Raw genomic sequence first — 71808 nt, 5'->3', positions numbered from 1 at the left:
GGTATAAGGAAAAAGCAATTGACTAAGAAGACAAAGGCATAGCATGTTATCAAAGCCAAGGTTTGTGTATCTGTGTGTGTGCACCTGAAATAATTTGCTCCCCATAGAGTAATAACTTTTATTTATGAAGTCAATAACTTGAAATAAATAATGATATAGCAGATCACTTACCCTATACTGTCCTAGCTCAGTTTCAGATGTGATGATGTAATTCTATGATTATTAACATAAACACTGGCCCAGAAGGAACCCTGAGTCTTCTCAGCTGGTAAAATGTGAGACTTGCACAGACTTCAGGCTACACATTCACATGTAGCCAACATGTCTCTGCACAGGGCCCTGCAGATATCCACTGCTGCGCACGAACCAGAACTGCCTGCCTTTGTGGACCTCAACTCGAATGAAAATTAGTTTCACTCAAAGGCAATAATAAATTCTACCTTGTCCAATCAGATGATGCCTGGCAACTGAGGAACGAAGGACATTGGAACTGTGAACCACAGAGAAGTTGCATTCTGAGACTCGGAGTGGACTACACGGTTCCCATTTCCCTTTTTGGGAAACACAGTTTTTTGGCAAGCACCTCCACTCAGGCCCAGGGCACTAGGCACAGTGGTAACACCATTCACCCCATAGGCAAAGCTGATTCAGAAAGCACACGGCCATCAATCAGCAAGTGGCCTTGCTGGGTTTCCTGTGTCACGGGTTTTCCTGCCTAGAATAGCTCCTTCCCCAGGCTCCCATTTACAGTAAATGTAATTACCTCTTAATGGCATCCATCTCCCTCTCGCTCTCTCCACCGCTCCTATTTTTAACCAGCACTACAGGAATATTTGTCCTCTCATTCACTGATGAGTTTTTGAGGTCACGGTTTGGCTTTTAAGATGACAGTGCCCTTAATCTTGTTGTGGATTCTTAACATGAAATAACAGCCTGTAATTAACACAATGGGGCGCAGGCGGGCTGGCAATCTTATTCTGCTAACATCCTTGGCTCAGCACTTGAGTCCAGGAAACGGGGCTCAGCAGCTGGGCTCAGCTCAGAACGGGGAGCTCTCTGGTGCTTAGACAAGCCCTTAGTCAGGCTGCCCAGCTGCAACTGAAAGTCCACCTGGGCTATTCTCTCCTCAGGACAAGCCTGAGGGTTGCAGATCTGCCACATGTATGGTGACATGACGCTGATGGGACCTCTGAGTTCTCCAACATCCCAAGTGCCATGGAGAAGTGGGTGCCCCTACCCCTTGGAGCTTGACTATATTGAAAGTTTAAGCTCTAGCATGTCACCGAGGCCACACTGTTAGCATTCTGTCTAAGCTCCACCCAACAGTTACCTGGCAACAGCCAGGTAGGCCTCACCCACTATAAAAAGGGCTGCTTCCTGCCTCCTCCCTCTCTTGCCTCTTGCTTAGTCTTGCTTCCTTCTTGACCTCTTGGGCTCTTCCCTTCTCCCTTCCCTTTCCCCTCTCTTCAAGTGCTCATGGCCATGGCCCACCTCTTCTCCCCCTCTCCCTCCCCCTCCCCCCTCCTCTCCTCTTCCTCTCTTCCTCTCCTCCTTCTCCCCTCCCCCTCCTTTCTCCGCCTCTACTACCCTCTTAACTCCTCCCCCAAGCCCTGAATAAGCTCTATTCTATACTATACTGTCGTGTTACTAGTCCCTAAGGGGGAAGGGATGGATGCCTTGGCATGGGCCCACCGAGGCACCCCTCCCCCCATACCTCACCACACCCCCATATAACATATCTTAGACCTCTTTACCTTTTTATAAACACATCACACACAACTTCCACTAGGGACCTTCCCTCTTATATCCCACAAAATGCAAAGCTATCCAATAGTCCCCATGCATCCAGCTTCTAACCACTTTAGCCTGGCTCAAGCTTTAGAAGGATGGACGAGTCAGGTCTGGCCCCTTCAGTCCCTACCAGCCTCTTCCCCCACTAAGGCTCATACAAGTGTAGACAAGCCATGGAATCTGTTGATCCGATAGCAGCAGTGCTGTTTATAAAGCCAGGTTCATGGGGGCTTGTTGGGCAACGGTAGTAGCCAGGCTTGACTTATAAATTTACTAGTCCCTTCCTGAACAGGAGACCCCTTTCAAGGCAGGATATACATTAGTTTGTAGTTTAATCCTAACACTTCTTTTTCTTACAGCCCTGCGAAGTCCACACAAAGAAGTTCAGATTGTACAGTAGAGCAAACCAAAGCTCAACTGAAGCCACCCACCGAGTGGAAGCACGTGACCGTGACCGAGCCAAGCAGTAGAGAGCTTTAAACTGAGGGCAAAGAGCTATAGAGTGCAGGTCTGAAACCTCACCACTCACTTGCTGCTGATCAGATCTTTCAACCCAAAGCTATTCATGGCCTGAGGGGATGTCTTGTGCATCCTTCCTGGGCTGTGATCTGAGGCTCTGGGGAAATCCACCTATTTTGCATCCCTTAACCGAAATCTCCCTCCTGCCTGCCTACGGTCTTAGGGAGAGGCCAGCTTCATTAGGCACGTTTCAGACCAGCCTCTGGAAGCCTCATGATCCTGACCTGATTTCTTGCAGGCCCCGGGCAAGCAGGCACTAATTTGCATCACACAGTCAGTGATGCAGCCTTCAGCTGTGAACCCCCTTGGCAGTCCTTTTATTTGGGTACACATTTGAGTTCTCCCGTCCCCATGCCCCATATTCTTGTGTGCTTACTCAGCAGGCCTGCTGTCTCCAAAAGAGAACAGGCAAGAGAGTAGCCATCAAGGACCCTCATTGGAGGCCAAGGAGCTCTTAGGAGCAGACTTTTCTGTGCTCCCTTAGCCATTTGCACACCCACTGGCACAATCCTATGAATAAAGAATAAACCTGGTACCCTTTCGTACAGTCCCATTTTTTCCTAACTCTTTTCTGCTGCCTCAAGTTTTTTCTAGATTAGGCCTAACCCTGACAGGGAGCCATGAGATCAAGTTAAAAGTCTCCACTGGTATGAACCAGAAATTAAGGAAACCTCCACCTGGCTGGTCCTTTCCAAATGAGCAAAAGTCTGGATAGGAATGGCCTTTGTTCAAACCTCCTGTCCTGTCTGCACTCGGTCTTTCATGCTTCCTTCTCTCTCTCTCTCTCTCTCTCTCTCTCTCTCTCTCTCTCTCTCTCTCTCTCTCTCTCATGTTCCTGTGAGTCTAGAGTCAGGTTAGCAGCAGGTCAAGTCCTGAGGGAACTGCATCTTTTTAGAATAAGCTACTGTCTTCGTCAGGGTTTCTATTGCTGCGATCAAACACCATGACCAAAAAGCAAGTTGGGGAGAAAAGGTTTATTCAAAGGTAGTCAGGACAAGAACTCAAACAGGGCAGGAATTGGGGGGCAGAAGCTGATGCAGTAGTCATGGAGGGTGCTGCTTACTGGCTTACTCCGCATGCCTTGCTCTGCCTGCTTTCTTATAGAGTCCAGGACCACCAGCCTAAGGATGGCACCACCCAGAAACGGCTGGGCCCTTCCCCATCAATCACTAAGAAAATGCCCTATAACCAGATCTTATAAAGACATATTCTCACTTGAGGTTCCCTCCTTTCAGATAACTCTAACTTGTGTCAAGTTGACATAAATCTACCCACTATCCCTCACAGTTATAGAGCTTCCATGTCATTGATGGATGTGGACTCAAAACTTATTTCAAAGGGATTTTCTCCCAACTCATTAAAACATCCACATATATCCACTGATGCTAGAAGCTCATGCTTCCAGGACTTGTCACCGACAGGAAGAGAGGCAGAACGGAGGCAGCAGGATTCACTTGGGGAGAGATGGAAGAAGCAGAACAAGAAGTCCCAAGGGACAACCCTCCCCATTATAAAATGTCACTTCTGCTTCATGTCCTGTCCATTTTCCTCTCTCAAGCTCGTTCTAAAGCAAGGGGAAATGGAGTAGGTACCTTGGACTGCATGTGTGTGCCTCTACTGAGGATTCATATCTTAAAATTCCCCAGAGATAAATGGAAGGCCCAGATGCCCCAGTAGGACTCTAACACCCCAGTCCTGCGATGCCACCCTGATATTTAGAGGGCAAGTCATACTGACAAAGTGCCTGAGGGAACCCAAGACCGTGACACCACAGTGGCCTTCATAAAATCTCAGTGAGGGAAACCAGTAAGAGAGCAATTCTACCTCTTGGCGATCTGTCCTGGAAGTGATAGAGTCTCACGTGACAACATAATGGCTTCGTGCTTTTTGTGGAAAGGCCTCTTCCAGATCAGACCACAGAATGGAAAAATAAAAGACCGAGAGAGATGAGTGTTTCTTAACATACTAAGAACAAAAAGAAGAACATGGGAACAAATACATTATACAAGAAATACTGTGTAAGGGTAGCCACATAAAGCAAAGGGGAAATGGTGTGACATTTCCCAAGTGAGACTCAAGCTTTATTGGTGGACTTACGAGTTTCCAGGTCATATGAGGCCCCACTGAGAATCACAGGGTGTAGACCAAGAAGCTAATCCCACATGCAAAGCTTTCCTGCACTAAAGCCTCAAAATAAAATACAATAAAACAGGCTGCCGCTGCCGGTTATAACAGGAAGACCATAGACACCATGCGGCCTGCATATCTTTCACTTAATTTCCACAGCATGGGCATGGAATGGGTCCTCTGCACAGATATGGAAACTGAGGCCCAGGAAGGTCATGCTACCTCCACTGGTACTACAAGAGACCCACAAGCTTTGTTGATGTGACAGACAGCAGAGAGAGAGGAAGGGATCATTATGTCAGGAAGGTGGGTGCCTTTAGAGTTCCCCCAGGTCCCTGCCTGACATGTTCAACAGTATCCTCCCTGGACCCAGAGGTAATCAATTCTCAGGGAAGAATCTGAGCCAACCAGCTGAGCGTCAGACTCACTCATAAACCAGAAAGGCAAACCACTGCTTCAGAAGGTCCTAAGTCCCCAGCAGGTCGGCTCGTGGCCCACTAGGTTTGGCTCATGTGCAATTAAGCTAAAAGAAATACTGGCCAGTTTCTTGGGCTGGGACAAAGTTCATTGAAAAGGATTGTCCTAGTGTGCGCAGAGCCCTGAGTGTTGTCCTAGTGTGCACAGGGCCCTAAATTCACTATCCTGCACTGGGCAAAGTAAGTGTTAGCAACGGTTCCTTTTATTAAGTAGTTATAAGAGTCAAACAACTTAATAAGATTTTATGTTCAAGCATTTTTAGCTATTTAATAGATATAAAATACCTAATATTTAACAAATATATTATTCATATATATGAAAATTGAAAGAAAAGAGTGTACTTGTTCTGTTCCTTTTTTTGTTGTTTTGCTTTTGTTTTTTTTTGTTTTTTTTGGTTTTTCAAGACAGGGTTTCTGTATAGGCTTGGCTGTCCTGGAACTCACTTTGTAGACCAGGCTGGCCTCGACCTCAGAAATCCGCCTGCCTCTGCCTCCTGAGTGCTGGGATTAAAGGCGTGCACCACCACACCCGACTTGTTCTGTTCCTTATTGATAGCATAGAATTGCCTGGATGCTGTACAGTGCCTCCAACTGAGAGGTGGGTACAGCTGCCATCTCACTTCCTGCCCCACACAGCTCACAGCTGTACCTGCCATCAACACAGAAACTATAGCGCTCACCTTAACAAGAGTAAGAGATAGTTTATCCTGGAGCCACTTTGAGTGATCACAGCCTGGGAACACAGATTAGGCTACCCCTAATTCCATGTTCCAGTACGGGGGTCAGTTTCATGAAGTTTTACAGATTGTACAGGATATAGAATGTCATAAACCAAGGCAAATTTAAAACACATTGGTGAGTACACCAGAAGGGCAGGTACGGTGGGTGAGATGGGCACCCTTTTCTACAGGCCTAAGGTGCTGATGACTTCCAGCTTTGGAGTTGGTGGAAACTGTAGTCTACTAAGGTAATAGATTGCAAGAGTTTGTATCTATTAGTCAGGATGTTAGTTTCAACACTGAGGTGTGGGCAAGGACTGGCTCTAAATAAGGGGGCTAAAGCTAGCCCAAAATAACCGAATTAGCCTGTGGACCTATAACATTCCAACCTCTCCACATCACTGTGATTTCAATCAGCCAGTTGGGAATTCTGGTCTATGGTGCTTATCACAGAAAATGCCAAGGAGCTTGCTTTGGAAAGATGTGAGGTCATGCAAAGTAGCACAGGTCTGTTGAAACTGTGGCGCCCAGAGCTGGACTGAAAACATGGAACATTGTAGCATTTCCTTTGAAACCTAGAGTGTCTCTTGCTGCAGCAAAGCCACTGCAGCTGAAGGGGGCCTGGGTTTGGGAGTTAGTCCATAAAGATTCCCAAGAGGACTGAAACATCGAATCAGAAACAGAAAACCTGGGCTGAAACTAAAGGGATGGGGGATGGGGGTGGGCGGTGGGGGGAAGGGGGTGGGGGTAGTTGATGGGCCTGCTGACCCTGAGGAGGTACTCTCAATAGCACATGCGCAGTGAGTAGAATTACTCATCCTGTAGACGCCTCAAATTCCCCCAGGAACACAAAGTTGTGCTGAGAGGACACACTCATTTCTGTTAGTCAACTTTTCCCTCCACACGTATATTTGGATAATAGATACTGTGTAATTACTTTTTGCCTCGGGTTACAATGTAGTATTTGTTGCATGGCTCAAGTCAGTCTGCTTTAGCTATCAAGAGATCTGTTTGCTGTTTTCTCCCGCTCTTTGATGCACCATCCCCTTGCTGTGGTGACGGATCTTTACAGCTGCAAGATCCCCTCTCAGAAAGGTTCTTGTCAAAAGTTTCGCTCTTCCCCTCAGAGATTGCACTCCCTTTAACAAGTGCTCAGGGGACTCTAACCACCAACAGTCTTCCTAGAAAGGTGGCATTCTCAGCAAGTTAAAGCTTAATGAGCAAAGAGATATGGAGAGTTGAAATTTAAAAGCTAGAGTGGTAAAGTTAAATAAAACAACCCGATACCTCTTTGTCTCCCTGGGCTCAGTCTATGCGATTGCATTCATACAAAGCACACTGGCTTCTCATTTTTAAGGCAGGGGCCATCTGTAAGGTTTCCTTGGGCAGTAGCAATTGTGATTAAGTTGTCAGCGTGCGCCACCTTCTGGTAGGATCTAGAAAACACCAGCATCCTAACTGGCAAGGGAGGCATCAAAGCCACTCAAAGGACATTTTAAAATACTGGACCCTTGTGGTAGGATGGAGCATCCTTTGAGTATATGTCCAGGAGTGATATAGCTGGGTCTTGAGGAAGATCGAGTCCCAGTTTTCTGAGGAACTGCCATATTGATTTCCACAGTGGCTGTACAACTTTGTGCTCCCACAGCAAGGATACTTGCTCAACTAATGTTCATAACAGTTTTCTTTGTAACAGCCCCAAACTGTGAACAACCTAGATGTCCCTCAAGCAAAGAATGGATAAAGAAAATGTGTCACACCTACACAGTGGAGTATTACTCAGCTGTTAAAAACAATGACATCATGAGATTTGCAGGCAAATGGATGGAACTAGAAAAGATCATCCTGAGGAAGGTAACCCAGACCTAGTAAGACAAACATGGTATGTCCTCACAAGGGGACGTTGGCTGCAAAGTAAAGGACACCCATGCTACAATCCACAGACCCAGAGAGGGCTAAGTAACAAGGAGGGCCCAAGCAGGGATCCATGGATCTCTCTGGGAAGAGGAAATAGATTTGACAAGTGTAGTGGGGGCAGGTGGGGATCGGAACTGGAAGGATCAGGTGGGGGTGGTGTGGGAGGGACAGAGGGAGAGAGTACTGGGAGAGATGACTGGAATTGGGAGGCATTTGGGGGTTAACATAGAAGCCTAGTGCAGTGAAGACTTCCTGGACCCTAGTAACGGAGGATATGAAGCCTAAACCCACCATCTTCTATAACCAGGCAAAGCTTCCAGCAGTGGGACTGGCTCATCAACCCAGCCACAAAACCCTTCAACCTACAATCTGTCCCGCCTGCAGGATGTACTGGGGTAAAGGTGGCACAGAACTTGTCGGAGTGATCAGTCACTGACTGGTCCAACTTGAGGCTCACACTACGAGAGGGAGCCCACCCCTGACAATGCCTAGATAGCTAGGAACCAGAGGCTGGACAGCCCAGATACCCAGGCTAGAACCAAACATGGCCAGGAACATCAGTGAAATTATTCCTAATGATAGTATGGTATACTTGTAGACTGGAGCCAGCATTAACTGTTAACAAAGAGGCTTCATCCAGCAACTGATGGAAACAGATGCAGAGACCCAAAGTCAAACATTAAGGTGGAGTTTGGGGAATACTGTCAAAGAAGGGGGGGAAGTGTTGTAGGAGCCTGAGGGGTCTAAGGACACCACAAAAACCCCCTCAGAGTCAACTTACCCCTCATAGGGGTTCACCAAGACTGAGCCACCAAGCAGGGGGCTTGTGTGTGTCTGAGCTAGGTCCTCAGTGTATGTGAAGGTTCAGTAGCTTGGTGTTCTTGTGGGAGTCCTAACAGACTCTTTTGTCTGCAGTTGGGACCCTTTTCGCCCTGCTGGGTTGTCTCAGCCAGCCTTGATGTGAAGGCTGTAGCTTAATATGAAGGTTGTAACTCATTATGTTTGGTTGATATTCCTGAAGGAAAATGGAGGAATGGATCTGGGGAAGAGGGGAGGTGGGGGTTGGGACAGGGAGGTTGGAGGAAGAGGAAACTCTGGTCAGGATATAATTTCTAAGAATGAAAACAATATCACACCCAATTCCTTTCACCTACTTTCCTTTGAATATATGCATGGGAAAGATAAAAATCAAGAACCCATACCTAAGCAATGTCTTCCTAATGAGCAGAGCAGAACCAGGAGCCAGGAGCAGGCAAGCCCAGAACCATGTTGCACCTGCAGCATCTGTGGTCTTCTTCCAGGCATAGATGCCTGCTCTGCTCTTGAGCACACACAGCCAAGAAATGCAGTTAATGCCCCCAGAGAGCGGCCCTCACCTACAGGAGCCAGGAATGGAAACCCAAAGCCCAGGCCCCCATCTGTGGGTGGACACTGGGGTGTGTAAGCCCAGGCCCCCATCTGTGGGTGGACACTGGGGTGTGTAAGCCCAGGCCCCCATCTGTGGGTGGACACTGGGGTGTGTAAGCCCAGGCCTCCATCTGTTGGTGGACACTGGGGTGTGTAAGCCCAGGCCTCCATCTGTGGGGGGACACTGGGGGTGTGTGTGTACTATCCAGCCACTGTACCTCTCTTTTTCCCACCCCATCTTGTCTTCCTTTCTCAGCTTTCTCTTCTGCAGCCTGGAGACACCCGACAAACGACAAACGCTGCACCCAAATGCTGGTTCCGGCCCTGCCTTTGGGCAGATCCAGACTAAGACGTAGGGGAACCCTTGAGTTACAAGTTCTCACAGATGCAGGTCAGTCAAGAGCTGAGCACTGTTTTGCTACCTAAGTTACCTTCCATTTGTGATGTGGTTCACGAGCCACATATTAAAAATAAACCTTCAGTGCAATTTTTTTTTTTTAATTAGGAAGCTAACCGAGTGCTTTGTATAGAATACCCAGTTTCTTAACTTCTATCTACAGTTTCAAAAGTTCCATTCAGCTACTGTGCTGGGTTTGTTGTGGTTATGTCTTGATTGTAGGTTTTTGGAAGAAAGACTAGAGGTAAGGTGACCTTTCCATCACATCATGAAACAGGGCACACACACTGTCAACCTGGCTTGTCATTGATTTTGACCTCTACACCCCGTCCATCCCCCTCCCCTCTCTCTCTCTCTCACACACACACACACACACACACACACACACACACACACACACACACACACTGCATCTTGGAAGCCATCCTTTAAGAATGGAGTGGCTTGGGGGTTAGGAACGGGCATCAGGCTACTTGGGATTCTTGAGGGAACCACAGTCTTCCTCCTCACTTCCTCACAGCTCGGGGCGTGACCTCAGATTCACCGTGTTGCTCGCTCCAGCAGAGCCATTGGGAGACCCACCCGCCACTGCAGCTGGGATGCTCTTTCTCTACTGTCTAGCGCTTTGGTACTTTCTGAAAGGACAATGTCTCCTAGCCCCGTCTGCATCCCTTGCTGTGCAGTTAGATGAACTCCATGTTTAAGCAGCAAGGTTCTGGGCTATGGCAGTGCCTCAGTGTCGAGAGGGCTCTGCTCTTACAGAGGACGTGGGTTTGGTCCTCAGCATCTACAAGTCAGTTCACAGTTACCTGTAACTGGTTTGAGGAGCCAATGGCCCCTGCACCCATGTGACTTGCATACACTCACCCAGGCAAACAAACATATGTAAGTATATAGGTTAAGTGCCAAGCCTTACCACCTTTGTCCCAGTAAATGCAGTGAGGCAGCAGAGGGTATTGTGAATACCACAGGGAGCACCTTTCGAATTCACTAAACTATAGGCATGGGCAGCTCAGGCTCTGATCCTAATCCCAATTGATGAAGATGCTGCTGGTCCTCTAGAGCAAGTGCAGACAGAGGCGGGGCACTGTGAGAAGGCGGGGCTCACTGGTCAAGGCTACAGGTATCAGAGCTGTTGCTGTGTTCCCATCTCGCCATCTCTGTATCACCAACAAGGTCCTGGTCTGGCATGGAGATAGTGTCCACGCTTATATCAACGTGGTTCAGTGACTGTTAAGAATTACATCCTACACAGGCTCCTCAGAAGAACTGCGCCTGCAGCTCCCAACACTGCACTCTGCCTGCATCCGGGTCCTGCCCCTCTCCTTTAGTATAAAAATTCACGCTAAGTCTGTGGTTCTCAACCTTCCTAACGCTGTGACCCTTTAGTACTGCTCCTCCTCCTGTGGTGACCCCCAACCATATAAATTTTCCTTGTTGCTACTTCATAACTGTAATTTGGCTATCTACTATGTGGCCCCCACAGGGGTCACAACCCACAGGTTGAGAACCACTGCTCTACGGCAAACACAGCGTCAGTCTCTGCAGCTGTGAGCCACTGCAGAGATTCTAAGGCAGCAGCACTCCTATACACCATGTAGGGTCATCACAAGCAACAAAACCTCAAGACTGTTCCAACCTTGCTGTTAAAACTTCACAAGCGCCTCTGAAGGAAACCACTCCAAAGGCCGATGTTCTAGCAGGGTCTTGGCCCTCACGTAACAGAAAACAAGGCATTTTCACACACTGTCGGTTTTGGGAGTACAGAAAAATAAATCTTACAATAAAATCTGAGTAAACCCTGTATTCTTAGACTCTTATCTCTAAGATTCCAATCAGCTATACAGGGTATAGCATTCAACAAAAATATTATAGATATTTTTCGGCTTTCATTGTCACTTTACAGGATATCCTGAAATATTTTTACAAATCGACTGGGATAGAGCTTATATATGTATCTGCTTAAACCTTATTCCCCCAAACCAACTCTAACAGGACCTTACAGCCAAGAAGAGCTGCTTGGTTTGGAGACAGGGTCTTGGTAACGCAGCCCTGGCTAGCTGGTAACTATGCAAACCAGACTGGCCTTGATCTCACATGACCTGCCTGCCCCTGTCTCCCAGTGCTGAGATTAAAGGCATGTGCCACTACAAAGAATAGCTGGTGTCTTAACAGCCATAGAGAACATTAGTTTACCTGGAAGACTGGGCTGAAAGCAAACAGACATGGCAGTGAGCTGAAATCTGTCAGCTAATTTGATAAATCAGTATCTGTCTCAAAATTATCAGCCATTTCTTTTAGCTGATACTCCTTTTGCTAGCTTTACAAAAGGAAAACGAACGATCTAACTAGAAAGCTGAGTTCTCATTTTTTGCACTGTTATTTTTTATAGAGATTTTAACTTAAATTTATTCGCATTATATTTTTTAAGTCCACATTCCTTTCTATAGAGTTACATGTCAAAAAATACTGAACAGTTTCATGGTTTCCTGAAATACACATAGGAAAACATAGATATGTGACATAACAAGCTTGCTTAAATTTCTCTTAAAGAAACATGATTAATTAAAGAGTTCCAACAAATTTCTTAAAAAAGTTCAGCAATGATTATATCCGAAATGTATAAAATTTAAATAATTATAAAAAGGTTAAAAACCAAAATGATACATTTTGCTTTTCCCTCCTTATAAAAAACCCAGACAATGCGTCATATCAAGAAGGTTCAAAGGTTCCATCACTGCCATCTTAGTCGTCCTCAGAATCACTGTCCCTCCTCATGGGGACAGGGCCCCGGACTGAGGACAGCAGCAGGTCCTGGATGGGCTTCTTGGGGTTCTCCTCCAGGGCTGTCTTGATCGCTCCTGACTCAGACAGTTTCCACTCCAACTCTGGAGACAGAGAAAAAGCAAATCAGCTAAGGCGCCAGCACCCCTCAGAGGGTCCCCCCTGAAGCTCACTGCTCCAGGTGACTGCGCAGGGATGAAGCAAAACCGCGATGCGACTCGTGTCCCGGAAGCTGACATCCCTGTGAGGGGAGTTCCCGGCCCACCTCTCACAATACCCTCAGGCCCTCCAGAGCCCTCACCGTCTATGGTCAGGTTCATGCCACCGAACACCAGAGGACCAATGAACTGTGCCTTGATATCCCCTTCCCGGTAGACGAACACCGTGGGGAGATTCCTGTCGGGGTAGTTGGGTATGCAGGTCGTTGAAATGGCTTTGATAAATTTCACATCGGGAAACTTCCTGGCGAGTCCACTCAAGTGATGGTTTATCAAGGAACAGAGGGGAATCCTGGAACACGGGAAGAGAAAAGAGTGGCTGTGAGGTGAGCAGACGGGCAGAGCCCCATCAGTGGTCCTTCTACTAACACTTGGCAGAATTCTTTTTTAAGTCAAAGAAATCTAAGTCCTTGTTCTATGCTTTTAGCAGATAGATATTACTCACAAACATTATTTTAAAAGTCTTAAGATGAAAAGTGAGCATTAAGGTTTGGGCTAATCAGCTACAAAAACACAGAACACAAGTGCAGATAAAAACACGACATAAACCGAAGCCTTTTGTGTAGGTTAAGCCTCACAGACCGAGAACAAATTCAAAGCAGCATTTACAGACCGCGTGGAGATCAGCGTCAGCTCACCCTTGTTTGTACAGGTGTAAGATCACCCACAGGCCCTCGCCGGCTTTCGTAACTTCTTGAACATAGTCCTTTCCTGAGATCTCTAAAACTTCTCCAAATTTGTTCTTCAGCTGAGTTGCTTTCCACTCAGCCAACCTCTGTTGCCTGCACGATAGGAAGAAAGCGTTTAAATACAGAAGCACGCTTGTCTGCATGGGCCAGCACCGGCATCTTCCAGAACAAAATCCCTGAAGATCCGGCTTACTGATTTGCCTCATGGCAAAGGTGTAAGAGCAGTTGGCTGAAATCTTTACTATCACTGTTAAATTGAAGTCCTTCCCCGATGTTAGCCCAGCGGCACCCAAGCCAGCACACAGCCCGGGCTGTTGGCAGTCGGCACTGACCGGTACATCTCGATAGCTCGTTCATCCTCCTCACTGAACTCATCCTCGTTCTCCTCCAGCTCTTCCAGAGTCATGTCCTCGTATGTTTTCACTGGATTCAGTTTCATTGACCACAGCATAAAAAAGGAGAGATGAACAAGCACATTTAGCGTCTTCCCTACATATGTGCACCAACTCCCAAAGGACCCTGCCCTCCACGCTACTGTTTAAAAGGACGGACCGGCCATCGTCCTCACTGACACATCACCCTGTAAGGATATAAATGACAAGTTTCCCAGGCCCACGAAACGAGTCACATTTGCCTGAGCTGCCTGCTCTGGTCTTCAGGGACACAATCTCGGGCTGGGTGTCTGAGCACGTCTTGTGACACTACATTATATTGGTAAACTGCCCTGTGCCATCTGAGCTTGCAGAGAGGCTGGCTCTACAAGTGGGGTCATTTCTCACCGTATTTCAGACCTAAGCATGTTTCTCTTTCACTGTCCTTCACGGCCCCTTGCAGGGATCAGGCTGGTGACCCTAAGTCCATGTCCGTGAGAACAGCCAGGTGAGCTGTTCATTCCTCACGGGTGTTACTACTGTTTATCCAGTGGTTCTCAGCCGTCCTAAAGCTGTGACCCTTTAATGTTGTTCTTCATGTGGTGACCTCCAACACTAAGATTATTCTGTTGCTACTGTCATAAATTTTTGCTACTGTATGTAATTTTGCTACTGTCATGAATCATGACGTAAATATCTGATATTCGATCTCGTGCTGAGAACCGATGATGTATCCTATGAACCAAAGTCCTGCAGCAGAAAAGAGAACCCAGGTCAGCCATGCAAAGAAAGCTCAACTGGGAACCCCAGCTGACTGCCTCAGCTTCTTCAGCCGGTTTCCGACAGATGCTGTGAGTGCCTGATTTGATGATGTCATCTCTATCTCTGACATTTGTCTCTTTACTTGAAAGCCTTATCTGAGCAGCCACTCTGACCCACCCGGGAAGCTCTCTTCTTCAGCTGATTTCTGCTGGATGCTCTGAGCACACAGTTTGTTAAGGGTTTGCTACTTGCATATATCTGCTATTGGTTTGCTGTATACTTAATACTCACTCAAAACCAGAAACATGGCTATCATGGGCCATTCTCGGACCACACACCATCGCAGGTGGGGAAAGACAGCAGGCCCTCCATAAGCAAGCATCTCCTTCCTACAGGTGACCATCACCTCATTCCTAGTCTGTTTTTCCTTTCTAAGATTTAGTTATTGCCAGGAGTGGTGCCCACACCTTTAATCCCATTGCTGCAGAGGCAGGCACAGCTGGAATTCTAAATTTGAGGCTAGCCAGATGGTCTCCATAGTGAGTTCTAGGCTTCCCAATGCTATACAGTGACATCCAGTCTCCAAACAAACAAGAAGTTTTATTTGTATTCATATATGTCTTGCCTACGTGCATATACATATGTGTACCACATGCACACCTGAAGTCCTCAGAAGCCAAGAGAGGGTGCTGGAGTTCCTGGAACTAGAGTTACAGATGATTATGAGCCACCATATGAGAGCTAGGAACCAAAACCAAGTCTGTTGCAAGAGCAGCCAGGGCTCTTAATCGTCATCACTGCGCCAGCCCCAAATGTCCCCAGTAGTGTTGTCTTGTATATGGCAGGCAGCACAATCTTTCCATGTAGCCAACTGCACAGAAATCTGCATCTTATTTTTACTGTGATAAATATTCTTTCTTCTTGGTATCAAGTCAGGCAATATCCTCTTAACTGGGTAATGAAAAGCATCTCTCGCAAGCCACCATTGCCTACTCTGAGGACTGTCCTCTATCTGTCCTGTGCCTTCAACACTTAGTTGATCCTGATCTAAGGAGTGAGTTCCAGGATAGCCAGAGATACATAGAGAGACCCTGGCTTCAACCCCCCACAAGAAAAAAAAAAAAAAAATAGGACCCAGTTCTTTGTCTCCTTTTCTTCTTTATCTGTCGAATCCCACAATACCAGGAATATGCTGACAACTCCCAACATGTATGCCTCCAGCCGTGACTCTTCTAACTCAATAAAGACAAACCCAATTCCCTGCCTACATCGCTAAGCTGGGCTGGAGAGAAGGCTCAGTGGTCACAGAACTCGCTCCTCTTCCAAAGGAGCCAAGTTCAATTCCTAGCATCATGTCAGGCTGCTCACAGCTGCTTGTAACTCTAGAGGGTCCAATGCACTCTTCTGAACTCCACAGACATTCCACTCGCAGACACAAACCCACAGAGACATATACACACATAATATAAAAATCTCCACATTACTCTGTCCTAAACAGTTGTCGAGCTGCCTGTAAGCCTCTGTACCCTGCCATGGCACCTCTGCCCCTCACACAGCCCAAGCCAGGCAGTCTTCTTGTCTTTTCTCTCTCACATGACACATGGATCATCGCCAATTCTGTTGGCCCTCTTTCAAAACATGCTCTGAGCACCTGTTGTGAGCTCTACCACAGCACCGGTCCAAGTCAATGGTGTGGCTTGCCTGAATTACTGCACACATTTTAGACTGGTCTTTCTGCTGCTTGATTTCACACTACCACTACCAATGTCCATGCTCAATAAGGTGGTGCTGCTAAAATCCAGGACAGGTCATTCTGTTTCAGCCTCCAGTAACTTCCCATCATGGCAATAAAGCTAGGCTCTTCACCATAAGACTCAGGATCCAAGTGGGCTGGTCCTTAGAGGCCCTGTGAACTCTCTACCGCTTTCCCTGACATCAAGACACCAAGTCCTTATGAACTCTCTAAGGTCCCAAGCCACCTCTCTCCTGCTGAAGTAGTTATCTCACCTCCTTCAGGTCTACTCAGATCTCACTTTCTTACTGAGCCCCCTCTGCCCAACTGCCAGCATCTCTCCCACCCTCCAACCTTCCTAACCTGCCCGGCCTTACTGCTCATCTGTTGCTCTGAAACATAAAGACACAGACTTCTGTCAGCCCTGTGTTCCACTAAGTCCCCATTACCCAGAACAACACCCAACACACAAAAATCACTCAATTAAATTAAGCTGGATACATCTTAAAACATCTTACTCTAAACAAGCACTCTCATATGAACAGGGCAAAGGTCTCTCTCATCAGCATCTCTCCGCCGGGAAGTCCCTGAAGGCATCCATCTACCAGTCAGACGCTTGGCCTCACACATTCTGACTCAGCTGGGATCAAGCACATCTAGGCCAAAACTGGGGGGATCTGAGGCAGGTGGAGAGACCTTAAGAAAACCTCCCTTGGACACGATGCTTCTCACACATCTCATGCTTCCCCAAATCAAATAAACTATTCTATGTCAATATTCTGAACCAGTCTACAGGGATTAATAAAGTACTACCTAAGAAAGTGCCACAAACACTAAAAATGTTCATTTCTAGGGTACCGTGCGAAAGTAAAGCTCAGAACAGAGTCATGTGCTCCTGTGACACAGACAGGGACTATGGGCTGCAGGTGGCTCATTTGCCACTCTGCGAGTCACCCGTCTAGGCACCACACACAGCCTTGATGCCGGTGCCCCAGCTCTGCCTCCCGGCTCTTGTCCAAAGGAAGTCTGTCTACTACAGCGGTTGGTGGTTTGCTTCCAATAGACACAGGACAAAGGAAAAGATGGAGCAAGCTCACCCACTGACTGCTGGAGGAGCTGCTCCTCCTTCTCCGCCTCCTCCTCCTCCAGCTCCTTCAGGCTCTCCTTCGGGGGAAGGATGCCCTTTTTACGTAGGATGTCATTCCACTCGGTGTCTGCATTGGGGTCCTGGAAGGGGAAAGACGAGGATGTGGTGAGGGCAGAGCCAGGAGAGAAGGCATAAAGTGACAAACGGGAAAGGTGGTGGAGAGCAGGGAGTTTGAGCTACTGTGCAGCTGGACGAAGAGGGCAGGAGGAAGAGGGAGGCTGGCCCCCGTTGTAGTCTCCCTGAGGAGCCAGTGTTGGAGGAAAAATCAGGAAATAACAGGAAGATTGGCATCAATACTGAAAGTAAAGCTTTGACCTGACTTTTGTCTAGTATGCTCATTCCTTAAACAAATTTAATTTAAAACTGTAATAAACTTCTATGACATTGCCCAAAGTGAATCTGACCATAAGGCCATGGACTGTGGGGCTGTGGTACGTCTTAGTCTACTAGTTCCCAGGCCCAGGAAGCTGATGACCAGAGACGGCCCTGGCTTTTCTGAGGTCTCATGGTGACATGATTCCGTGCATGGATTTTTAGGTAGCTACTTCTGTTGGTTTGTTTTATTGTCAACCTGACATGAACTAGAGTGATGTGAGGAGAGGGAGCCTCAAGGGAGAAAATAGCTAATCAGGCTGGCCTGTATATGAGCCTGTGGGGCATCATCTTGACTGACAGATGTGGAAGGGCCCAGTCCACCTCAAGCAGTGCCACCCTGGCAAGGGAGCCCTGAAATATATGAAAAGGCAAACAAAGCAGGCCAGAAGGGACAAGCCAGTAAGCAACAATCCTCCAAAGATCTCTGGTCCTCATACCTGCTCGCAGGCTCCTGGTTGAGAGCCTGCCCTGCCTTCTCAAGGAGTTCTCACAGGCAAGAGGCAAGAGGAAGAGGGAGGCTATAAATGGGCACCGGCGATCAACATTATGAACTAACCAGTACCCCGGAGCTCTTGACTCTAGCTGCATATGTATCAAAAGATGGCCTAGTCGGCCATCACTCGAAAGAGAGGCCCATTGGACACGCAAACTTTATATGCCCAGTACAGGGGAACGCCAGGTCCATAAAAGGGGAGTGGGTGGGTAGGGGAGAGGGGGTGGGTGGCTATGGGGGACTTTTGGTATAGCATTGCAAATGTAAATGAGCGAAATACCTAATAAAAAATGGAAAAAAAAATATATAAAAAAAAAAAAATGGGCACCGGCACAAGCTGCACACTGTTATGGAGACAAGCTGTGTCGTGTGCACTGAGCAACAGGCTGTTGGTCCACGGGGTTATATGGACCGAGTTTACAGAGGTGGATGCTCCAGAGAGGGCATTTAATTATATGAGGGTGGAATGGAGTCAGCAAGAGTGAAAGAGAAAAAGAAAACAGCAAGCTTTAACTTTAATTAAGTGTGATTAACAAGTTTACTTAGGAAATATTATGTTACACAGGAATAAGAAAACAAAATTAGAAACTGCCTCTGAATTGAGACAACAGAGCTAAAACTGAACTACAGATAGTGGGTAGTCTTATGAGAACTCGCCCCGAGCTACAATCATCTGAAGAACAAGATTCTCTTTTTTTAAGACTTATTTATTTATTTTATGTATGTAAGCACACTGTACTTGTCTTCAGACACACCAGAAGAGGGCATCAGATCCCATTACAGATGGTTGTGAGCCACCATGTGGTTGCTGGGAATTGAACACAGGACCTCTGGAAGAGCAGACAGTGCTCTTAACCGCTTAACCATCTCTCCAGTCCTAGGGCATTTTTCTTAATTGGTGATAGATGAGAGAGTTTGTCATTGTCAGAGTGACCACCGCTGGGCTGGTGGCCCTGGGGTCTATAAGAAAAACAGGCTGAGCAAGCCACAAGGAGCAAGCCAGTGAGCAGCACCCTTCCAGGGCTACTGCATCAGCTCCTGCCTCCAGGTTCCAGGTCTGCTGAGTTCCTGGCCTGACTTCCTTCAGTGATGGACTGTGATATAGAAGTGTGAGCCCAATTAACCCTTTCTTCCCTGGATGCTTTTGACGGGTGGCGGTAGTGACCCTAAGACCCTGGCTCCTGCTGCTGTCGACTGCTTATCCCTTCCTTTTTCTCAAAGGGGTGAACATCCACCAGTTCCCCTTCCTTGAGAAGTGACCGCCAACGATACAGCAAACACTGTCTTAACCAGAAACCTGCGCATTTCAGCTTCAGAAAAAACAAACAAACAAACAAAACCCCAAAACACCAGGAGACGACTGGCTAACCCTACATAAACCATGAAAGGTGTCTGCTTGAAGCTGGGCCTCTCTAAACAACAGGTCAGAGCTACGCAACGATACAGCAAACACTGTCTTAACCAGAAACCTGCGCATTTCAGCTTCAGAAAAAACAAACAAACAAACAAAACCCCAAAACACCAGGAGACGACTGGCTAACCCTACATAAACCATGAAAGGTGTCTGCTTGAAGCTGGGCCTCTCTAAACAACAGGTCAGAGCTACGCACTAATTAAAGAAGGTTTATCTGAGTCCTGAGAACTCTTCCCCAACGAGAGGAACCTGGAGACCAAAGGAAGTTACATTCCAGGCAGAGGGACCTGAAAATGCAAAAACGCTGTGACATGCTGACTGACCATCTGTCTGTCCTGAGAGCCTGCAGTAGACTTGGGGAAGAGGAAGACTGTGGCTAGACCCACAGACTTCCCTAAGCTTTAGAGTCTAAAGGATAAATCTGAGAATAGCAGACGCCTGGCCTGCTCCAGAGTCACTCCTGACGGCTAATGTTTAGTAAGCACAAAATACTAGGTATATCCCTTTACTTGAGCCTGTTCTTGCCTCCCAGGTGTAGGTGTGGCCGGCTTGCTGAATGTGTAGATGACCACCCCCTCCAGTCCCCAAGGTCTGTCTCTTAAGCCGGAGCCCACAACTACACGGTCCATCTACCCTCCATCCAGACTCTTCAGAATCCTTAAACACAGCCACATAGAAGGTTGGCGACAAAGTGGCTGACGCATACTTTTGCTCTTCTAAGGCTATTCCGATGCGGTTCTCTAACACACTTTCTTTGGGCTTTTGTCTAATTCCAGCTCAAAAAAGGAAAAAAAATTGCTAAGGAGTTCCACCTTTCTTCATATTAGAAATTAACAATAGTCGTGAGGCCTAGAGTTCAGATCTGGAAACCAGAAAGCACTCCCAACGGACCATCTAGAGTCAGCTCTAGATGGCAGGAGGGTCGGGGCCTTCATCAGGCCTGGAGGAGAACGAGCCCAAAGTCCGGTGCCTACCAAAGGACAGAGATTTGCGGGGCAGGACGCACCGGAGCAGGAGTGCCCAGCCCAGGAGGCCGGAGGGACCGCACCCGCCCTCTCGCAGTGCGCCTGCGCCGGGCCTCCCCGCAGTCCGCCGAGTTCTGTAACTAATCCATGTAGACCCGGCTCCGGGTCTGGCGCGAGCCCACCAAGCCAAACGACCGCAGACTTGGGGTCCCGAGCTCGCCACACTCACCTGCATCTTGCCTTCAGTCACTCAAACCAGCCCTCTGCCCCAGCCCCTCCGCTCCTCTCCGCGCACGCGCGGCACCGCCCCCTCCGGTCTTCTCCCCGCCCCCAGGCACGAAAAGGGCGGAGCCAAGGAGGAAGTGAAGACTGGAGTCTGCGCCTGGTCCTCAGGAACCCGGGCGAAGGCTGAGAGCGTTGGAATGACAGGCCGTGCCTCCGGTGGGTGGGACTATAGGGTGACGTCATTCGGGCCATGTCCAGGCGCTACCTTGTTAGGGAAAGTGGCTGGTTGTTTGGGGCTGACCCGAGGTAAGCATAGGTTCTGCGACTTCCCGGGCCGCCAATCGGAGCCTGTCGGAAGCAGAATTGCCTGACAGTGACCCGATGCTAGGATTAAAAGTGACCCGGGTCACCTGGAGGTCACACACCTTCTCTGTTGAATGGGATGAATTGCTTATTGGGTTTGTTTACTGAGCTCACTGGGTTTGTTTAGAGCATAGTCTAACCTCTGCGGTTACAGCATCAGATTTGAGAAACCGGTGGAGTGGGGAACGCCTGGGCTCCACGCCCCTTCACCCTCACAAAAGGAAAAGGCCACAGTGAGAATCATTTTCTCTGGTTAATACCAGACTCGTGTGACCCTGAGCAAAAGCACAGGCTCCAGGGCGATCCACAGCATTCGGAGCTGGAACTGAGAGCACGGGAGTTAAAAGGCCTTCCACAGCCCTGGACTACCTTGCTGCCTCTGCTCAAGCACACACCGTGGGTACACTTTGGAATTACCAAGGAGCTTTCAAAACTGCAGGTGTCTAGGTGTGGTAGTTCACATCTATAATTCCAATACTCAGGAGACCCAGCCAGGGCTAGAGAGTGAACCTCTGTCTATAAAAACAAACAAAAACTACAGTTACACTAAGGTGTTATTTCCAGACAACTTAAATCCCTGCAGCTGAGGACTCGGAACTGATAATTTCTGGGGAATAATCACTAATATAGAAAAAAAATTACACTATTCCCTGAAAAAAACAAGGAGCATGGATTTAATTTAACCCAACACATTCCAACCAGATTACAGACAGACCTTTTAAAGTGTTAATTAATTTGCCTAGTGTTGTGAATGAATTTTCCCAGTTTTCACTTCCAAAATCAGTTTGTGAGATAGTTTAACTTGAGGGACTTTGATCACAGGCTTCTCTCCACCGCACAGCAGTAAAGCAGGTGTGGTTTGCCCTTTCCTTGCTCCAGGTGGATCCACTGAAAGATGTATCCTGGTGTATTGGAAATAATGTTCCCAGTTGCTTTTTACAGCAGGTGTGCTTCAGAACAATCCCCTGTTAACTCATTGTCTTGACTTTTGGTTTTATTACATTGACTACAACATGGATAAAGTCTTTAACTGAATACACACGAGAAACAAACTGTTCAGCTGAGCCTTTAATTGGAGATTACATCATGAGTTCTGAGACAAGCCTCGGCCACAGCATGACACTGTGTATAAATCTTAGTTGACTGGGGAAGGTATGTAGACCTTCTATGAAGGACGTAGGAAACACTGGATAGTCATTTGGAGGCAGATAAAACTGAATTCCTACTTTACGGCATACACTACAATTTAAAGAAGAAAACTCATTAAAGGAAAACATGGGCTAACTTAACTTTTTTAAAGACGGGGTTTTGCTATGTAAGCCAGGCTGACTTTGAACTATTCTCCTGTGAAAAGAGCTATTGGGTTTGCTTCTATAAATTTGTCAGGAATTTGGCATTGAGCCAGGACATGGAAGCAGGCTCAAGATCTTGACCATCTTGATAAGTTCCTGAATACCTCGGGACTTTTTATTGCCTTGTTTGTTCCTTGACCTAGAACTGACCTTATACTTTGTATGTACCTAGAATGATATAGAAGTGGACTGGAGAAAAACAAACCCTCTTCAGACTCAGCACTGGCTGGAATCATGTTATAATGCTGTCTAATTGCCTTTTTCTTTTCAATCCCCCCTCCCTCCCTCCCTTGAGACCCTGTTGACTGAGCTGCCTTGGTCACTCGTACTGTAGTTAGTGGCCATAGTAGGTAACACTACAAACTATGCTGCTGTACTTGGGTTAATTTTGTAACTTAGAAATGGGGGGAGGTAGGGCAGGGAACTTTTCAGACTATTACTTAAAACCAAAAATAAATCAAAAGAGAAAAATGAAAAGATTTAATCACCCTTTTGTTTAGGAATAATGTATATAAGCCCAGTGCTTTGGGTATAAAATAAAAAGTTAAGTAAAAATATAGTTACATGTGGTTGCATCTTTAATTTTACAAATGGAAACAGAGACATATACACACACACACAAACAGAAAGCAACATTGTTAACTATAGGGAGAAGTGAGATCTGGGGGCAGGGATAGGAGTAAGAAACCTATAGCAAATTTTTATTTAAGAACTGTGGCGGTTAAAATGAGAAGTAGCCCCGTAGTTTTCAGCATTTGGTTCCTAGTTGGTGGCATTGTTTGGGAAGATTTAGGAGGCGTGGCCATTGTGGAGGAAATATGTCTCTGGGTCAATACTGAGAGCTTAAAGTCTTGTGCTACTTCCATTTTTGCCTTCTTTCTGTTTCCTGCTCACAGCTGCAATGTGAGCTGTTAGCTTTCTGCTTTGGTGCCCATCTCTTGTTGCCATGTGTCAGGGTTTCTATTCCTGCAGAAACATCATGACCAGGAAGCAAGTTGGAGAGGAAAGGGTTTATTCAGCTTAAACTTCTATACTGTTGTTCATCACCAAAGGAAGTCAGGACTGGAACTCAAGCAGGTCAGGAAGCAGGAGCTGATGCAGAGGCTATGGAGGGATGTTACTTACTGGGTTGTTTCCCTTGGCTTGCTCAGCTTGCTTTCTTATGGAACTCAGGACTATCAGCCTAGGGATGGCACTGCCCACAATGGGCTGGACCCTCCTCTCTTGATCACTAATTGAGAAAATACCTTACAGCTGGATCTCATGGGGGCATTTCCTCAAGGGGGGGGGGGACTCCAAACCTCAAGCTGTGATAACTCCAGCTTGTATCAAGTGGACACCCAAAACCAGTCAGTACACCTGGCTCCCCACATGATGGACAGACTCATCACTCTAGAACCAGAAGCCAAAGAGACCTTTCCTTCTGTAGGTCATTTCAGTCCTGATGTCTTATTACAGCCATAGAAAAGTAACTAAGACAAGACCAGGTACAATAGTGTGGTATATGACATGCATTCAATCTTGGGGCCCTCTTTAAGAAAAGAGTACAAAATTATGACTATAATATGATGGCTATAAGATCAGTCACAAACATGAGTGTTCATTTACACTGAAAAAAAGAAACTGTTAGACCCCCAGAGCCCAGGTATAGAGAACTCAACCCCCAGAAACACAGCTTGACGAGCTGTAATAACAAGAGGTTTTTATTCCGATGCGCATGGGGCTGCTCAGCCTCACAGGGAGAGTCAACCCCGATTGCTTAAAACACAGCTAATCTATACTTTTTGTGAAGGGGCTCACACACCTATTTTATTATTGGCTAATAAAGCAACAGTATAATTTTAATTTGGCAGGAAACTTAGTCAGCAATCAGCAAGGTCAAAGCAGTTTGTAGTTTTCCTCAGAATTCAGACCGAGGAGGGGTAGGGAAGTTTTCTCAAGGATGGTCATTTCTGGCAGCTGTGGTCTTTATGACCACTAGTCTGTCTGTCCCTGCAGATAGGGAAGGGACCGGCTGGTCTTGAATTTGTTTACACTGACAGGGAAAGGGAAGATTCTTTAAGTGGCAGGAGACAGTTGAAGATAGAGTGGCTGCTGCAGACAGCTTGCAGCAGGAGATAGCCTGAGATAGGGGAAGCAAGCTCTGCAAATAACTTTGATATACATTAATTAAGCTAAAGAACTCTATTTCTTCAAAACAATAAAAATGATCAATTTGTAAAACATTGACTAATTCCACTAATATAATAGAACTTAGAAAAATGCCATGCTTTTATTAACTTTCAGACCTTTAGAGTAACTTCTGGCTTCTGCTAATTTGAGTCAAGATTCTTCTAGAACTACTCAGATATCTCATTTGAGGGACAGAGCCTCAAAGCATTCATGTTGGATTTTGCCCACTGACCCTGACACAGTGTCATCTCCTGTGTGAAGGCCCACAGCCTTATTCCTATGGTCATTTTCCCCCTAGGATGGCCAGTGATAACCATGCCTAGAGTTTTGGTTGGTTTTGTCAACTTGACATGAACCTAGACACATCTGGGAAGAGGAACTCTTAATTGAGAAAATGCCATAAGTAAGACTGGCCTGTGGGCAAGTCTGTGCAGAATTGTCCTGAGGGCCCAGCTCACTATGGGCAGTGTTATCCTTGGGCAGGTGGTCCTGAGTTGTGTAAGAAAGTAGGATGAGCAAGCCAGAATCCCTTAATGGCCTCTGCTTCAGTTCTAGTGTCCAGGTTCTTGATTTCCTTCAGTGTCATGGTTTGAATATGTTTAGCCCAGGGAGTGGCACTATTTGGAGGTGTGGCCTTGTGGGTGTGGGCTTTAATACTCTTGTCCTAGCTACCTGGGAGCTAGTCTTCCACTACCAGCCTTCAGATGAAAGATGTAGAACTCTCAGCTCTGCTTGAACCTTGCCTGCCAGGACCCTGCCCTGCTTCCTCCCTTGATGATAATGGACTGAACTTCTGAACCTGTAAGCCAGCCCCAATTAAATGTCCTTATAAGCGTTGCCTTGGTTATGGTGTCTGTTCACAACAGTCAAACCCTAACTAAGTCAGGCAGAAATGGAGTATGACCTGAGAGTTGTAAGCTGACAGGAACCCTTTCCTCTGTGGCTTGCCAAAGCTGCTGCATCTGGAACAGCTGGTTCTACAGTTTATTCTACGAACAAAGCTTTGCAATACGCTATGCCACAGAGCCACAGCAACAAAGCCCCATGGCACTGGCAGAGACAGTAGGCACAGAGTCCAGTGACATAGGACAGGGGAGCCACAAGCAAGTCACACAGCTTCTATCAGCCAATCCTTTCTGAAGGCATCTAGCACATGCATTGAATAAGGACAAGCTCTTCCACAGATAGTCCTGAGGAAACTAAAAAAAAAGTCACATGTGAGGGTATGAAACAAGACCCCCCCCATATTGCATTCTGTACAAAAATAAATTCAAAACAGATCGAGGACATATTTGTGTATATGTGTGTGCTATCTTACTTTTATTTTTAACTATATATTTTTAATTAAAATATAACTGCAGTACTATTCCTCCCTCTGGCTCCTCCCTTTCCTGTCCTCTCAGATTGATGGCCTTCTTTTCCTTGTTCATTACTGTTGGGCCTGCTTTTATTGCTCGTGTGCTTATGATGTCAGGGATGGCCACTTATTTGGATAACGAGTTAGGGGACTCTGCCCTAGGAGATGCTAGTTCCCAGCAGTCATTAGTTGCTTCTGATTCTTTGTCTAGGGCTTAGTTAAGGATTGGTTGATTTCCAGCCACCTCACAAGTCTTTCTTGGGTAAGTTCCTCATGCAGGATTTGCCAGTGCTTAGGTTCTGTCCATGCAAACAGACTCCCAGAACATTTACCACTTCAGCTACACGACTTGGTGTCCACCATGTTGTCCTTCTCTACCACACAGTCTTGTGGGTCTTAGCAAGCACTACGTACATTCTATGGTTCCAAAATAAACTTTATAAGATACAATTTTTTAACAGAACAGTTTTCAGATAAGAAACATAGTCTTTACTGCACTTTTTAAGGTGGAAACCTGTCTTAGTCAGGCTTTCTATTCCTGCACAAAACATCATGACCAAGAAGCAAGTTGGGAGAGGAAAGTGTTTATTCAGCTTACACTTCCATGTTGCTGTTCATCATCAAAGGAAGTCAGGACTGGAACTCAAGCAGGTCAGGAAGCAGGAGCTCATGCAGAGGCCCTGGTGGGATGTTAAATATGCACCTCAGCCCCTTGTGCTAGGTCTACAACCCAACATCCCAACCTTTTATCCTTGAAGATAACATCTCAAAAGGGAGGCCTTGAGTGTTTCTCTTGAGTGTCTTCATTCCTGCCAGAATGGTTACAATTCCCTTACCTTTGTTCTTTGACCTCCTTTGAAGTAGAAGCCAAGTCTGGAAGATGTCCACTTAGTATCAGGTGGCCATGCACGAGAATGGCCTCTCCACACCCTCTCAGCTTTAATTACTTTCAGAAGGGGTGTCCCAAGGGACTCCATTTGCCTTGATGGCTTTGGAACATGGTCCTCTGATGAAGCCAGGAGACATTACACAGAAGTTATTTATATATTAACACTCAATGTTGAAGCAAAGTTTAGCATCCTTGGCTCAGCTGGATAAGGGGTTTACAGCACTGTCAAAATTCAAAACATGGTATGATTTAATTTAAAACAGGGAATGATGGCAGTGGCTGCTGCCAGGCTTGTTTCTGATGTATGAGTCCAACTCACAGCACATTAGCAGGGTACTTGTTCATTGAAGGCAAATAGATGCCAGCCAGGCTTCACACAGCAGGAGTGCCCACATGGCAGAGCTTTGATGCTGCCGCCATTGTGTCATCTGAATAAAAGTGACTTTTAAAATCTCAGAAATGGAACCTGGGAAGAAATGTCAGGAGACTCTGAATCCAACCATTAGACCAGTTGTTTTTCATAGTCTACCTCCTGCACTGCTCTCTCTCTCTCTCTCTCTCTCTCTCTCTCTCTCTCTCTCTCTCTCTCTGTCTGTCTCTTACTTTCTCCTCCTTAAAAAAGATTTCCTTTCCTGTGATGTTTTTAAATAGAAATGACCCGTATAGACTCTGTTTGAATGTTTGACCCAAAGGGAATGGCACTATTAGGATGTGTGGCCTTGTTGATGTGGGTGTGGCCTTGTTGGAGAAAGTGTGTCACTCTGGGGATGGGCTTTGAGGTCTCAGTGTGGATCAGTCTTCTGCCTGCAGATAAAGATGTAGAACTCTCAGCTCCTCTAGCATCATGTCTGCCTACATGCCACCATTTCTCCCACCATGAGGATAATGGACTAACCCTCTGAAACTGTAAGCCAGCCTCAATGATATGTTTTCCTTTATGAGAGTTGCCATGGTTACAACATCCCTTAACAGCAACAGAACACCGACTAAGATATCTCCCAAAGAACACAGGCTGCCCAATCTATTAGGTTTCTACAGCCCAGCCTCATGCAAGATGAAACCGCTGGTCCTTGCCATCTCATAATGAAGCCTCTTTTCACTCTGCCTTTCTCCCAAACTCCTTAACTCTCCTCCCCCTCTTTGTTTGACCACCACAATCCCCCTTTTATTTGAACCCCATTCCTCTACTTCCTCTCTAGCAACACAATACTAATTATAAGTTTTCCTTTGCCCTCCCCCTTTTCTCTCTTCCTTCAAACTCACACTGTACAGTGATGTATTACTGCTCACAGTTCTATCTGTGGCCGTTTACTCTCTAAGATTACTGACGCTTAAATGGTAATTGTATTTTAGGTCACTATTGCTCTACTTTTATACTTATATACATAGGTAGGAAAGGAGGTGCTGGGGTAGGAAGGGAGGGAGGAAAGGAGATAGGAAGTAGGTTAGGAAGGGAGGGAGGAAGAGAGGGAAGGAGCTCCCGAGTCACAGTCCATGCATGGCGGTCAACCTGAGCAAGTCAGCTCTCTTCTTTCACCGTGTGGCTTCCAGGAATAGAACTCAGGTCATGAGGCTTAACCACAAGTGTCTTTGCCATGAGTCACCTCACTGGTCCCTGTGCTTTAGTGCCATCTGGATAGTGCCTGTTGCTGTGGACGGAATTCTGCCCGGAGAATATCGAGGGTGGAGCCTGACAGCTTAAACTAACCAGAAAAAGTATGCCTCGGCCCTACTACAACCCATCCTCCTAAGCATTGCACATGCTTGACCGAGAGACTGAAAATGACTTAAATTAAAAGTTGAACCAGTGACCTAACTCCTGATGTGCAAATCCTAGTACAAAAACACAAGCAGCGTAAAAAGTAACAGATGTCTCCTCAAAGGCTGCCAGTCCCCCAGTCACAGATCCTAATGGCGTTTATGAAATTCCCAACAAAGAATTCAAAGTAAGGATGATGAACATGCTAAAAAAATAAAAAATAAAAATAACAGCTAAACTGCTGAATGAAGCCCAAGAGCTGAATAAAAACAAACAGCTGAATAAGGAAGTCAGTTCAACATATGAAAATGGAATCCGAGAAAGAAATACTAAATGCCAGACAGAAAGACAGACGTGTGCAAACACTGTTATTTAGCCATGCCAGGAATAGTAGTTCTAGTGCAATAAGAAAACAAAATGGAATTTTTAAAAAAATCCATAGTTGCTGAAATTATTTTCAGGAACTCTAAGGGCAGGTTAAATTTTTCCATGCTTTCACTCAGAGTGTACTACTAGATAAATCATCATAAGTACAAAAGATCCATTAGCTAGAATTCTCCCTGAGGGGAACCAAGATAGCACACATTTAATAGTCTTCACAAATCAAAGTAGAGACCCTCAACATCTTGTTTCTCTGTGCCCCAAATGGCTCAAGAGCACCCCCAATAGCTCACAAGAACCATGAAAACCAGCACACTTACACATTCCCTGACACTCCGCAGATATTTAAATTCTTCAGCAGAACTTCAATTATTGACAAACAAATGGCAGAATAGCCCAGATGGTGCAACAGAAACCCAACCCTGCATTAGTTGTTCATCTGATTGCTATGACGGAAGACCTGCGGAGAAAGCATTTATGAGAGGAAGAGTTGCTAGTCTGGGGGAACATTCAGCTGTGGTGGGGAAGGCTTGGTGGTGGCTGGCAGGAACAGGGGATGGGAGGCAGGAGAGGGAGGCAGCAGTTACATTGTATCCACAGGAAGCAGACAACACTGATGTATCCACAGTTAGGAAGCAGACAACACTAATTTTCAGCCCTTTCTCTTTAGTCCAAGATCCCAGTGTGTTGAACAGAATCACCCAACGATGAAAAAGTCTCCCTACTTCAATTAACCTGATTTTAGTAATCCTCACAGCTATACCTAGAGGCTTTTCTTGTCGTTGATTCTAATCCTGTTAAGTTGACAACATTAACTACCATACATCTGAATGGCTCAAAGGTCTCCAAACCAACTGGGAAGCAAAGCCAAGGTCCCCAAACTGGGGAGAATTCACCAAGTGTCTCGAAAGTCTAAAACAAAAGTTCCAACAATAGTTTCAATGTTCCACCAAGTTAAAGCAGCTGAAGGCTTCCAGGTAAAGGCAACAAAGGCCCTGAAATAAGATGACTCCTGCAGCTCCGCATCTGGAGTCAAGTTGTTGTAAGTGGCAGATGCCCAAAATGTGTATTTTCTTCTGACTCAACAAGCCAAAATTCTTACTGGAGTGTTTAGGGTCAAAGCCTTGCTGTTGGCAGCCCTAACGAGCTACGCTCAGCCACCTGTCCTTCATATGCCGATTAAGCAGGGAAATAATCACTGTGGATGTAGACTTGGAGGCTAAAATGTGAATCTTCAGCATAGGAGGCTGGGACATAACGAGCATTCGAGAAGCTCTAAGGATCCGGAGTAGCTCCTGCACTGAGCGGTCATCAGGAACAATACGTGCAGAGACACTCTGCCATCATGAAAAGGTCTGCTTATTAGATAACCAGGGAGAACAAGAATAAAGCCAAAAGTGCATGGGAACAGAACAAGCCCATTCGTCTCTAGAAAACCACATTCCAGGCTTCTAAACTAGAAAACCTGTACAAACCATGGCCTTCGTGTGCTGAGGGTCAGATGCTCTTAGGTGCAGAATGACCCCTGACCCCTCAGATACACCTGTTGGCAGCAATAGTGAAAAGCAGAGAAAGGATATGGAGCAGTGGACCATGCCACCAGACGGAAAACCTGGTAAGGTGGAGCAGGTTCAGGAACCCCGGCGATTCTCATGATTGAGAATGGCAGGAGTCTAAATCTACATTTGACTAGGGTCCTGTCCTGGGACACCTGACCATGACACCCCATCGAGAGGACTGTGGCAATTAGTCACGTCTGGATGACACCAGAAGTCCTTCCACGGGCAGATGAGGTATCCCTAACATCTCAGACCAAGCCAATGGAAAGCATCTGCCTCTAGATTCCACTCCATCTCCAAATGTTTACAGTGTCCTATCCACAAGGAATAAATTACATGAGTTATTTCACCAAAGATTATTTGAGATTGTCTGTCTTACTGAGCTGTAACACTCCAGGGAGAAGTTTTCTCTCCCCAAGCTTTCATCGCTGGACCTCAACCTGGCCCGACCAGCCAGGTGTGCAAGCCTGACAGAAGCCATTTTCTGCTCGGTGGTCCCAACCTTGGCTCCTAGCTACCCCCTGCATCTTGCTGCCTGCCACTACTCTAGGACCCAGCAGCCACCTTGCTCCAGCTTCCTCTTGGTGAACTGTAACTCTGGCCACTCCCACTGGACCAGAGTCTCTTAGATCCCTGAGGACCTGCAAAGAGAGATTTATCCTATGTGACCACATTGGGAACAGGAATAAATAAAGAGATCTAGTGACCCCCAACTCCATCTTTGGGGTCCTGACATAAGGATTTTAGGTTTAAGATTTATTTTTGTATGTAAGTACACTGTAGTAGTACACATGGTTGTGAGCTTTCATGTGGTTGTTGGAATTGAATTTTTTTTAGGACCCCTGCTCACTCCAGTCAACCCTACTCACTCCGGCCCAAAGATTTATTTATTATTATACATAAGTACACTGTGGATGACTTCAGACGCACCAGAAGAGGGTGTCAGATCTCATTATGGGTGGTCGTGAGCCACCATGTGGTTGCAGGGATTTGAACTCAGACCCTTCAGAAGAGCAGTCAGTGCTCTTACCCACTGAGCCATCTTGCCAGCCCAGATTTTAAGTTTAAAAAGAAACTCTTATAAGGACAACATTTAATTGGGGCTGCCTTATAGGTTCAGAGGTTCAGTCCATTATCAGAGGCAGGAGCATGACAGCATCCAGGCAGGCATGGTGCAGGAGGATCTGAGAGTTCTACATCTTCATCTGAAGGCTGCTAGCAGAATACTGACCAGTCAGTTAGAATGAGGGTCTTAAGCCCAAACCCACAGTGACACACCTACTCCAACAGGACCACACCTTCTAATAGTGCCACTCCCTGGGCTGAGCATATACAAACCATCACATCCTACTCCCTGGCCCCCGGAGGCTTGTCCAAATATATGAGTCTATGGGGGGGGGGATACCTAAACATAGCACAATGCAAAATATGTTTTGTCCAACTTCAAAAGTCCCCATAGTCTATAGCAGTCTCAAAAATGTTAAAGGTCCAAAGTTCACTAATGGCCACTAATGGCCGTTAAACACTTGAAATGCAACCAGCATGTTTGGAAAAACTAAATGTTTTATTTTATTTAACTTAAACTTGGCTTTAAATAACTGTATGCATTTGGTGGGCCTGGAATCAGACTGCACATTGTGAAAGCCATGCTACAGTTGTGGGAAGAGGATGGGGATATTCCCTTCTTGAGCCAAAGAGCTTATGTAAGCCAAAATTGGGAGGTATGTCCTGACAACTTAGAGGATGTGTCTGTTGGTCAGGAGGAGAGTCCTAACAAACACTTTAAAACTCATGGCTTTTGCTGTCAGTCAGACTTCTCAGCATGCACTTGTCTCTGGGTCCAGGAGATTACAGCATCCTGCTCAACACACGTATAGAACCACGGAGCAACAGACTCCCAAAACGGCATCATGTGGGAAGAGGTAGTCTCTAGTACAAGCTCTTTCAAAGTTCTTCAAAGATTATCAAGACCTTCCTTTCCTATGTCAACCCCCAACTTGGTGAGCAGAGGGTGAGTTATATGAACAGTGGAGTCAGAGAGGTCTCTCAGATCCTCCCCTGGCTCAAGACCCCATCCAGAGTGGATCCATTCAAAGATACAATAGCTCTAAAGTCTTCATCCTGACTTTTGCCTCAAAGTGAGCAGCATCCCACTGCCCAGCCTCTTCTGCCCTGTCCTTGTGTCTAATAAAGTGGGTCTTTCCTTAGGCTGGCTTCCTGCTGGATGCCCAGAGCAACTCTTACACTTCTGGCAGGAGATACATGAAAGTTCCACTTCGTGTTTCTCAGTAATGCTTCACGCTTACCCTGGGAAAAAGAGATCACTGGTGCCTGGAATGTGGCCGAGAGTTGGGTGGAGGGGAAATAGCATTCTATCAAGCTGAGAATCTCAGAGGAGGTGGTAATCTTGATGGCTGGCCTTCCAGGGGTATCTCCCCATTTGCTATTTTTTGTGTGAAACAGGAAGGAGGTGGTGTATGTAAAAGCATCGATTTGCCAGGGAGGACGGAGTTTTCCCTTCCTTGGTATTGCTGCACATCCCCTGGCATCTGGAGGAACAAGCTTAGCTTGGGAGGAGAACAAGCTTTAAAAAACAAAACAAACAAACAAACAAACAAACAACCAGAACCTTGTTCTTGGTGGTGACCTGAGCCACTTAGAGGAGAATCAGCAAGGCCCTAGTTGGAGAGCCTGTGGAAGGATAGGGTGTGAGGGACAGGGGTGTGCTGGCTCCTGTGTCTTGCAGGAATCTTCTGGGTTCTCCCATGGGTAACCTATCATACTTTCTCTTTGTGGCTGCAGGGTTAAGCAAAATCTGTCTCTTTGTGCATCCCCTTTTGCCCCTTGGAGGCAGATTGTTTACCACTATATCCATAGTAAGGTCAATATTTGTGGAAGGAATCTTCTTGATTTAATCTGCTATTCTCCAGCCATCTGTCTACAGCCCCTTTGATGTCTGGAAGGATCCAGGACCCCAAGGAAGGAACAAAGTCTTCTACACATCCTTGTATTCCTCCCCACTGTGATATTCATAGCTACTCAACAAGGGGAATCTATACTCAAGAAGCAGACTTGGAGGTATCTACCAAGCATCAGTGCCTATGGCCAAAGTGCAGGAGCTAGTCAAGAATGGGGCTCTGCCAGCCAAGAAGAGCAGAGTGATCATACCCAAGTGTCTTAGATTGGGTCACTATTGCTGTGACAAAACAACATGACCAAAGACACTTGGGGAGGAGGGCTTATTTGGCTTACACTTCTTCATCACAGTTCATCATCAAAGGAACTCAAGACAGGAACTCAAGCAGGGCAGGGACTTGGAGGCAGAAGCTGATGTAGAGGCCATAGAGAGGTGCTGCTTCCTGGCTTGCTCCTCATAGCTTGCTGAGCCTGCTTTTTTATAGAATCCAAGCCCACTAGCTTGAGGTGGCCACACCCACAGTAGGCCACACCCGGTCATTCACCAATTAAGAAATGCCCTACAGCTTGCCTACAACATAATCTTGTGGGGCATTTTCTCAAGTGAGGGTCCCTCTCTCAGATGACTTTAGTTTGTGCCAACTTGACATAAAACCATTCATCTAGCACACTAAAAGGAAGTCCTGTCCAATCATCTTGACCATGCCCAGCAATGGGGTACTCAACAGGTTATACTTACCAGTAGTCATATTAAACACTTTTGAAGGTTCACTCATTTTCCTGTGACTAGAACAGATACCTGGTGTAATCAGCAGGTAAAGACCTAAACTTTAGGTCAAAGGGTTGGTTTTTTTTTTTTTTTTTTTTAGGTCAAAGTTTTAGAAATTCTATCTACAATCAAGTGATCCATTGCTTTTGTCTTCTGCTTGAGTACACAAAATGCCACATCTTCAGTATCCTAGAAACCTCCCACTTGTAACCATTTCTTAATGGTCCTTCAACATTCAAGAACGCCACTACCTTGAGAGAAAGTCTTTACCATATACACCTTTAGGGTAGCATTTCTCAACCTAAGCATTTCTCAACCTGTGAGTTATGACCGTTTTTTGGAGTCAAAACACCTTGTCACAGGGGTTGTCTGAGACCATTAGAAATATTTGATATTTATTTACATTACAATTAATAACAGTAGAAAAATTACAGTTATGAAGCAGCAATGAAAATAATGTTATGGTTGGGGTCAGCACAGCATGAGGGACTGTATTAAAGGGTCGCAGCATTAGGAAGGCTGACAGCCACAGTGCTGGAAAATACTTACGAGCCAAACTTTGGCATCTCAAGAGCTCATGTCCACACATCCCGGTAGTGAAACCCAAGGCTCCATGAAGATCTGAGAAGGCTCAGGTTCCAGGCCGTGTTCAGTGCTGCACAGGTACTGTCTGAATATAGGTTAGATGTTATTCTATGAATGAGCTCTACCAGATTTTAGAATGTGTTTGAATTGCTGGTGTTTTTCGATTTGATCCTAAGGCAGTATTTAGAAGGTGCCTGTGGAGCATCAAGTAGCAAGTTTTCTCTTACGAGCCTGAGTTTCTTTCAGAGCAGTAAGGCCACTTGAGATATACAGGAAGACCCAAGAATGCATACACACCTTGACCTATGAAGTCACGGTGATTCACGCTGGTTACTCAAGCTGCTTGTTCACACAGCCCCACTCAAGGATGCTGCTGTCACAGGCCTCCTGGAAATAGGCTTTAGAAAGAGGATTTTTTTGAAAGCCTGGAATCTATTTTTATAGCAATGAGCACAAGCACCTTTTTCATATCAAATGGTTCTAAAAGCCTCCGTCCGGAATGCTTAGCCATCTCGTGTTGAGCCTGGGGAGTGGGCATGGAGGTTGTGTGAGTCTGTGAAGTGCCAAGATGAGTCATGGCAGAATTGAAGAGATGGGTGAATCAGAAATTGCTACAGTAAGTCAGCCTCATGCTCTGCTTTTGAGGTCCAGTGAGGATCTGACAGAATTCAACTGCCCACGCCCAGCCTGATCTCTTACTAATCAACCCCCGGCCTCCTGAGGGCCCCTGTTCTCACATTAAAAGCAAGCAGTGCCACACTGCTGTGATTATTTGAGGATAATGGGAAGGGTTCAGCTTTTCCTGTTGTTTAGAGTTTTTGTTCTCAAAGTCTAAAGATCACAGGGAAAATTAAAGTTCACAGCCAGGAAGCAGGAGCCAAAAATACCTGTACCCAGCCATGTTCTCTTTTCTATTCACTCCAGGACCTAGCCCATGGGACAGTACCAGCCACATCCAATCTCAGTCCGTCTAACATATCTAACTTATATAACCCCTCATAGACCCACCCAAAGTTTGTTTCCATGGTGATTCGTCTATGTTTCTTGTTTGCTTTTTAACATATAGATTCTATACATTTCATTACATTTGTACTGTCTTTTGTTTATTTCTCTATTTCAAGCGAGTTACTTTGACGATATTAAATTCCAATTATTCACTAGTGATAATCAGAAAACAAAGTCGCTTTGATACCTTGGCCATTTATCCTACAACCTTGCATGTTCATTTACAATTATGTTTGTGTCAATTTGGGGGATTATAGCTTTAACAAAGACAGACTTCCTACAACTAAAGACAGCTTTGTCTCTATCCTTCTTATTTTGTTTTATTTTTATGGCAGTAACTACTACTATTTCCAGAGTGCCATCTAATAGGAGCAACATACATATATGTATGTATATGTATATATGTATACATATATGCATGTGTATATGTATATATTAGATTTTGATAACTTTTTTCTCTGTTAATTGATAGAATCTGTGGTTCTTTTCTTTTATACCCTAAAGATATTGTTGTAGGGTTTGTGTAGCTGTGATAAATCACTGACCAGAAGCACCTTGGAGAAGAAAGGGTTTATTTGACATGTATGATATACATGTATATCATATATATACATGACATATATGTATATATAGCATGAGTTACTGTTCTTTCAGCTAACTGTGATGTTGGGTTTGTAGTGACGTCAGAGGCTACATGAAGAAGTGTTCCACAGGCGTTGGTAGCTGGGTGATATTTTGGAGAATCATCACATTTCCTCTTCAAATGTTTGGTCTAACTCATCAATGAAACCATATGTGCCTTCTCCTTTTTGGAAATGGTTTAGCTGTTGACTCAGCTCCGTTAACAGACATAAACCTACCAGTTTGCTTATGTCTCTTGGGAATTCTGACTGTTCTTATCATTTAAGAAAGTGACTCATGGACTAGAGAGATGGCTCAGCAGGTAAGAGCACTGACTGCTTTTCCAGAGGTCATGAGTTCAAATTACACAACCACATGGTGACTGTCAGCCATCTGTAATGAGATATGATGCCCTCTTCTGGAGTATATCTTCTGAAGCTAGCTACAGTGTACTTATATATAAATAATAAATAAATAGGCTGGAGAGAGCAGGACCGGAGCCGGCTGGGGGGGTGGGGGGGGGTGGGGAGAAAGAAAGTAGCTCATTTAATCAGAATTAACAAATTTGTAGTAGAGTTCTTCATAATATCTCCATTATCTTTTGGGGAACCAATCATGGCAGCCCAGCTATCCATCTCTAATACTGGCACTGTGTGCTCTCGCTCTCTTTCCTTGGATAGTTTGACTAAAAGTTTCACAAGCTGCTAGGTAGTTAGAGGACTTCAAAAACACGTACAGACTTCTCAAAGTGCTAGTTTTGGAGTTTGTTCGTTCTAATTTCCTCTTCAATGTCATTGATTTCTAGTCTGATATCTATCTATCTATCTGTCTGTCTGTCTGTCTGTCTGTCTGTCTATTCTCCTCATCCTCTTCCTCAATCTGTTCTCCTCCTCCTGTTCACTTAGGTTTATAATGCTTTTATTTTCTTCACTTCCTAAGGTAAAAGTTTGGGTTATTGATTATACATCTCATTGTAAATATAAGAATATCTAAGGATCTAGGTTTTTCTCTGCTGTTTTTTTTTTTTTTTTTTATCTATAACATCTCCTAAAGGCTCACGTGTTACAGCTTTGTCCCCAGCCCCTGGTGTTTATGGGAGGTGGAGGAATCTTAGGAGTTGGCCTAGTGAGATGAATCTTCATATGTCACAGCAGACATTGTCTTAGTTAGGGTTTTACTGCTGTGAACAGACACCAGGACCAAGGCAACTCTTACAAGGACAACATTTAACTAGGGAAGGTTTACAGGTTCAGCGGTTCAGTCCATTATCATCAAGGTGGGAGCATGGCAGCATCCAGGCAGGCATGGTGCAGGAGGAGCTGAGAGTTCTACATCTTCATCTAAAGGCTGCTAGCAGAATACTGACTTCCAGGCAGCTAGGATAAGGGTCTTAAGCTCACACCCACAGTGACACACCTACTCCAACAGTGCCACACCTTCTAATAGAGCCACTTCCTGGGCCAAGTACATACAAACCACCACATCCTACTCCATGGCACCCCCCCCCCGAGGCTTGTCCAAATATATGAGTCTATGGTGGGGGGGGGTCATATCTAAAAATAGCATAATGCAAAATATGTTTTGTCCAATTTTAAACATCCACACAGTCTATAGCAGTCTTAAAAATGTTAGAAGTCCAAAGTTCAAAGTCTCTTCTGAGATTCATCCAATCACTTAACTGTAACCCCCAAAGCAAAACAGGAAAACAGGTAGGCAAGCTCAAACTCCACATCTCCATGACTGATGACAAAACAGTCTTCAGATCTCCATCTCCTTTTTCATCTTTGTTGATTACAATAAACTTCTTTTTTCCTGGGCTGGTTCCAATCCCTGTTAGCAGATTTCCTCAGCAGATAGCCCATGCCTCTGTCATTTAGAACATCTTGGGGTTTCCAAGGCAACTTCAGTGTTACAGCTTCTTGTTTCAATGTCTGGGATCCATACATGATCTTCTGGGCTCCTCCAAAGGGCTTAGGTCACTTCTCTAGCTCTGCCCTCTGTATCATTTTAAGCTCAAGTTGATCTACTCCACTGCTGCTGCTGTTCTTGAAGATCATCCCATGGCAACTAGGCTTCACCAATAGCCTTTCATAGACTCTCTTCATGGTGCCAAGCCTCAACTCCTTTGCACGACCCTTCCAGTCAGTCCTGGGCCATCAACTGCAACTGAGGCTGCACCTTCACCAATGGTCTTCCAAGGCCTCTCACAGTGCCAGGCCTCAGCTGCTCTTCATGACCCCTTCATGTCTTCAAAACCAGTACCATCTGGGTGACTTCTTCACATTATCACATACTGAAGTTCTTCTCCACTGAAACCTCTTGGGCTAGGTCTGCACAGTTCAAATTACTCTCAGCAACAAAGTCTTACATATTCCTACTAGGATGGCCCATTAAGCCCCATTTAAAGCATTCTACTGCTTTTCAAATGCAAAGTCCTAAAATCCACATTCTTCCAAACAAAAACATAGTCAGGTATATAACAGCAATACTCCAGTCCCTGGTACCAAATTCTGTCTTAGTTAGGGTTTTACTACTGTAAACAGACATCATGACCAAGGCAAATCTTATAAGGACATTTAATTGGTGCTGGCTTATAGGTTCAGAGGTTCAGTCCATTATCAGCAATGCGGGAAGCATGGTAGCATCCAGGCAGACATGGTGCAAGAGGACCTGAGAGTGCTGCATCTTCATCTGAAGGCTGCTAGAAAACTGGCTTCTAGGCAGCTAGGATGAGGGTATTAAAGCCTACTCCAACAGGGTCACACCTACTCTAACAAGGCCACACCCATGCCAACAAGGTCACACCTACTCCAACAAGGCCACACCCACTCCAATAAGACTATACTTACTCCAACAGGGCAACAGTTTCTAATAGTGCCAATCCCTGGGCTGAACATATACAGCCCATCACAGGCATGCTCTTTGGGACTTCAAGTACTCCTCTCTTTGTGTCAATGAAGGTAAGGAGCTTTTTGTTCCACTGTGTGCTTCCACCATAATGGGCTGTGCTACCACAGGCTCAGAGCAACTGGATGGAGTCACCACAAACCACACATTTCCCTTTTTAAGTTGTTTATCTCAGACATTTTGTTACAGGGATGGAAAGCTGACTAATATATCCCCCAGCACTGCTTTAGCTGTGTGATACAAACCTTTGCAATTAATTCTCTGATTCAGCTACATCTTTACAGATTTTTTAACCTACTCCATATGTTACTTTTTACTTACTTATTTATTTATTGTTAGTGTGTGTGTGTGTGTGTGTGTGTGTGCGCGCGCGCGCGTGCGCGCGCACGCTCCCGCATATATGGAGGCCAGAGGTCAACCTCGGGTGTCTTCCTCAGTTGCTCCCCACCTTCTTTGCTGAGACAGGGCCTCATGTTTTGACCTGGAACTTACTGATCTGACTGGCTGGTTGGCTAGCAAGCTCCTGAGAGCCTCTTGCCTCAACCTTTTCAATACAAACACATGCCAGCACACCCAGGGTCTGCCCAGGGGTTGTAGAGTGGTCATGCATCCATTCACAGCAAGGATGATGTGAGTTCACACTCCAGCCCCAGCATTGACTAACTATATAGCATAGATGTTAGAATCCTCAACTGTAAAATTGGTTAGATGTCCTGCAGTCCTCACAATTGTTACGTTCTGTATGCCATTATTAGGTTCCTTGTTGGAGATGTTGTCTGAGTGGAATGTTTATCACGGTGAAATCCTTAGATTGTACCTCCTTTATTTTTGGTATTTTGACTTCCTATGACATCTGCTTTGTTTGAAGTAAATATAACACATTGTCTCTTATTTGCCTGGTATACCCTTCTCTCTGTGTTTTTAGCTACTTGAATGTACATATTAAAAGTGGGTACCCTATAGAGAACATATAGTTAGGTCTTGCTTTTTATTCCATGGGAAAATCTGCCTTTTAATTGTCCTCTATATGACTCACACTGACAATATTTTTAGTACAATTAGATAAATAACTTACGGGTTTGTGATTATTTTCTAGTCAATGCCCAATTCTACCATTGAACTCATTGATAATAAACTTGGTTACAGGAGGTGGCTGGTTCAGGCTCCATATCCCTTATTGCTAGGAGTCTCAGCTAGGTTCACTCTAATAGATTCCTGGGAACTTTCCACTGCCCTAGGTTTCTAGCTTGTCCCAGAGATAATGCTCCCAAATCCAGTTGTTTCATTCAGTATTCTCTTCCTCCATCTTCCCCCAACCTCATCCTTCCTGTTCCTATCCCCATCCCTTCCGCCCTTAAGTCCCCCTTCCCCACAATGTCTAATCTATTTCTCCTTCTCAGTGGGAATCAAGGTTCCCTTTTGGGGCTTTCCTTACTATTTAGCTGCTTTTGGTCGATGGACTGTAACATGGTTATTCTTTACAGCCAATGTCCACTTATAAGTGAGGGCATACATGTTTGTCTTTCTGGGTCTGGGTTACCTCACTCAGGAGGATCTTTTCAGTTTTATCCATTTGCCTGCAAATTTCATGATGTCATTGTTTTTAATAGCTAAGAATTACTCCATTGGGTAAATGTACCACAATTTCTTTATCTATTCTTTGGTCAAGGGACATCTAGGTTATAACCAGTCAAGACTTCCGATGGAGAGATTGGGACGCCAACACAGCCACAAAACCTTAGACGCATAATTTGTCCTGCCTACAAGATATGCAGGGGTAAAAGACAGAGCAGAATTTGAGGGGAGAGCCAACCAATGACTGGCTCAGCTTGAGCCCCGTGCCACGAGAAGGAGTCCATCCCTGACACCGTTAGTGATGCTCTGCTCTCCTTGCAGACAGTAGCCGAGTATAATTCTCTTAGGGAGGCTACATCCAGCAACGGATAGAAACGGATGCAGAGACACACAGCCAGACATTAAGTGGAGCTTGGGGAATCCTGGGGGAAAGGGGAGGAAGGATTGACAGGACCAGAGGGGTGAAGAACACCACAGGAAAACCTGCAGAATTAACTCACGTATAGGAGACTGAACTTCCAACCAGAGAGCATACACAGTGAGGACCTAGGCTCTATGCACGTGTGTAACAAGTGTGCACATGCTGCTGGTCTTCATGGGACTCTAACAGCAGGAGCAGGAGCTGTTTCTGATCTGTTATCTGCCTTTAGATCCTTTCCCCTAACTGGGCTGCCTCACCTCACCTCCATAGAAGATATTTCTAATCTAACTGCAACTTCATATGCCAAGGCTGGTTGGTATCCACAGGACGCCTCCTCTTTATTGAGGAGAAGGCGAGGAAGGGTGGTGGGGAGGGGGAAAGTAAGGTGAAGGAACTGGAGGAGGGGAGGGGAAAGCTTCCATCGGGATGTAAATAATTAGTAAAAATTTAATAAACTCAGAGTCACCAATAAAGGGTCAGTGTGGCATTAAGGAAAGGAATCAAAACACTTCTCTTTAGTGTCGCTGAACAAGAATGAGCTCATAATTGAATTCTCTGCTTCGAGCTCCCTGTATCTTCTCTCCTCTGTCAATTTTATGTGTCTGAGTCTGTGCCTGGCTGAAGGTTGTCTTGGGAATCTGTCCCTGTCCTTATGTCTGTCCCTGACAAAGGGCTCTGCTCTGTAATTATTGAACATTACAGAAAGCATCACCTGGAGAAAGAATGGGGGATAGCTTACAGAAATCTTTATAACAGCTTGCTAAGGGATTATATCACAAATGACCCTTACGAGAGACCAAATGACTCCAATTCACCCCTAAAACAAACATTATTACACATAGCACTGCTTATCAAGCAATGTTCAGATGTTACATTCATAATTTATGATGATTCAATAAATAATGCACACACTTCACTGTGGGTCCGGGGCATGGCCGAGGACATAATTTCAGGTTATGCTTGTGGATCAGCTTGGGCTGTAAAAGTTGATTGCATGGAAAAATCAAAAGCAAGTCAGTGGATCATTACAGGTTTAGCAAACAGGCTCTGCACACAGTGGAAGGACAGTCTCTCATAACCTCAAGGCATGTTATAAACTCCGGTTACGAGGTCCAGCAAGCGTTCCCGTCTCTTAAACTATAAGAGATGTTTTCACAATATTGCATTGCCACAGTTGCCTATGTTTTCTGTCTTTTTGTTCTTCTATTTCTCTGTTTAAAAAAAATCATATTGCAATCAACTATATAGGAATATACTGTTGTAGTTCCTTTTACTATCTTAAAATCTTGCCTTAGGGTTTCTATTGCTGTGACAAAGTACCATGAGCAAGGCGATTTATAGAAAAAAGAGTTTATTTTGGGTGTATGGTTCTAGAAAGTTTGGGTCTGTGATGACATGGACAGTGGACTCAGGCATGGTGACTGCAGCTGAGGCTGGGGGCTGAGGGCTTACATCTCAAGCCACATGAGGGAAACTGGGAGCTAACTGGGAATGGGATGTGGCTCTTAAAAGTTTGAAGCCTGCCAGTAGTGACACACTTACTCTAACAAGGCTACACACCATAAGCCTCCCCAAATGGGGCCACCGGTGAGGGACCAAGTGTTCAAATCACATGCCTCTTGTTCTTCCAACCCTCTTTAGCACTAACCCTGCCTTTCTGAATCCCCCAGAACAAGTCCAGCAAGACAAGTTGCTCAGCATGTTTGACTTAGACCCCATTCGGTGGTCACAGGGAGAAAGACAGGAGTCAACAACGTCACCTTCCAAGCCCCATGAAGCTCTGCCTTTCTGGTCCCTTCATGGTGACATTTCTCATGAGTTCTTTATATTTTTCTGCTCAAACCCTAACACAAATAAAATCCCTTTACCAAATCATACCTGCAATGATTAATATGCCATGCACTAAGGGAATTTTTCTCCCTAGCAAGTCTGCCAAGTGGCGCTGATGTATCATTCATCTCCAAGAGAATATCCTGGAGGTATTCACCAGCTAAGAGTTTTATATAGAGAGTCCCCATGTCTGGGGTATCCTGGGCTACACACACTTGAATCAGGAAGACACGTTAAAGGGGGAACTGTTGAGCCAATCCCCTCTGAGTCTTCTCCAGGGAATTAAAGCCCTTTCCCAAAGGGGAATGGTGTGGCCTTAGGGACCTGTCCCGAGAGAGACAGTTTGTGCAAGTTGCTGAGAGACTGGACAAATCCGTTCATTGTCTTCGTATCATCTCAGAGGCCTGAGATCATTCTGTTCTCTAAGTCAATTGAGACATAGTAAGTCATGTTTGTCTTAGGGTACACACAACATGGGCGAGTGCCTTGGAATGAATACAAAGTAGCCCGTCTGTTGGCAAAGACACCAGAAGACCAATGTGCGCCATAGGGAAGAGAAAAGGCACAGAGCGTGGGAGGTGGGTGGCATTTCAAAGCTCATTACATACATTAAATATGTAGGGATGCAATTGTAACTGAGAATTCTGCTGCCCTCATGTAGAAACCGGCTCCTGACAAATATTACTCGATATTTTATTACCTTCTCAGACATTACAATTAGTCTAAAGAGTGGGTGACAGCACCCTTTCTTGGACTCTGAAGGAACAAAGGCAGATGTCAAACGATCCACCTCAAGCCACCCTGTGGTGAAGCACGCCTGTGTTTCCCTCTGAGGCTGAGGTTACACATGGGCTCTTGCTACTGTGTCCTCCATGTCTCCTTTCAGATTTATTGGTGTGAGGAACTGAGGGAACACACTAATTTGTGTTAGTTGTGCAGGGCCCCCCTCACTGTTTTCCAGTTATAGAATGCTGGATGTTTAAACTCTCCTTAATCACACATTGTGTTTTCCTGTCTTCTTTGCTCATACCTCAGATCTTTACTGTTTCAAATGCTTTCTGAGAGTCTCAGCATATTCTAATCTCTACTGCTCTTGTAGGGAAACAATTTTCAATTTTACGGAATCAGCTTGACCTCTGGTGGAAAGCTTTATTTTTTTCCTCCCCTACACAAAATTGCTGTTGGAAACGAGGTCTTGACAATCACCATTTCTAACACCTGGCAAGTGGTGGGGTAGTTGCCGGAGTGTTGAGTCGTCAGATATGCGTCTCTGCATCTGGGCTCTACAGGCCCACTACTGTTAATACCAGACTTGATTTGAGCTAAGCAAATAGCTTCAGAGAAATGGTGCTGTTGATTATAAACATGGCTGAAGTAGAAAATGTCTCACCAGATTTAACCTCAGAAGTGCCTAAATCTACCTCTGTAATGTGAGGTGAGTGGGAGTGGGAGTGTGAACAATACATGCAGGAAGCTGAGAGCCCTGCCAGGTTAATGCTCAATAGTAGAGGTCAGAGAAGAAACTCGGGGCTTGTGTCCTGATGTCACATTGTCTGGTATGACCAGAACACTCCTCCCTAAGGTTCAACCCCACCCACCTAACCAAACCACAATCACCTCAGTCACCTCAGCCATATATCAGCATCAGCTATGGCTAAACATTACACAAGAACAGATCTGAGAATCTCTCCCTCCTCGACTGAAAAACAAATCGAACACAGATGGCCCTTTATTGGGTTGTGCTGGTTGGTTTGAATGCTGTTGATATGTTTTCATTCTCTGTTTTTAATTTGTTTTATGATGTTCACTTTTTGTCTATCAGTCCCCCACTCCCACCCTGACATCTAGTAATTAAACCCCTCTGACTTTTTGGCAGACGTATGAATGTGTGATGCGTGTGCGTGCGTGTCAGGCATCTTCCTGGATTACTCTCCACCTGGTTTACAGAGCTGTGGTCTCTCACTGCACCCACAGCTAACAGACCTCACTAATGGATGCCAGCAGCTGGGATGAAAAGTCGGCCACATAGCCTCCCAGATTCATGTTGGGTGCTGGAGTTCAAAATCCCAGTGTCACTCTCATGGCAATCTCTTTTTCCACTGAGCCATTGCTCAGTCCCCTAACCAGTTTTTATTTTAAAACTACTAATAGGTTTGTAGATTAATCATTAGCCTACTTTGGTTTAACTTTTATCTCACCAGAATTTATCTCTATGACCATCCCTCACTTTTCTATGCCTTCAAATACATTCTCCTATGTGTTGGCATCTACAATAGTACCACTAGCTCTAGTATCTCTCAAGCCTCCAACCCTACACCTTCCTTCCTCTTCTATATTCCCCTTTCTCATTACTTCTTGATTTCACTACTTCAAGATTTATTTTTGTTTGGACCTAGGTAAAATATTAAGGCCCAGGTGACTGTTACCTGGATAGCCTGCCATCATAAGAAAACTTTCTCATATATTCCTAGGAAACTTTCTAATTCCAAGATTGATTACATATTCTGTTATGTTCTGTGCCCTTGGAAACCAATCATGACAGAAGTCATTTAGAGCTGCTTTGTATAGTTACCCATAAGCTTGGACCCAAACCAACCACCCAACAGCATTCCCTACACCTATGTACTTGCCTTTATAAGCTGCCCCTGGGATGGACCCAAACATAAGAGAGACACCTGCATTTATATAAGAAACTATTTGGAATAAGAATTACATTCTGAGAGTAGTCAAGTAAAGTTGAAGTTCCCAAGACCTCCCTGGGAACTGGTATCCTACTTGGCAGAAATAGACATGCGTGTGGATAACTGACATCCTGGTAGACAAACTAAGACATGAATGTTAAACAAGTCCCATCATGGTAGACAAGTTAAGGCATGAATATTGGACAAAGCAAGCCCCCTGCCGAAGTTGAATACTCCAACCAGTGGGAGCAGCTAAAGAAATCTCCTATTCCTAAATCCTGATTGGTGGAATAACTTGACACAGATGCTTGTAGATTTGGGGCTTAAAAACCCTGTAGGATCTTAACTCAGGGCCATGGCTCGGTTTCTGAGCCTGGACCCCAGCCCTGGCCGACCAGTCCTGGGGTGTATGCTCAATAAACTATCCCTGTCTGACTGAGATCGGTGTTACTATGGTATGTGAGGCAATTCCTTGACCTCAACAATTTTATTATTTTTAATAGTGTATGGAATGAGTGGTGTGTGTGTAGTGGGGTAGGTAAATATATGCTCATGTGTGTGAGTAAAGTAATCATAGAGACCAGGGGAATTGGGTGCCTTGAGCTGGAGTTATGGGTAGTTGTGAGATACCTGAAGTAGTTGCTAAGTATTGAACTTGATTCCACTAGAACACTATGTAGTCCTAACCACTGAGCCATCTCTTCAGCCCCTAGTTTCCCTACTTAAAAACCGATGTCTGTTGTTCTACAAACTTTGACTCTCACCTCCTACCATTAGTACCCTCATGCTGTTGTCTCTGAGACATAATGGGACACAAGGGCAATGCAAACAGTCTCCTACTACTAGGCAAAACTGTAAGCAGGGCTGAATACGTGAAAGCCACCACCATGGTTCCCCAGATAATGCAGGAATTCCCAGTGAAGAGTTCTTTTCGAGTATTTAAACACACACGAGAAGTGGAAAGATGAATCCATTCAAGAAATATACAAAATATAACAAAGAAGAGCTGAGAAACAATGAACCAAGCCCAACATAGCAAACCAGGAAAGCCCAACAATTGACAAGAGAAAAATATAACCAGATCATCAGTAAACAAAAACCCAAGAAAGATCCTTTAAATGCAAATAGCCTTAACTCAACAGTAAGAAGACAGAGACTGGCTGAATTAAAAACCAAAGCCCCTTAGCCAGACTCACTAGAGGGCACAGGGAAAGCATCCTAATTAACAAAATCAGAAATGAAAAGGGAGACATAACAACAGATCCTGAAGAAATCCAAAACACCATCAGATGATCCTTCTACAAAAGGCTATACTCAACAAAACTGGAAAACCTGGATGAAATGGACAAGTATCAAGACAGATACCAGGTACCAAAGCTAAATCAAGATCAGGTTAATGATCTCAACAGTCCTATATCCCCTAAAGAAATAGAAGCAGTCATTAATAGTCTCCCAACCAAAAAAAGCCCAGGACCAGATGGGTTTAGTGCAGAGTTCTATCAGACCTTCAAAGAAGATGTAATCCCAGTTCTTCACAAACTATTCCACAAAATAGAAACAGAAGGTACTCTACCCAACTCATTCTATGAAGCCACAATTACTCTGATACCTAAACCACAAAAAGACCCAACAAAGATAGAGAACTTCAGACCAATTTCCCTTATGAATATTGATGCAAAAATCCTCAATAAAGTTCTTGCTAACCGAATCCAAGAACACATCAAAACAATCATCCATCCTGACCAAGTAGGTTTCATCCCAGGGATGCAGGGATGGTTCAATATACGGAAATCCAACAATGTAATCCAGTATATAAACAAACTCAAAGACAAAAACCACATGGTGGTGTACGCCTTTAATCCCAGCACTTGGGAGGCAGAGGCAGGCGGATTTCTGAGTTCAAGGCCAGCCTGGTTTACAAAGTGAGTTCTAGGACAGCCAGGGCTACACAGAGAAACCCTGTCTTGAAAAAAAAAAAGAAATAAAAAGAAAAGAAAAGAAAAGAAGAGAAGAGAAGAGAAGAGAAGAGAAGAGAAGAGAAGAGAAGAGAAGAGAAGAGAGAAGGGAAGAGAAGGGAAGGGAAGGGAAGGGAAGGGAAGGGAAGGGAAGGGAAGGGAAGGGAAGGGAAGGGAAGGGAAGGGAAGGGAAGGGAAGAGAAGAGAAGAGAAGAGAAGAGAAGAGAAGAGAAGAGAAGAAAAGAAAAGAAAAGAAAAGAAAAGAAAAGAAAAGAAAAGAAAAGAAAAGAAAAGAAAAGTGACTTCCAGACAGCTAGGATGAGGGTCTTAAAGCCCAACTCACAGTGACACACCTACTCCAACAGGGCCACACCTCCTAGTAGCACCTCTCCCTGGGCCAAACATATTCAAACCATGACAGATTCCTAATTTTCTTTGCCTTCCTTGAAGTTCATGGAACTTCCGGTGTATTAGATTAATATCATCAAATTTGGGGATTTTGTGAACATTATTTCTGTGCACATCGCTTTTTATTCTCCTCTCTGGGTCTTCTGTATTACCATACAGAAGTGTTTAATAGCGAGAGTGCCTCAGCTTCCTCTAGGCCCTGCTTATCTCTCACCGTGATTTCCCCTCCTTAAATTTCTTCAGTCTTAAAGTATATTTGTTCTTTCATCACCTCACGTACTGTGAGCCCGTTCTACTTTCTCATGTTGCTCATATCTTTCAGCCATAGCATTACAATTTGTGATTTAAGAAAGTAATTCCTATCATCTAATTGATATTATTTATTTAATAAGGCATTGTTATCTTACTACCCTTTCATCTTTAGGCATAATTTCCTTTACATCTCTTTTATCTTTAACTCTCTCTGTGTGTACGTCTGTGTGCATGTGTTTGTGTGTGTGAATCTGTCTGTGTATACCTGCATATGTGTATGTGCACCTGCATGTTTGTGTGTATGTGTGCACACGTGTGTGCATGAGTTTGTGTGTGCATGGGTGTGAGTACATGAGTGTACATGTGCATGTATGTGTGTCTGTGTGTCTGTGTGTGTCTGTGACATGCATATTGGGGGACATGTATGCCTATGACTGCACAGAATCCAGAAGAGTCAAGCGTTCTTCTCTGTTACTCTCCACCATATTCCTTTGAGACAGGCTGTCTCACTGAACCTGGAGCTAAGTCAGTGTCTAGAATGCCTTGGGATCCCCTTTCTGTTTACCCCACATGCTGGGCTTGCAGGTACTCAGCCACACCCAGATTTATATGTGAGGTCTGGATATTTGAACTCAGTCCTCATGCTTATGCAGACAGCACTCAGATTTGCTAAGCCACCTCTCAAGCCCCACTCTATATATCTGAAAAGATCTGTAACAGCTACGATCTGTAACAGCTACTTTGCAATCTGTGCTTACCCATCGCATCACCTCAGTCCCCATAAAGGCTTTGGTTTGCCTCAAAGACAGGGTTCCTGTCACCTGTTTCCTGTGTGTGTGATCACACTTTCTTGCTTCTGTACTTTTCTTATAACTGTTTGAAAGCTGGACTGTAGAGAGCTGTTGTAGTGATCAAGATATTGATGTCCTGAGTTGTTTGTTTATCTGTCCATTCAGTGACTCATCATGGCTACTCCATTGAAATCACACATCCCTTCATGTGTCTGCTTCAGCAAAACATCCTTTCTCCTGTGTCTGCTTCAGCAAAAGATTCCCTCACACACCTACTTCAGCAAAAACATCCTTTCACCTGTGCTCCCCGGCAAAACATAATTTGATGTAACTGACTTTCCAAAGAAGCCAGAAGTTTCCACTTCACATAGCACTGACTTACACAGTCCTCCTGATATTATTATATGTGAGATAGAAGACAAATCAGGAATTAAAATGTCAAGAGAAACCCACCTTGTCTGGGTCTCCTCAGAGAATCTCCCCATCACTTAGCTGAAGCTGAGATGGGTAACTCAGCACCCCCTCATCACAACGGAAGGGAACAAACCAGCTCACTCTTAAACAAGTCACCCATGCGTTGAAGATCTTGAATCACTTCAGAACAGGTCATTGTCGGAGGCTATAGTCAAACCTTCCTATTCTTTCTGAGAATAGTCACAGAGCGATCCAGGAATAGAGGCTCCTGCCTGTTCAGCTGGCCCTCTCTCGACCAGGATCTCTTCCATAGGCACAGGTCCTTCCTTCTGGTAGCTCCAATCCACCACCACCCCATCCCTGCAGTCACTGGACAATGGGCCCTTCCCCTCATCCCCTCTTTCCTTCCTCTGCTGAGTGACTGGTTGAGAGGATGGGGTCTCTTCTCCATGTCTGCAAGGTTCAACGGACAGTCATCACATTCTTCTCAGGTACGATGGGTATAAAGGGATTCTGGCTCTTGGTAGCAGATTATCTGTCAAGTTCTTGGCCATCATCTACACTATCCACATCCTTCTCTGGCCCCTTCATATCACAACATCACTATCGGGGGTTAGAAGAATCCTTTCACCCTTCCCAAACTTCAGGCCAGTAAATCAGATGACTGCCCACCAAGGCCTTCTCCTCTTCTTAGTCTAAGGTTGTTGTTGAACATGAACACTCATATGTAGACTGTATTTTATCATTTACCAATCTATTTATCATTCTTTCATTCTTCTCCAAAGTAGGGAAGTGATATTTGCCATTTTCAAGCCCTGGGTATAGTGTATGCATGTCACCAAGGTAGAACAAGCTCCTGTCAACCAGATTTGACAGGAAGGGAAGAGTAGGACAATAAGTGGAAACTGAGTCACTCTGGTGACCTGAGTTGTCAACACTCACATAGTCAACTACAGAGACAAGCCTGTATTCCTTAAACCTCAATAGTTTTGATCCTTTCAATTTATGTAATGTGAGTCTCATTATCAACATATCCCTGTATTCTAGCTGAGTGGGAACCCTACTCTATGATTTTTTTTTTTTTTACAAAAGCCACAATCCTGCCTTATTGCTCAACTGTCAACAAAAACATAAAATCACTCTCTTGCGATCTCCCTTCCCCAAACATGCCTCATTCTTTGTCACCTGTTTGAGGTCAAGGCTATTATAGAAGGTAAAACATACCATGGCCATCTTTAATTCCAGTTCTACAGCCTCAAGGTCTACCATAGTACTAACTAGCATCTGAAAAATCCTTACAGCTGTCATACCCCAGAAGTTGCTTCTCTCCTAGACCATCTGGTTAGAGCACTCCCTTGCATTCCCTTGTACCGGCTTCCAGAAAACAAATACTAACAGCATCAAGAAGCCCCACTGTGTCCTCTATCAAAGATTCTATTGATCGTGACTTCATCTCTTGAAGCAAATGGATGGCTTTAATATTAAACGGAAACACCATGAGTTGGCAAAGAGATCATAGATTTGAACAAAAACAAAATTGTCTGGAAATGAAAAATTCCTACTCTCCAAAGGAGTTTCTTTGTGTCACACACACACACACACACACACACACACACACACACACACACCTACACCTCGCTTCTTACTCAAGATAAATACATCTATAAAGACCAAGGAAGCCAGGGTTACTTGAACACGTTGAGTAGAAAATAATGTGAAATGCTAGCTCAGCCGTTGATGGCTCAGCTGTCCGCATTCGTCTGCCCACCCTATTCCCCATGGTCTCACATCAGCCATAGCCTAGCACTACTACTTGGCATAGCCAACTCCTGCCTCATGCTCACACAGGATATATTCTATACACACGATGAATCATGGGCTATGATGATAGGGATTATAACTGTGTGACTTCACGTCCAACACTATGCCTCATCTTATACCACTGCTATACTCAGCCCAGGGACAATACCATGTCTGTGACTAACAGTCTCAGTTGTGAGAACTAAAGACATCAGAGCCAGCAGGACCTGGATTTGAATTATACATCTGCCATACAGTGAAAGATGTCACAAGAGGGCTTAACTACCATGTCTATTTTCTCACCCTCCCAGGGGTAATAGCCCTAACACAGCAGAGACCAGCGAGCTTCTCACAAAGTCCTCCAGGTCTTCCTCCAGGCCACATGGCCAGTTTTCACTTTTATGTTCCATTGCAGAAGGCTTGGTCATGTGACTGAGTTCTCATCACATGACCTGACCTGACCTGACCTGACCCTACAGCTCTCCCTCTCATCTTCTGTTGTCATTCCCCATTGGTGAGGACATGGGGGCTATTTAGCCTAACCTGGAAGAACCTGTATGGCAGAGCCATCCATGGGCTGCGTAAGAGCTGAAATTCTAAGTTAATTTCCTGACGGTCTATGGTTTGTGTGCTGCAGAAATCTGCATGATTCAAGCATGCTACTTCCAGAACTGCAGGGTTTAAATAGAGCCCTCGCTATGGTGCCTGGAAGAGCCTGCTCTTAGAAAACAGAACTATTGCAGGTTTCCAGACTGGGAAACCCACAGTAAGTGTTCTATGATAGAGCAGCAGCTTATGTGAATGTGTGTCCGTGATTATGTGTGCAACACACTCATGGACCACTTCTGCTCATTCTTGTGCGAAGTCATAGCAGCACCCATATGACAGTTACCATCCTCCGAGGCTCATGAGTGAGAAAACGAGGCGCAGAGAAGTTAGATACATTTTGCAAAAGTCCCTCAGCTAATGGCTGATGACAGAGCTGAGCCCTGGCTTGGATCTGAACCACTATATTAAAAAACGTCAGCAATACAAAAAACTATAGTGTGCCTGATAGCTGACTACTAAATAGGTATCAGACAGGAAGATATTTCAAAGCCTGGTCATGGGGCCCCATCAGCACAGTCTCTGACTCTCCTTGAGCTAGTGGACTCAAACAATGAGGATAACTAACAAACACTGAGTGTATAGGCTCTGTCAGCAATGGTCCGATTCTTCGTAAGGATTAGCACATTGGGGGATGAGATAGTGAAGTGTGTGCTGTGCAAGCCCAAGGACCTGAGGCAGATTCCCCAGACCCAAGGTAGGAAAGCTCTATGTGGTCCCTCCTGATTTTATAACGGGGTGGGGGGTGGGGGGTGGAGAGACAGCAGGGTCCTTGGGCTTGCTGGCCAGCTGGCCTAACTGAAATTGGCAAGTTCCAAGCCCGTGAGAGAACCTGTCTCAAAAATAAAAGTAGAAAGCATCTTGCGCGTCAAGATCATGGAAACAGAAACTAAACAGGGACACAGTGAAACTAACAGAAGTTATGAAACAAATGGATCTGACAGATATCTACAGAACATTTTATCCTAAAACAAAAGGATATACCTTGTTCTCGGCACCTCATGGTACCTTCTCCAAAATTGACCACATAATTGGTCACAAAACAAGCCTCAACATATACAAAAATATTGAAATTGTCCCATGCATCCTATCAGATCACCATGGACTAAGGCTGATCTTCAATAACAAAATAAATAATAGAAAGCCAGCATTCAAGTGGTAAATGAACAACACTCTTCTCAATGATACCTTGGTCAAGGAAGGAATAAAGAAAGGAATTAAGGACTTTTTGGAGTTTAATGAAAATGAAGCCACAACATACCCAAACTTATGGGACACAATGAAAGCATTTCTAAGAGGAAAACTCATAGCTCTGAGTGCCTCCAAAAAGAAACTAGAGAGAGCACACATTAGCAGCTTGACAACACACCTAAATGCTCCTGAACAAAAGGAAGTAAATTCACCCAAGAGGAGTAGATGGCAGGAAATAATCAAACTCAGGGGCGAAATCAACCAAGTGGAAACAAGAAGAACTATTCAAAGAAGCAACCAATCGAGGAGCTGGTTCTTTAAGAAAATCAACAAGATAGATAAACCCTTAGCCAGACTCACTAAAGGGCACAGGGAAAGCATTCTAATTAACAAAATCAGAAATGAAAAGGGAGACATAACAACAGATCCTGAAGAAATCCAAAACAGCATCAGATCCTTCTACAAAAGGCTATACTCAACAAAACTGGAGAACCTGGATGAAATGGACAAGTTTCTAGACAGATTCCAGGTACCAAAGTTAAATCCAGATCAGGTTAATGATCTAAACAGTCCTATATCCCCTAAAGAAATAGAAGCAGTCATTAATAGTCTCCCAACCAAAAAAAGCCCAGGACCAGATGGGTTTAGTGCAGAGTTCTATCAGACCTTCAAAGAAGATGTAATCCCAGTTCTTCACAAACTATTCCACAAAATAGAAACAGAAGGTACTCTACCCAACTCATTCTATGAAGCCACAATTACTCTGATACCTAAACCACAAAAAGACCCAACAAAGATAGAGAATTTCAGACCAATTTCCCTTATGAATATTGATGCAAAAATCCTCAATAAAGTTCTTGCTAACCGATCCAAGAACACATCAAAACAATCATCCATCCTGACCAAGTAGGTTTCATCCCAGGGATATAGGGATGGTTCAATATATGGAAATCCATCAATATAATCCAGTATATAAACAAACTCAAAGACAAAAACCACATGATCATCTCGTTAGATGCAGAGAAAGCATTTGACAAAATCCAACACCCATTCATGATAAAAGTCTTGGAAAGTTCAGGAATTCAAGGCCCATACCTAACCATGATAAAAGCAATCTACAGCAAACCAGTAGCCAACATCAAAGTAAATGGTGAGAAGCTGTAAGCAATCCCACTAAAATCAGGGACTAGACAAGGCTGTCTACTCTCTCCCTACCTATTCAACATTGTACTTGAAGTCCTAGCCAGAGCAATTAGACAACAAAAGGAGATCAAGGGGATACAAATTGGAAAGGAAGAAGTCAAAATAACACTTTTTGCAGATGATATGATAGTATATATAAGTGACCCTAAAAATTCGACCAGAGAACTCCTAAGCCTGATAAACAGCTTCAATGAAGTAGCTGGATATAAAATTAACTCAAACAAGTCAATGGCCTTTCTGTACACAAAGGATAAACAGACTGAGAAAGAAATTAGGGAAACAACACCCTTCTCAACAGTCACAAATAATATAAAATACCTTGGCGTGACTCTAACTAAGGAAGTGAAAGATCTGTATGATAAGAACTTCAACTCTCTGAAGAAAGAAATTAAAGAAGATCTCAGAAGATGGAAAGATCTCCCGTGCTCATGGATTGGCAGGATCAACATTGTAAAAATGGCTATCTTGCCAAAAGCAATCTACAGATTCAATGCAATCCCCATCAAAATTCCAACTCAATTCTTCAACGAATTAGAAAGAGCAATCTGCAAATTCATCTGGAATAACAAAAAACCTAGGATAGCAAGGATAAAAGAACCTCTGGTGGAATCACCTTGCCTGACCTAAAGCTGTACTACAGAACAATTGTGATAAAAACTGCATGGTACTGGTATAGCGACAGACAAGTAGACCAATGGAACAGAATTGAAGACCCAGAGATGAACCCACACACCTATGGTCATTTGATCTTTGACAAGGGAGCTAAAACCATCCAGTGGAAAAAAGAGAGCATTTTCAACAAATGGTGCTGGCACAACTGGCGGTTATCATGTAGAAGAATGCCAATTAATCCATTCCTATCTCCTTGTACTAAGGTCAAATCTAAGTGGATTAAGGAACTCCACATAAAACCAGAGACACTGAAACTTATAGAGGAGAAAGTAGGGAAAAGCCTTGAAGATATGGGTACAGGGGAAAAGTTCCTGAATAGAACAGCAATGGCTTGTGCAGTAAGATCGAGAATCGATAAATGGGACCTCATAAAGTTGCAAAGCTTCTGCAAGGCAAAAGACACCGTCAACAAGACAAAAAGACCACCAACAGATTGGGAAAGGATCTTTACCTATCCTAAATCAGATAGGGGACTAATATTCAATATATATAAAGAACTCAAGAAGGTGGGCTCCAGAAAATCAAATAACCCCATTAAAAAATGGGGCTCAGAGCTGAACAAAGAATTCTCACCTGAGGAATACCGAATGGCAGAGAAGCACCTGAAAAAATGTTCAACATCCTTAATCATCAGGGAAATGCAAATCAAAACAACCCTGAGATTGCATCTCACACCAGTCAGAATGGCTAAGATCAAAAATTCAGGTGACAGCAGATGCTGGCGAGGAGGTGGAGAAAGAGGAACACTCCTCCATTGTTGGTGGGATTGCAAGCTTGTACAACCACTCTGGAAATCAGTCTGTCGGTTCCTCAGAAAATTGGACATAGTACTACTGGAGGATCCCGCAATACCTCTCCTGGGCATATATCCAGAAGATGTCCCAACCGGTAAGAAGAACACATGCTCCACTATGTTCATAGCAGCCTTATTTATAATTGCCAGAAGCTGGAAAGAACCCAGATGCCCCTCAACAGAGGAATGGATACAGAAAAATGTGGTACATTTACACAATGGAGTACTACTCAGCTATTAAAAAGAATGAATTTATGAAATTCCTAAATATTAAAGTGAAGGCTGTTCATAAATTCAAGAGAAATGTATGTTATGGTCACTCACTCTAGGTGAAAATGAAAGTAACCTAGAGACACATGCAGCGATGAATAAATCTGCAGCTCTTTCCCCAATCTTAGTTTTAGTTCTGTATAATAAAAACAGGACTTTTTATTACAAAACTGAGGTTGGAATAGCATACAAATGTTTCCCAGAAAGTTAGCAATCAGTTCCTTGGGTTTAGGGACGATGGTGGCAGCCCTCTAGGAATTCCCATATAGGTTAAGTCAGGATGCTTTTGTAGACAGACAGATGAGGTCCAAAAATTGCAAAGGCTACATGTGGGAAGCCGTTACAGAGTGGCAGTTACAGAGTGGCAGTTGCAGAGTGGCAGTTGGCTACTGCTGGCCACCACACATACATAGGCAGTAAAGGTTCTTTTGCCAAGATGAGAGAGAAGTTAACCAATCAGATGTAGGCATGCAAATGAGGTGATTAGCATATCCCAAGCACAACCAATCCAGGTGTGAGTCACGCCTCTCCTAGGCCTATATAAGCAGCACCAGTTCTGGGATTGGGGTCTTTTTGCCTCTACAATCAAGCTCTCCCAATAAACATGTGCAGAAGGATCCTGTTGCAGCGTCGTTCTTCCTGGCCAGTCGAGCACGCGCAAGAGCTGCAGGGTCAGCAGTATGACTTCATGTTTGCTCTTTTATGAAACCATACTGTCTCACACATGTCTGAAAGATCCTGACTTTGTTACTGAAATACAGCTGCCCATGGCCTCACCGGAGACTAATGGTCGGGAGATATAAAAAAAATTGTGCTTACTGTAAAACTTTTATGTTTGAGATTGTATAGTTCCCCCTTTTCTGTTCTAAATCTGTACTCCTCTGTGTCACAAGAACTTTGTAACTCAACTTCCTTGCATGATTTAAATATAAAAGACTGGGGCCGAGTCAAGTCTAGGTGAGCCTCTGACTCCCAAGTTCAAGGGCTCACACAGCAAAAAAGAACAGCCTGTCAGTATTGTACCTCAATTGTGTGTTTTCTTATTTGCCTACCAGGTATCTCTAGTCCTCGATGACCCCTGACTCATGTTGAAGCTGGATCCCAGCACAAGTCCACTCTACTCCACATTACCAGAGAAGGGTTGACAAGAGAGCTTTCGGCTCAGATGGCACAACATGACTTTGTCCCTGCACTAGCCAACACCAGGCAGAGGTTGGTTTGCTCATCTCTTCCAATCATGCCATCTCATGAACTGAGAGCTACTAGGTGCTTCAGTATGTAGGCCTCAGACTCAGGACAAAGGCCTAGGAAAACCCTAAGATGTTTCAAAGGAAGACTTTAACACTTGAAGAGGAGCAGGAGAGACTAAAAGATGGTGGTGATGCTGCAGCAGCTCTTCATGCTGCGGACACTCTCCTGCACCACCCTCTCCTGTGCTTGGTCTACAGAGTGTCCGCAGAGAAGGAACCTGAGAAGTAAAGGACCTAGGTCCCATGGTTCCCCAGCAATGTGGACTTGTTCCTCCTTAACTCCTCGATGTTAACAACAGGGAGGTGGCTGTGTGTGGGCCAGCTGCCTTGTGTGTATACTATGGAGCAAGTTCCTTGTGTGTACTACGGAACAAAGAGTCTTTCAGGCAAAATTAGAGCCAACACATGAATAACAACATGAATCCACGCCCTTGTGTGCACCATCTCTTAAGTCCTCACAAAATGAATCTCAAGAAGGTGCTAGTTTTACAAACCCTGTTTCACCAAGTGGGAAACAGAAGCAAGTGCTCTAGGTTAGCTCTGGAGTGTCCCTTATCCAAAGAGTTCTGTTCAAAGCTTGGTTACAAGTCTACCGTACTACAATAGTGGAACCTTAAAAAGTGAAGATAGGGGGCAGACTTAGATCATTGGAATCCTGCCCTCTAAGGTGTTATTGGGACCCCATCTCCTCCCTCTTGTTGATTCCCATCTGCCATGAGTTGGTAAATAATCCTTTCCCTTGCATGCTTTCACCATGGTGTGCTTTGAGGCCCCAGAACCAAAGCCACATGCCAAGAAGACCACAAGGAAAGAAGTCATGACCCCAAACAAATCTTCTATGTTTTTAATTAATACATAACAGGTATTTACTACAGACATGGAAACTGACTTATAATATATCACAGCCACTCAACTAGAAAGCAAACAGAGTTAGCATCTGATATCAGGGTTTTAGCTTATCCCCTATCTATGTGTTCAGCCATCAACAAGTTAGTTCGATTGTTCCATGCCCAAATCAGTAAATTCTTAGAAATATATTCATGGGATGTACCTATTCCCACAGTCTTCCAGCATCAATAAAGATGACACATCAGTGCCACTTTATTTTTTTGTACAACTAAGCATTTTGGAGAGCATGGGACAACAGAAATATGGCTAAATATAAACATGAAGTAACTCTTGGCATTTCCTCCAAAGGCGCACACCGTCTGGTGACATGGGACTCTGCAAACAAAAGATGTGATCAGTGTAAGGACAGTCTTCCCCAGGATCAAGATGAGGACCAAATGCTAGCTTCTGTGGACATACTCTACAGTCATGCATTGATGTGACATGCCACAAATTCCTACACTGTTTTCCCTGAAGTTAGTGTCTAATTAGGTTATTGCATTTGTCTAAGTCTTTTGGCCTCTAAGAACCCTTACTCCTGCCTTTGCTGGATAATTCCATTTGCTGGGATGATGGCAGCTTCCTCAGGCTCCTTGGACTGTGAGGGCTCTGATACTGGCAGTAGACAATACTTGTACCTTCCTGGAACTAGATCCCCTGGAGACACAGTGAGCTAGAGTCACTTCTATGCATGGACTTCCTTGTCTAAAGGCCACCTCGAGGGTACCACCTCAACATGCCAGGGTACTGTTTTCTTCACGGTAGGAGTCAAATGACGGGGGTAGGGGTGTATGGAAGGCTAACTTGGACCACGTGAGGCTCTATCTTCACGTCTATCACAACTCTATCTAGAAACAATATACTTCTGAAAACCAGTGTTGAAACACTCTGCTATTAAGGTCACAGTGCACCATGTCTGGGTAGCTCTCTGACCTCCGCACAAAATGGAGGACTCCATTTCTCGGCAGGGTTTCCCCATCTTCACTGACCTTATCTGGAGAGTGTCTCCAAGTACAAGTGCCTGACCTTAACTAGAGGACAACCCTGCACATAGCTTCCCGCAAGTGCTGCCGGCTTCAGCAGTCCCACTCTGTTCTTCCCACCATATGATAATTAGGTGTTAGGACCAATCAGCCCTTCCCACCATATGATAATTAGTGTCCTGTTAGGACCAATCTGCCTTTCCCACCTATAATCCTAAGAACCCTTATATACCTTTCCCCTGGTATATAAATTCATGACCCCACGGAACACTAAAATGAACTGTCTGAAGCTCACTCCTGGAAGTTCTTTTGTCACACTCATGGCAAAACCCTGCTTGCTGTTTCTGCTTCCTTTGCCCTCGTGGGCTGGTGTGAGAGCAACGGCTTGTAACACTTCTGGAGCTGCCTGCTTCTGCCTGGTTGGGTTGCGGAGTACCATAGAGTGCTATAGAGGAGCAGCGTCCTTTCCTTAAACAACAGCATCCACAACTTTTGCCTCAGTACCTCCAAGTCAAACATAGATTATTCGCATAGAATAATAAAGATGCAAAGGAGCAAACCTTGCTGTCTACTGGAAGTTGTTGTCGGTGTATCTTCCATTCCTAGGCTGAAAAACAAAATATGAGTCTTAAAAAAAAATGAGACCCCCTGCTTGGGCGTTCTCTCCACTGAACACAAAGACCTTGCTTTTCTGAGCTTTCACTCCCATGCTTGGAGATTTACACGGTAAGTTCTCCTACATCCTCTGAGACAATAACCTAGGTTCTCACTGCTCCCTGGGACCTAACACCCATTCCCTACCTCACCTTCCTCTTTAGACTCAGCTCATGGTGAGAGGATCTAGCCTCCAGGCGTCTCAGGTGGAGACACAGCAGCAACTGACTGCTTCTCAGAGTTCTTTCCAGAAAACAACACATTAACCAATCAGGAAAAGGAAAAAGGCAAATGCTGGGGAGAGGCAGTAAGGATTCCCATGGTCAAAGAAGTTAGGGAAACAAAGGAGATAGGTGATATTTTTCCATGACATTTCCCAGAGCCCACGATGAGCCAAGTGTGCCGTGGATCGTCAGGAAGGCTGAGAGTTATGTCTTCTAATCTTGTCTTATTTATTTATTTATTTATTTATTTATTTATTTTTGCAAGATCAATTCCTGTGGACACCAGGGATCCACAGCATACAGCATGGGGTGTGGTCATGGATTTAGTTAGATTCTCTCACATTTTGGATGTGAACACTGAAAAAGCTAAGACATGTGTGCAGTTGATGAATAGAACAAAACGGAAAGCATCATGTCCTTGGTAAGGACCTCTCTGTACTTGGGAAGAAAGATAGCACCTGAACTCCCTGTGCAGTGTAGTTTGAGGTCATGCATCCTGAAACTCAATGCCTGGGATTGTGGACTCTGGTTTACCTAGTATCTGTCCATCAACAGAAGTCCCTCCCCTTTGTCCTCCAAGCTCCTTAGGATAAGGATATGCTCAGCCTATGTCGTGCCTCTCTGTTTCCCATGCAAATTTGTAAGAAATGCTGACTGAGCCACATTCTCAGTGGAGGAGAGCAAGGCCGATCTGCTCCTTGAAGTTGGGAAAACAGTGGATACAATTAGAAACAGAAACAAGGAAATCTATTATACCCTGAAAAGGAAAAATGGCCTCCCCAGGCTGGTAGTAGGATCCTGCAACACAAAAACAGAAACTGTTACACAGTTACATTCTAAGTCAAACGTTCTCCAAAACGACGGTCCCAGAGCAGTAGTAGAAAGATATCCAGAGAACTTGTTATTAATGAAAATTCTCAGAACCTGCTCAGACTTATTAAATCTCAGGGTGGAACCCAACTGTCCCAATTTTAACTGTATTCTAATGCATGCTCAAGTCTGAGAGTCACTGGTATATGCGGTTGGCACTGGCAGAAGTATTTTTCCTCTCTCTAAGCTTGTACAATGGCATGTAAGGCCCTGAATCAGAGGGCAAGTCCCTCATAACAGATGGCTCAAGTGATTAAGTCAACCAGGAGAGGAGAAATAAAATATTAACCATGCAAGGCATTAGCCATTTTTCAATGATCTCTTTGTATCTCAGGATAAGCCCAAGAAATACCCAACTTCAATGCTTAGAGAAGATATTCAGGGTCCTCTGGGGAGATCTGTTCTACCCAAAGGCTGAGAGCTGCAGATTCCACACACTTGCCTGCCCTTCTTTCTAGAGCATTCTAGAAATCAACATTCTTGCAAGGCTCACATACCTTCTTAGGGAAGTCCACAGTAGCCATCCTGGAATCCTGGAAAGGAACTAAGTATAAATTAATTCATCAGGAACCACACCCATAGCCTCGAAACAGTTCTATGTGATGGTGTCCCTTCCTGGAGCATTCTAAGGGCATCCGAAGGCAGCTGCATAGAAGCAGTGGGAAGGAGAGCTGATATTGGAGCCAGTTACAGGTTCTGAAAGGGAAGCTTGTTCACTCAACCGGATCCAGATATGTTTAGTTTACTTACAACTTCAAAGAACCCCAAATTTGCTGGCTTAAACAAATTCTCAATGTCAAACCATTTTAGCATCTTCAACCTGTTTCCTGAAGTCTTATGACTTCTAGGTCTAAAGCTAGGAAGGTTCTAGACAAAATAGGACATGATAGTAACTGTGCCTGGGCTCAAGAAAGGCAAAGGATATTGTTTTCTTTATTATTTTTTTCGACCTTGGTTAATAATCGCTTAAATAGTACTTTGGAAAGATCAGCTACTGAACTTAAGGGGAAACAGTCAGATAAGGCCACAGGACCTACCACCAAGGCTGATTTCATGATGGGACCAAGGGACACAATTGAAAAGTAACCGCAAAACAAAACATAGCATAAGATGAGCCAAGCAAAGGGAGGAAGGGGATGGCACTGGGCCACAGGGTCACTCCTTGGTCCTTCCGGTTACAACAGTGTGGGGTTTCACACTGGACTGGCAAAGTTAAACGACCAGTGTTTCTGCCCACAGCTCTCCATAACAACCTGGAGACTGGGATTCTAGGAGAGAACCGAAATGAGGCACATAGGGTGATAGCACACAATTGCCACCGCGTTACGGCGAGGGAAGAAGCACATACGAGGCGCAGCAATCGCGGCAGTCTTTTCATCCTTCTGCTGGCGAGCTTGGCAGCCAGGCGCATCAATGGATGGACCGGAGCAAACTGCAACAGAGAGGCACAGTGAGTCTCAGGAAGGCGCTGTCTGTAAGCTGTTGGCAGCAGCGGAATATTTGAGAGCCCGGGGCTACGCAAGTGCGTTTTGACTCATCTCTCTTACAAATGGGTTTAATTTTCAGACTAAAATTAATTCCGGAGCCCAAGCTCGAAATGTTTATGTTTTCAATAAAAAGCTTCCTGGCCTCAATACAGGTTTTTTGTTTGTTTGGGTGGTTTTTTTTTTGTTTGTTTGTTTTTTGTTTTTTGTTTTTCGAGACAGGGTTTCTCAGTATAGCCTTGGCTAAATGCAGGTTTCAATTCTAACACAGCACTCAGAAATCTCCCCTTAGGATAAGTTGGTTGCTTACTGGCATCAAACCCTAAGCACTATATCCTATCTCTGAAACAGCCCTTGCCCTGGATCCCTCATATGTGCTGTTCCGTTCTGGGGAGGAAGTGCCAGAGTGGTGAGTGTCACACCTGCTCAGGTGCATCCTACACTCTTGGTTGCACCTGCCTGCACATTCTCAGGCAAGAACATCTGTCCCTGGGGTGCACTGGTTTAAAGTGGAACAAGAATGGCCTCTCCCCTTCCTTGACTCTTTTATGTTTTGTGGTAGTTGGCCCCTCCTTATCTAATTCCATCCCTAGACCTAGACCACGGATGACTCTGCCTCTTGGGAGAAACATATTTTTCTGAGTATTTGACAGCTTTAAGAATCCTTCTGAAGACTTGAGCATCCCTAAGTGGCTTTCTCGTGGTGGACTTCCCATGGGATATTGTGATAGTGTATCTGATCCCCGCCCCCAATCTAGATTTTAAGATGCTCCTGGTGTTTCTCAAATGTCACCCTACATAAATCCACCCTCCCAAAGCTGCTCCTGAGGGTAGTTCAGAGTTTTAAGAGAGTTAGTTGGGAATGGTGGTGCCCACCTGTGATTTTAACAGCAGAAGGAGGAGGGCCAGCCTGAACTACATAGTGAGATCTTGTGTCAAAAAAAAAGGGGGGGGTGGGGGTGTAGCGCCATGATAGAGTGCTCATTCCACATGCAGTGGGATTTGAGCCCAAGTGCTGAAGACACAGGTTAGAGATCACTGCTGTTGTTCCCATCGTGGGTGGGAAGGCCATGGGTGGGGTGAGGAGTGGCTTCCTGTGGGGTACAGACCACACAGCACTGAAAAGGTGGGAAGCGGCAAGGAGCAGTGGACATGGGGCATAGCATTTACCACTAGGCTCTTGTGCTTCTGGCTAAGTACCTGATAAGGAGTACATATTGTTAGCATTCCTTCTAAGCTCCCCCCTGCAGTTACCTGGCAACAGCCAGGGATGCCTAACTCACTAAAAAAGGACTGCTTGCCCCCTCCTCACTCTCTTGCTCTCTTGCCTTCTTCCCTCTCTACTCCTTCTCTTCCCATTCATTCCCCCGCCTCTCTCCATGTTCATGACCAGCTACTACTTCTCTAATCTCTGTCTGTCTTATCTGTCTGTTTGTCTGTCTCTGCCTTTCTCTGTCTCTGCTCCTTCAAATCCCCTTCCCATGCACTAAATACACTCTATTCTACACATACCCATCCTATGGCTGGTACCTCAGGGGGAAGGGATGCCTCAGCATGGGCCTGCAGAGGCACCCTTTGCCCCCCACACTGTACTTCACTCTACCAAACATATTCCTGGTTCTTCCTTCTCTTTTTTTATAAAACACAATACACAATTCTTACATAACTTCCTTTTTCTGCAGTTTCTTCTCTAACTTTTTAGATCTGTCTGTCACCTGCTACTGTCATCTGAGATGAGAAAGAGACCATTCTCTTGCTGCCCTGAGCAGGGAGAAGGAACACATGCATCTAGGGGTTCCCTGCCTCTACAAGGCTGTGAGTGTACACAAACTCCGAAGGCATGAAATGTGCACAGAAGAGCATGGGTTTTACAGGAAGTTCATGAAGTACGGACCTCAGCGCTAACTGGATGTGTCGGTTTCCGAGTTCTGGAGTAGTGAAATAAAAACTAGATAGAAAAAGAAAAGGGTACGTATTAGCACCAAGTGTCACTTGCCCCAGACATGACCCAGAGAATGTGTTAGGCACTGTGAGGTCCTCACCCTTTTGTATACATCCTGGTTTTCCTGGAAGAGAATTGAAAGGAAGGTTATGTGGAGTTTCACTGGAGCAGCTTTCTGATGACGTTTTCGGTGTAAGTCATGCTACAAGCCTGACTGGATTTACCCAAATATTATAAAACAGCTGAGAGTGTGGTTGCCACAGGCTTTCAAGACTATGTTGTCTTTTATAACTTATCTCTTTTTACCTTTTCAATCTCCTTTTCCCTGGGATTGAAAAGGTAAAAAGAGATAAGTTATAAAAGACAACATAGTCAGTCCCCAATACTTTTTTCTTTTTGTAGAAAAATCGGTGTCAAGCTTTCCTCATGTAGCCTTTCACCTGCTTTCCCCAACTGTAATGCACACATCATGAGGCAGGCTGTCTTGTGTGGATCATTACTCCATCCCCAGGACCTGTCACTGCTCTGACCTCAAGCATCTCTTCTGAGTTAATGAAGAAATGGCTCTCTATCCACAGAACCTATTAGCCTTTTCCTGTCTAAAGTCCTTCTGATGTCAGAAGGTAACCAAGCAAGCAGAGCCCTGGTGTCTGCTGGTGACATCAGTGGTAGAATGCAACCACTCCCGATTTACGTGATCATGGACGTCTCCTGCAGACACCACCCTGGTCTGTGGGGGACGGAGAGGGAGCACGTGAGGAGTTCCAGAGACTCATCCCAAACACAGGAGAGTTGGGGGCAACAAGGAAGTCAAGAAGAGCCATTGCCTTTCTATTCATAATTTGAAAATAGTGGCATTTTCATTAATTGAGCAACTACTTGCTCTGTAACCAGAAATAATGGGTGTGGTAGGTATTGGGGAAATGAAAACCATAAAAGGAAATTCATTTTAATTAGGTCCTTGTGCCTAGAAGCCCCATAATCCGTTTGAATGCTGCAGCTGGCAGTGGGACAGTTGCACTTCCACTGTCCCTGCTTATGTGGGGACACCACAGTGCTTACATGAAGAACGTGGAAGCCACTGTGGTGCAAGGTAGGGAGGTAGTGCAAATGGGTGGAGAACTCCAAGTCTTGCTTTGAGACTTGGTCCAGAGACCAAGGCAATAAGAAACGTCTACAGTCATCATTCCCAAACATATGCATAGTGGCAAATTGAAAACAAGATGCAAGCCTGATATTTTCATGAAGATATCGAGAGAGAGGGAGAGAGAGAGGGGAGAGAGAGAGAGAGAGAGAGAGAGAGAGAGAGAGAGAGAGAGAGAGAGAGAGAGAGACCCTTAAATTTTGAATAGGAAGTAGCTGCAACAAGAGGCACCTGGTGGCTGTCATTTACCATGCTGTGGGCGCCATTGAAAGCATATCACAGGTGTTGAAGCACTTGGTCAGGATAACTGGAGCTGTTGCTTCAATTACACACATGGAACAGACAAGCCAACTAAGGCACAGAGAGATCAAGACACTGCCAGGGTTGGACAGCCTAGTCTGAGAGCATGGGATGTAGCTACAGGCTCTGAGGGAGGCAAAAGAAAAGGCTGTCTAAAGATCTGAAGGGTCCGGTGTGTTTGAGAGACCCTGAGGGGTGCGGCTGGAGTGTGTGATGCTGAGGATTGGGGAAGTGAGTAGAGAGAAAATGTTGCTCAAGGCTTCACTGAGAATTGTGAACTATGCAGGACCACTCTCCTCAGTTTTCAATGCATCAACATCAACTTTGTATCTACTGAGTCGCTGGTAACTGTGATTCCTACAGTTACTGTTAGGTGTGGTGCTTTACAGGACCCACGGTGTTGGAGAACTGTTATGCCATAATGCACCAATCTATGATATTTAAGTCATGGACATATAATTAATTTTATTACATAGATAATATGATTTTAAGAATACACATGAAGTACCAATATTTTGTGGTAGTTTGTATCAAAAGGAAAAACTTGATTTTTTTTTCCTGAAACTGTATTTTTATACACACACATATACAAATACAGAACATCCTCTAGTAGACAGCTAAAGCATCATTTACTAAAAAGTTATGATGTAAACATATATACTAATGTAACCACAAGAGCTAGCATATGTATGATTTTTACCTTAGGTTGGTTAGAATGTATTTCCCTCTGCTTCAGAAAGTATGCCAGTCGCTAAAAGACAAAATGAGGAAACTAAATCAAACACAAGAATAAATTCTTTAGTTAATAGAATTCTCTTACAGCATAATTAAAACTCTAAAATTGTTCCATTTATGAACCTTGAATCATCTCCTCATGCAATATTTCAATTTGGCTCTCAGGGTGTCGCAAATGAGGCCGTGCAGCAATCACACTGAATTCCTGCTGCAGCTAAATACCTGGTATTAAAATAGTTTTAAGTGAACATTAACTACATGATATTTTCAAAGCTGGGAATAAGTGCAAATCTCACAGTGCTGCATAATAGCATACCTCAGGATCCACAATATCCAAGCCGTCGGGAGAATCAGCTAAAGGTGGGGAAGCTCCTGTAACAAGAGACAGTCAAAACATCAGTTCCAGAAGAGGCCATAGCATTTGCTTCAGCACCCATGCCATAAAAAATACGCAGGTCTTAATAGACTCCATCACACAGCTGAGCAAAAGAAGTCATTGAGAAGGTAGCACTTACGAATGTAACAGAAGGTACTGCTAAGAGGAAAAGGCAAGCTACCTCTTCCTAGTGTACTCAAATCCAAGATGTGTAACAACAGTATTCTAAAACTGCATGTGCTCAACTAAATGGGAGTTTCTAGTCCATCTGTTAGCAAATCAAGAAAGAAAGGGGAAACACTTAAGAGCAAGCAAGTTTCTACTTTGGTGGAATCTGTGAGGATCAAATATCAGAAAGCAATACCAATAAAGAATGTGTATCTAATCAGGGCTTTTAAGACATGCAGGTGCCTGCCTCTGTTCCATCAGCACCTCCAGGAGCAGAGTTCTGGAGAGAATTGCTACTAGCATGTAGTTGGAGCCTTCCAGCTCCCTTCTGATAAATGAACCTGTCTTTTCATTTGCACATGATATAACACTCAGGGGTTTATGTAATTGAATCCATGAGGTAGGTCAGCACCAACAAAATAAGATTAATAAATACATACAATGTCCTGAACTTTTATATCTTAAAATATGGAACAGGGGCCATATGGCTCAAGAGAAATTTATTCTAACAACAACATAATACATACATATATACACACATACATGCATGCACACACATATACACAGACACATACATACAGGCATGCACAGATACATGCATACACATACACACACACACACAGTGGCAGCTATTTGCTCTCTGCAATCTGAGTCAAGAGAAAGCCAAACCAATATTCTGGCATATTTTAACAATAATGTTCAAGCCTTGAAGAATAACACCTGACTTGAAAGGATACAAAGTAATGTAGAATTAAAGGTGCATATAGTTTTCTCTAGAAGGACAGAAATTAGAATGTATATGTTAAATCTCTTCAATTATTTTGAGAACTGTCACAAGCAAGGAATCTTCATTGAATCCTGCATAGCTCTGCAGATCTTAACAAGAATGCCTGTTTTGAAATCAGATGTTAGGATGTTGCAGCTTAGTATAAATATATTTTTTATGATTGTGATCATTTGATAACAGGAGGTACTGCAAACCAACCCCACGAGGTCTTACTGAGAAGTCTGTGTTAATACAAAGATGAAGACCAAATCAAATAGAAAAATAGGGGAGGATGGATAGAAATATGCAGACAATTAGATTAAAAACCAAAATTTCAAAAGCAAACCATGAGCAAGATTTTATAAGAATCCAGAGGGGCAGCAGCTGATTGTCTGGGGCTGTCAGTGAGCTGAAGGTTAGACAAAGTAACTGAACATTGTCTAGAAGATGAGCTGGGAACCATAGAGGATACCTGATGCTCTGGAGATGTTAAGATAATACCATGTCTCACAGTGGCCAAGTGCTGCAATTACTCTTTAAGAGAAAACAAACACTGTGTTTTCCCAAGGTTCCCTATGCCTCTAAATCAAAATTCTAATGGAAAAGTCTTAATAGTCCCTGTTTCCAATCATGGCTCTCCATCAATAGCCTAGTTTCCTGCACTCTGTGGCAAACTCCCTGGAGATGCTGATCTGATCAAGGACTTCAGACCCTTCTCCCCACTTCTGACTCCCTATAAACTGCCCAAAAACCAGAGATGCAGCACCCGGTCAGCACCGTGGACAGCGTCCGAGGGACGCTCACCTTCCAATTTCCCTGATAGAATTCTTTCTGTCTGCACAGTTGCTCTCCTCTCTCTTCAGCTGCCCATCACCTTTCAGTTTGGGGGACTTTAAACCCAGTTTCCCTCCCTGTGTTATCTCTGAAACAGACCACTAAGAAGGGTCTTCCCCCAACTCACATAGAGACCATACCCTCTTCAGTTTCAGCAACCACAAAATCAGGACACTCCTGGGGCAAGAATTGTTTGATCTGAGTATCTCTGGATAAGGGGCTGTGGCTTCTCACCGTGTCCATCACTCCGGTTAGACACAAGTGCCGCTCCTCTAAACAGGAGGACAGATGTGAAGGTAGGTAAAGGAAGGAAGCTTGAGAACTACCCTGACGGGTAAAGATCTGCGCCAGTCTTCCACAGAACTCAGTCCCCTTACCTGAGGAGGGAATCTGTAGCATACAGAAGCAGTAGATGAACAGGATTGGAGAATAGTGGGGGAGCGGGTGTTTCATCTTCAAGCTCTGGATTCTCTTTGCAGACCACAGATACGTTCTGTTCAGAGAGGTGATGAGCATTTCCCGAGGGTCCAGAGGCAGAGATGACCCTCTGCCCTGCATCTATCCAGCCCAGGGCAGTAGGAGCCTTTATTGGCAGAATCCTAGAGCCCATTGGCTGAGCACCAATCAGCGTTGCGCAGGAGGACCCTGGCTTTCTCATAAATGTCATGCTGAGCCCTTATTTGTAGAATAATATCCGCCGAGTGTAAGCATTGTAGAGTCATCTTTTTCGAGCCAGCAATACAAATAAGAAGTGGAGAGTCATAATTGTTATTCTATAATGGTTTGAGAAAAACTTCTGACTCAGGGAAGGCCTGTTCTCCTTTCTTTCTAAACCATAAGGCTGGACATAAATCCATAAACTCTTGCATGTGTTCCTAAAAAGCTGTTTATTTTCTCATAGTGACGAATGGCATCTTGTGGTCTTTGGTGCATCTAAGAAGGAATCCTGGATATAACATGACAGATTATATAAAGTTCAATAAGAATTATCCCATGTCTAACTCACTGGAAGTTCCTTTATAGAAAAAAGTAGTTCATCGACATGACTGCCTAAGGATGAGCGGAACAAGGGTGATAGCAACAGACATGCTAATGTGGGCGGGGAAGTCCAGGGAGCCCTCAACCCTGCACAAAGACCTTTGGGAAACTAAGGAAGGCTGAGAGTGGGAGAAGTAGTCTGACCCGGGGAAGAGAACAACAATTAATTATACAATATTAAATGGTTAGTTAGTCCTGAAAACATATATACAAATAGCATATGGGTGGTGGAGGTTTTCTTATGTGTTTATATATATATATATATATATATATATATATATATATATATGTGTATACATGTATATATTAACATTTAATTAGAAAGCAGTCATGGATTTGAAAGGGCATGGACAGATGAATGGGAAAGAAGAGGGAATGGTCTGATTATATTGTGAACTCAGTAAAAGAAATACTTATTTAAAAAGTAATTGAGCACTTGGGAGGCAGAGGCAGGCAGATTTCTGAGTTTGAGGCCAGCCTGGTTTACAGAGTGAGTTCCAGGACAGCTGGGACTACTCAGAGAAACTCTGTCTTGAAAAACCAAAAAGAAAAAAAAAGTAATTGAGTAACCAAAATCTCACTGTCTACAGTCACAGGCAATTGTGATGGAACACTCCTTTAATAGCAGCACTTGGGAGGCAAGGGACAGGTAGAACTCTTGTGCATTTCAGACCAGCCAGGGCCACATTGAGACTTTGTCTCAAAACGAAATAACATACATAAATAATCATGGTTGGAAATTTGCCTCTTTAAGATTATTTTTAGATTCACTTCTACAGACAAGTTATTATTTCAAAGTCAGTAATTAAAAAACCTGGTTTTTAAACCATGGTTACTTAATACTGAAGATGAATTGGTGTCATGTGCTGAGTTCCTACATGCTGGGAACTGCTCCCATCCCCAGGCAGGCTAGCTTTTAATTAACAGAGAAAACTCATAGTACACAGATCTTATTCTAATTTTATGAATGGGAAGACTGGAGCCAGGAATTATTAAGGAACTGACTGGAGGTCACTCAGCTGCTGCAAGAAATTGACAGGAAGGGCAGCTGAATCTGTGTCGGGGGTCCACAGATAATGGGATTTGGGTTGATAAATTGCTTTTAACAAAATGAACCCTTTGGGGAGTTACATGAGATAGAAAAGAAATAAATTAATGAAATCTTCTGCTTCTTGCCAGAATAATCACACATATGTCATCAAATATTTTAGGGATATATATATATATATATGTATATATATATATTTAATTTTACCCTTCCAGAGGTTACATGATAGTCAATTGATTATTACAATGTACATCAAATGTATTAATACTTGTTTCTCTTTGACGCGTTTTCTACATTTTATAAACTGCTTTAAAAGTTGACTCGATCTGCCGAATTTCATTTTAAATAAATGAACTTTGTAAGAACAATTCTGATCAGTGCAGTTCTCAGATTCATCGCAGAAGTTTATTCAGTGGTCAGCAGTCAAGGCAGAGATTCACTCACGGCTGGTCAAAATACAGAGAATTCGTATCTGTGCAATGCTCAGTCACAAATGGGGCATTCTCCTTCCTCCCCAAAGTCTTAGGCACCACAGAGAAAGAGGGCAAAGACCATAAGATCCAGTGGTTGGGAGGAGCACGCTGAAAATGTGCCACTTGAGACCACTGCGCTCATGAGCTGAGGTGACCTCAAGACAAGATCAAGCCAGTCAGCATTCTAGCTCACAACCACACGAGGGCGCTGTGGAGAATTGACCACTTCTGACAGAGGGAAATCAGTTTTCTTTAAAGTTGTGGCTCCCGGTAGGTATGTGCCAGTGGATGACCCCACACCCAGCAGTGTGTGGAAAGTACACATTGGAATCGTTGGGTTATTTAAAAAGAAACCAAACACAAAGTTGGTAAGGGGGTAGGGATGTGTGATGGCTACTCTTGATTGTCAACTTGGTTATGTCTAGAATTACCCAAAACCCAAAATGGTTAGGCCCACCTACAAGGGATTTTCTTCGGAATTAAATCGTGTGAGATGGGAAGACCCACTTCTAATCCAGAACTGAAGATCAGCTGGGACATCCATCCTCATAAACTAAACACTTCTTAATTCTTGGGCTTTCCATTTGTAGGCAGCCATTGTTAGAC

The 71808-nt window shown here is 44.5% G+C and overlaps 2 protein-coding genes and 1 long non-coding RNA gene across 4 annotated transcripts; all 3 read right to left on the bottom strand.

Annotated features, from left to right (window-relative positions):
- Positions 1–11145: 11145 nt before the first annotated feature.
- Pdcl3 (phosducin-like 3) lies at positions 11146–20568 on the bottom strand. Its single transcript, NM_026850.4, has 6 exons — positions 20533–20568; positions 17007–17136; positions 13377–13467; positions 12994–13137; positions 12439–12647; positions 11146–12241 (listed from the first exon to the last, which is right to left on the bottom strand). The coding sequence occupies exons 1-6, from the start codon at positions 20536–20538 to the stop codon at positions 12099–12101; spliced, it is 723 nt and encodes a 240-aa protein (NP_081126.2). The 5' UTR covers positions 20539–20568; the 3' UTR covers positions 11146–12098.
- A 6065-nt stretch (positions 20569–26633) lies between these two features.
- Positions 26634–27576, bottom strand: Gm35171. The gene is made up of 3 exons (XR_373345.3): positions 27557–27576; positions 26981–27127; positions 26634–26883 (listed from the first exon to the last, which is right to left on the bottom strand). It is a non-coding gene; the product is annotated as a predicted gene, 35171 (long non-coding RNA).
- Positions 27577–58105: 30529 nt separating this feature from the next.
- Positions 58106–69233, bottom strand: Nms (neuromedin S). 2 transcript variants are annotated; one of them, NM_001011684.2, is made up of 10 exons: positions 69021–69233; positions 66816–66871; positions 66465–66515; positions 64421–64444; positions 64273–64326; positions 62243–62326; positions 61392–61427; positions 60781–60822; positions 59707–59753; positions 58106–58499 (listed from the first exon to the last, which is right to left on the bottom strand). In NM_001011684.2, exons 1-9 carry the CDS (start codon positions 69094–69096, stop codon positions 59715–59717), a joined length of 462 nt encoding a protein of 153 aa, NP_001011684.3. In that variant the 5' UTR covers positions 69097–69233; the 3' UTR covers positions 58106–58499; positions 59707–59714. The 2 variants fall into 2 exon arrangements, with proteins under 2 accessions (NP_001011684.3, NP_001298717.1); NM_001311788.1 differs by lacking the exon at positions 64421–64444.
- Positions 69234–71808: the final 2575 nt, after the last annotated feature.

Source organism: Mus musculus, chromosome 1, assembly GCF_000001635.26.
Source record: "Mus musculus strain C57BL/6J chromosome 1, GRCm38.p6 C57BL/6J".
Taxonomy (NCBI): Eukaryota; Metazoa; Chordata; class Mammalia; order Rodentia; family Muridae; genus Mus; species Mus musculus.
The sequence above is the reverse complement of the archived record's forward strand: the minus strand, read 5'-3'. Positions and strand labels throughout refer to the sequence as shown.

Excerpts from the sequence above, each read along its gene's own strand:
- Pdcl3 (NM_026850.4), bottom strand. Across the intron at positions 13,468-17,006 it reads GCTCCTCCAGCAGTCAGTGG|TGAAAACATACGAGGACATG; the intron begins GTGAGCTTGCTC and ends AACTGAATCCAG. Across the intron at positions 13,138-13,376 it reads CGAGCTATCGAGATGTACCG|GCAACAGAGGTTGGCTGAGT; the intron begins GTCAGTGCCGAC and ends CCTATCGTGCAG.
- Nms (NM_001011684.2), bottom strand. The coding sequence starts at position 69,096 with ATGAAACACCCGCTCCCCCACTATTCTCCAATCCTGTTCATCTACTGC. Across the intron at positions 64,445-66,464 it reads TACATTCTAACCAACCTAAG|GAAAACCAGGATGTATACAA; the intron begins GTAAAAATCATA and ends ATTCTCTTCCAG. Across the intron at positions 59,754-60,780 it reads GGCCATTTTTCCTTTTCAGG|CCTAGGAATGGAAGATACAC; the intron begins GTATAATAGATT and ends TTTGTTTTTCAG.